At 34.9% G+C, this 68,861-nt stretch overlaps 3 protein-coding genes and 2 long non-coding RNA genes across 16 annotated transcripts; 4 read left to right on the top strand and 1 right to left on the bottom strand.

Annotated features, from left to right (window-relative positions):
• Positions 1-30,299: 30,299 nt before the first annotated feature.
• On the top strand, positions 30,300-35,258 carry LOC132627122 (chorismate mutase 2). Its single transcript, XM_060342268.1, has 5 exons — positions 30,300-30,611; positions 32,111-32,197; positions 32,304-32,447; positions 33,624-33,716; positions 34,800-35,258. Exons 1-5 carry the CDS (start codon positions 30,399-30,401, stop codon positions 35,028-35,030), a joined length of 768 nt encoding a protein of 255 aa, XP_060198251.1. The 5' UTR covers positions 30,300-30,398; the 3' UTR covers positions 35,031-35,258.
• A 1,381-nt stretch (positions 35,259-36,639) lies between these two features.
• On the top strand, positions 36,640-43,422 carry LOC132627120 (uncharacterized). 12 transcript variants are annotated; one of them, XM_060342266.1, is made up of 7 exons: positions 36,640-37,124; positions 38,255-38,425; positions 39,384-39,654; positions 41,437-41,659; positions 41,749-41,935; positions 42,872-42,963; positions 43,045-43,422. In XM_060342266.1, exons 1-5 carry the CDS (start codon positions 36,771-36,773, stop codon positions 41,834-41,836), a joined length of 1,107 nt encoding a protein of 368 aa, XP_060198249.1. In that variant the 5' UTR covers positions 36,640-36,770; the 3' UTR covers positions 41,837-41,935; positions 42,872-42,963; positions 43,045-43,422. The 12 variants fall into 12 exon arrangements, with proteins under 12 accessions (XP_060198249.1, XP_060198248.1, XP_060198246.1 ...); XM_060342265.1 differs by having other exon boundaries at positions 42,869-42,963; XM_060342263.1 differs by having other exon boundaries at positions 42,831-42,963.
• A 1,311-nt stretch (positions 43,423-44,733) lies between these two features.
• On the top strand, positions 44,734-47,217 carry LOC132621995 (uncharacterized). The gene is made up of 3 exons (XR_009575785.1): positions 44,734-45,926; positions 46,237-46,331; positions 46,983-47,217. It is a non-coding gene; the product is annotated as an uncharacterized LOC132621995 (long non-coding RNA).
• Positions 47,218-51,301: 4,084 nt separating this feature from the next.
• LOC132627118 (uncharacterized) lies at positions 51,302-52,553 on the bottom strand. The gene has a single exon (XM_060342255.1). It carries the CDS (start codon positions 52,235-52,237, stop codon positions 51,569-51,571), a length of 669 nt encoding a protein of 222 aa, XP_060198238.1. The 5' UTR covers positions 52,238-52,553; the 3' UTR covers positions 51,302-51,568.
• A 131-nt stretch (positions 52,554-52,684) lies between these two features.
• LOC132627119 (uncharacterized) lies at positions 52,685-59,497 on the top strand. The gene is made up of 3 exons (XR_009577787.1): positions 52,685-52,899; positions 53,787-53,837; positions 58,950-59,497. It is a non-coding gene; the product is annotated as an uncharacterized LOC132627119 (long non-coding RNA).
• Positions 59,498-68,861: the final 9,364 nt, after the last annotated feature.

Below are 68,861 nucleotides of genomic sequence, written 5' to 3'. Positions count from 1 at the left end.
AATTTCGCTATGCCCTCACCGGCATACACTTGTTAAGAAATTACCAAAATTATGTCGGACCTGACATACTTATGCCTTATGGGCAGACTTGGCATAAGTATGTCGGGTCCGGTATAACTTTGGTAATTCTTTCACAAGTTTATGCAGGGTCCGGCATACTTATGGGCAAACTTTTAATGGGCAAACTTTTAGTTAAGCCTTAACTAAAGGTATTTTCCTAGTTATGCCTTATGAGGCAGACTTTTAGTTAAGACATAACTAAAAGTATGCCCCATAAGGCATAACTTTTCCTTAAGACATAACTAAAAGTATGCCCCATAAGGCATAACTTTTCCTTAAGACATAGACTTTGTCTTATAAGGCAAATTTTTAGTTATGCTTTAAGGAAAAGTTCAGCCTTATGGGGCATACTTTTAGTTATGCCTTATGGGGTATACTTTTAGTTGTGCCTTAACTAAAAGTCTGCCCCATAAGGCATAACTAGGAAAAGACTTTTAGTTAAGGCTTAACTAAAAGTTTTCCCATAAGTATGCCGGACCCGACATAAGCTTGTTAAGGAATTACCAAAGTTATGCCGAACCCGACATAGAGCCTGTTTGGATGGGCTTATGCCTATAAGCTGCAAACAGCTTGTAAGCTAAAAAAAATATGTTGGGGTAGTCTAACTTATTTTTTTTGGCTTATAAGCTGTTTTCAACTTATATGCTGCTTTAGATAAGCTAAGTCAAATGGGCCCAATTATTTTTTTGAGCTTATTTTAAGCACAAAATGACTTTAAGCTGGCCAGCCAAACACTCAAAAAAGCTGAAAACAACTTATAAGCAACTTATAAGCCAATCCAAACGGGCTCATACTTATGCCAAGTCTACCCATAAGGCATGAGTATGCCGGGTTCGGCATAACTTTGGTAATTCCTTAACAAGTGTGTGTTGGGTCCGGCATACACGCGACCCAAATCTTGCCTTGCAATTTTTTTTTTTAATTTATGCTTGAGCGGGGATTCGAACCCAGAACCTCATGATTTCTGCGTGAACGCTCAGGGTTGCAATGCGAGGGCAAAAATTAAAGACCAGCAATATGAGGGGCATAATTTAAAGACCACAAATACGAGGGGCAAAATTTAAAGAACACCCCAAAAGAAGGCAATCCGCGCAAAAAAATTATTGGGTCTTGAGAAGGAAATGATGAATGCAAACATATTGGCCCACTTTCTCCTCTTATTTCAATTTTTAATGAACAAGAATAGATAGATTGACTAAAATCTAAAACTACCTAGCTATTTTTAAAATGACCAAAAGAAAGACAGTCATTTGGATAAATCAGAACTGATTTTGGTAGAGCTAAACTATTGCAGAGTTTTGATTAAATATCATAACTTTAGAAACTGATTGGAATATTTTTCAGTATTTCTTTTTCAACTTTTGATCATGAAAATGAAAATATAGCTTCAAAGTTTATTTGAACTATAAGGTGTGCGAGTTTCCTAGCTGAACTATCACCAATTATCTATCAAAACACATCTCAACTATCAGTTGTTCATTTTTCTACATGAACGATCAGGTAGGAAAAATGAACAACTGATAGTTGAGGTAGGAAGCTCGCGCCCCCGATAGTTCAGATGGGTAACTCGCAAAAAAATAATAATTCGGATGTGTTTTTCACCATTAACCATTTTTTTTTAAATAATCTAATATTTTAAAGATAAATTTATCTTTTTAGCTTTTTAGGTTTCTTTGGGATTTGAGCAAGTTTGGGTACATTTATACAGAATTAGAGAATCTAATAGAGATTGTGACATGATTTCCTTTATAAGATTTGGGTAGAAACACCACGTGACTTGAAGGACAATATCCGTGGTAAATTTTTGTATCAGATCATACTAAAAGTGGGAAGCCCCTAAGCTTAAAGTTGAATTATGATAATGCCCATAAAAAACTGAATGATCATTTTACCCTAAAAAAACCTTCAATTTTATTGTATAATTTTGACTACACTATATTATATACGTGGTAAGGACTGTTACATCTTCCACTAATGATTGAATTTTTAATATTATTCTTCCCTTCACCATTAATAGCAGTAACTGAAGTTGGTATATTGTCTGCTTATTAAGTTATTATGGACAAGCTAGGACTCTTTCAGCGTCCAACAACGACATAATTAACTCAATACTTATCCGTTTATTTCTTAGATTTTCCAATAAAACCATTTATCTATATAAGTGTTTTTACGCACCTCCTTTGTATCAAATTTACAAAAGTGTATAATGATGTCTAACATGTATTATCCCTTTATCTTCTTTCTAACAAATTATTATCAATTTTTTCCTATATAAGAACGTAACATCGTTCGTTTCATTTGATATGTTTCATTTCATACAGATAATCAATTTGCAGGTGTCAAATCAGGTATATTTATTTTTCTGTTACTTTTTAAGATTGTTTTCGTAATAAGCTGCTCCTTTCCCTATATATATTTTATCAGAATTGTTATCGTATACCTACACATCCAATCGATAAACTATTTACCACCTTGTATTTTGGAAGTTAAATTATCCTTAGACCTGATTTCAAAAGAATGTCATACTATTTTTCTCTTAATGTGGTTAATATTGAGGTTGGCTTCAGTTCATCATAATACATTTAATTTTTAATTTTTTTATTCAAACTATGCATGCTAGAAACTCTTAAATTTAAAATACATCGATAACATAGTCTATAAAAAATATTAAGTTAGACATGCTCATATCACATGTTTGTGTCAAATAACATCAAAATTTATTTCATGATTCATTGTACCTAAGAAATTAAATTTAGTTGTTCAACTTCACATGTTCACAAGATATCTATTCATGTTATTTTGAACAATCAAGTTGGTCGGATAGACTCAATGTTCATAAATTTAAGCTTGCATATATATTCCCTTCAAATTCAGTGTAATTCATCATACACATATTGTTTCAAAAAGTAAAATTATTAGCATAGTATACACGTACATTGCACGTGTCAAGATCGGAAAAAAAATCAAACTATTTCTCTCTTATTGTGGTTGATATTAAGGTTGACTTCAGTTTACCATAATACATTAATTTATCTCCAAACTATGCATGCTAGGAACTCTTAAAGTTGAAATACATTGATAAAATCATCTATAAAAAAATTGAGTTAGACATGATCATGTCACATGTTGTATCAAATCAGATCAAATTTATTTCACAATGCATTGAACCTAAGAAACTAGGTTTAGTTATTCAACTTCACATGTTCAAAAGATATCTAATTATTTTACGTTCAACAATCAAGCCGATCGAATAGACTCACTGTTCATAAATTTAAGCTCGCATTTTCCCTTCAAATTTAATTTAATTCAATTCATCACACACTTAATCTATTATTATTATTTATATTGTTCTAAAAGGCAAAAATTATTAGCATAGAACACACATGAAATGCACGTGTCTAGATCGAAAGGATGTTAAACTATTTTCATCTCGTTGTGGTGGATGTTGAGCTCAACTTCTGTTCATCATAAATCATAATGCTTAATTTATTTTCTCCAAACTATGCATGCTAGGAATTCTTAAAGTTGAAATACATCAATAGCATTGTCTATAAAATAAAAAACATGCACATATTTATGAACATTAAAATAGTTTCTAAATAGGCCTACTGTTGTTTTACCAAACTAAAAAGCATGAAGTTGCAATTTATCCATTTTACAGTACATTGTTGCCTTTTGAAACAGAAGATGAGACAGAAAAACGTCTGAGAGTGGTGGGGATGAAAGTGGGTTGAAGGAGACGAGATATTTTTTTGGGAATAATTTGGAGAAAAAATGGCTGTTTTCGAAGGTTGTTGCTTTTATGGGAATAGCTTTTTTATTGAATGTATCAAAAGAGCGGGTGGAGAATTCAACTACATTACCAGTGGATTTTGGTGATGATTTTTTATTTTTTATTTTGGTTGTTTTGACACTATGGAAATGAGTGGAACTATAAATTTGGTCCCCCAATTAGTTTTTTGTCATAGTAAACTTTTGTTGATCAAATGGCTAAAATGTTTCACTTGGGTAAACACTCATCACTTGAGGCATTGTTCATGTAAGGACTATTAAGGTAGGAATAATTAGTGATGTAGAAATTAATTATTATTGAATGTAATTTATTATATAAAATTGTTACACAATGTATATTTTAAAGTATTTTTTTATGTTTTAGTAAAATAAGTATTGGTTACTATTTGAAGGGTTATTTATGTAATTTAGCTATTTTAACTCATGTATTACTAATTTCTGCAGTCATATATAATATTTTATTGCACATAAAAAAAGGGTCAAATATAGGTCTTTGTACTATTCGAAATAGCCTAAACATACCCTCCATTTGAGTATTCGATCAATTGTAACCCTACCATTATACTTTTGCACTAATTTACCCCTAATTTAGACGAAGGGATACGTGACAAGATCATTTAGAATTATGACTGATTTAGTGGTTCATTACATAGAGTTACGTCAAATGGATGTGAAAATCACCATTCTAAATGGGAATCTAGAGTAAGAAATTTATATGATTTAACAGATGGTTCGCAATTAAGCAAAGACTGATTGTTCATAAATTTAAGCTTGCATTTCCTCCTTTAAATTAGTATAATTCATCACACACATAATATGATATTATTTATATTGTTCGAAAAAATAAAATTATTAGCATAGAATACACGTGCATCGCACGTGCTGAGATTGGAAGAAGGTCAAGCTATTTTCCTATTACTCTGGTTAATACTGAGGTTGGCTTCAGTTTCATCATAATACATTGACTTTTAATTTATTTCTCCAAAACTTGCATGCTAAGCTTCTCCTCCTCACTTGAATGTCAAGTTAAATTCATGGCGGGTTAATGTGAGGAGGAGTCTGGATATGTAATTGCCAGCCATTATCATGGTTCTCTGTCATTACAAATCACTATAATCGTGACCTGATTGCCAACCGCTATTATTAATCTCTGTCATTACAAATCACTATAATCATGGCCACCAGCTATTACCATTATATTATATCCACAATCACAATGAACGTGACTCCAAACCATTATCATTGTTCTCTGTCATTACAAATCCCTATAAATCGTGACATCATGATTGTCAACTACTATCATTGTCCTCTGTCATTACAAATCACTATAATCGTGACCGCCAGCTATTACCATTATATTATCTCGAGAATCATAATCACAATGAACGTGTTTGCCAGCCATTATCATTGTTCTTTGTCATTACATATCACTATAATCATGACCGCCAGCTATTACCATTATATTATCTCAAGAATCACAATTACCATCATTGCCAACTATACTTCTATCATCACCATAATTTACCTCCATCTATTATTACCTACTATATCCACACACCTATTTATGGAGCCTCTGTGACACAACAAATGAATAGATTAAGTCATAAGACCACAAAATATGAGTTTTGAATTTTTATGAAGGTGGTTGAGATGATTTTCAACGAGGACGTTTGCCGAAGAATAAGAGAAACAGATGATGTTTTGTGATTTACTAGGTGGTTGTAGGTGATCCTTAGATAAATAAACAGAGGATAGGAGGTAGAGCTTCTGCATGGGTCATGACCGTCTTATTGGCTTAAATGTGTTGCTCGTTTAGGAGTTTTGGTAGAGTTGGCTAACATATGCCAATTGTTTTGGGCTACTATTGTAACGCCTAATCATTTGCTAATATAGTGTTGATAGTTGCTATGATTTTTAGTATATACATGTCAATTTCTCAAAAAAATTAAAAAAACCCACAGATGGAAAGCTTTGGGGAATGATAGAAGGAAGTGAAAAGGGAAATTTGGGATTTTCAATTAGCAACGGTGAACGACTGTCGCGTAACAAAATTAATAAAAAAATTAGGTTAACAACATTCACTCAAATTAATCAAGCGTGATCCACTGTTTGGTAACAGTTTTTAAGTTGTTATAACTAAAACAACATTTACGGTGGTATGGTATGAAGGAAAATGTTTCCACCAAAAAGATTTTTCTCGAAAATATGTGATTTTTTTTACCTTATTTCCAAAGGCATTTGTATAATAATCTAGACAAATGCTATAGGGAATGGGGGTGAGGGGTTGAGGTGTGAAAGTTGTGAGTGTGTTGGAGGGCGGAGGAAACTATTAGTGTGGAATGCGACTTATAGTACTTGCATATCAAATGTTTGTATCAAATATTCCCTAAGCATTGCACCGTTTAATTGTTCAACCTCACATGTTCAAAAGATATCTAATCATTTTGCGTTCAACAATCAAGTCGGTTTTAGTTCAACAATCAAGTCGATTGTATAGGCTCATTGTTCATAAATTTAAGCTTCCATTTATCCCTCTTCACATTTACTGTAGTCTATCACACACGTAATCTAATATTATTTATATTATTTCGGGAAATAAAATTATTAGCATAGTATACACGTGCAACTCACATATCGAGATCAGAAGAATGTCAAACTATTTTCCTCTTACTGTGGTTGATATTGAGGTTGATTTTAGTTTATCATAATACATTTAATTTTAATTTATTTCCCTAAACTATGCTTGCTAAGAAAATTGAAATACATTAAAACATCTTGTATAAAAAAAATATTAAGTTAGACATGATTATATCACATATTGTATCAATAACATCAAAATTTATTTCACTACGCATTGTACCTAAGAAACTAAATTAAGTTGTTCAACCTCACATGTTCAAATGATATCTAATCACTCCTACCTTCAACAATCAAGTGGGGTGAATATGCTCACTGTTCATAAATTTAAGCTGACATTTTCTCCTTCAAATTTAGTATAATTCATGACACACATAATCTGATATTATCTATATTGCTCTAAAAAGTAAATTATTAGTATAGAATACACGTGCGACGCACGTGTCGAGATCAAAAGAATGTCAAACTATTTTTCTCTTACTGTGGTTGATATTGAGGTTGACTTTAGTTCATCATAATACATTTAATTTGTAATTTATTTATCCAAACTATGCATGCTAGCTAGGAACCCTTAAAGTTGAAATACATCGATAACATCATCTATGAAAATTTTTAAGTTAATCATGATCATATCACATGTTTGCATCAAACAACATCAAAATTTATTTCACTATCCACTGTATTATTTCACTATCCATTGTACATAAAAAACTAAGTTTAGTTGTTCAGCTTCACTTGTTTAACTTCACTCATCATTTTACGTTCCACAATCAAGTCGGCTAAATAGGCTCACTGTTTATAAATTTAAGCTTGTATTTTGCCCCTTTAAATTTAGTGTAATTCATATATCACACAAATAATCTAATACTATTTATATGTTCCGAAAAGTAAATTTATTGACATAGTATACATGTGCAACGCATGTGTCAGGAGATTAGTGTATACATAGGAACGAAGGTGTTCTTGGTTCGACGCCAAAGTAATAAATTAAATAACAAGTCAATATTTACTGAGATGGTTAAAAAAAACTAGAACAAGCACGTGGTTTAATTAACCTTTTAAGAGATATTTTGCAAATTTTTCTATTTTTAATTTTGAAGAGTTTGGAAGATAAAAAATCTCTAATTCCAAGAAAACAATAAGCTAAGAGAGAAAAGCAAAACGTGTTTACACAAAATTAAGAATCCACACATATTTTTTTTTTTTTTTTAAATCATGGTAACTGAAAATTCAAGTTTAAAGTTGTTAGACGCGAAGAATAAGAGACGTGCTCTTCTTCAAAAATGCATGGATAACATCGTCTATTAAAAAAATTAAGTTAGACATGGTCATATCACATGTTGTATTAAGAGCCCGTTTGGATTGGCTTATAAGTTGTCTATAAGCTGTTCTCAGCTTTTTTGAGTGTTTGGCTGGCCAGCTTAAAGCCATTTTGTGCATAAAATAAGCCAAAAAAAAATAATTGGGCCCTTTTGGCTTAGCTTATCTAAAGCAGCTTATAAGCTGAAAACAACTTATAAGCCAAAAAAAATAAGTTAGCCTACCCCAACTTTTTTTTTTTTTGGCTTATAAGCTGTTTCCAGCTTATAAGCTGCTTATTTTAAGCCCATCCAAATAGGCTCTAAATAGCATCAAAATTTATTTCACTATGCATTGTACCTAAGAAACTAAATTAAGATGTTCAACTTCACATGTTCAAAAGATATCTAATCATTTTACGTTCAACAACTAAGTCGGTCGAATAGGCTGATTGTTCATAAATTTAAGCTTGTATTCCCCTCCTTTAAATTAATGTAATTCATCACACACATAATCTAATATTATTTATATTATTCCGAAAAGTAAAATTATTAGCATAGAATACACGTGCAACACACGTGTCGAGATCGGAAGAACGTCAAACTATTTTCTTCTTACTCTGATTAATGTGGAGGTTGGCTTTAGTTTCATCGTAATACATTTAATTTTTAATTTATTTCTCCACACTATGCATGCTAGGAATCTTTAAATTTGAAATACATCGATAACATCATCTACGAAATTTTTTAAGTTAAACATGATTATATCACATGTGTGTATCAACTAATATCAAAATTCATTTCACTATGCATTGTACGGAAGAAACTAAATTTAGTTGTTCAACTTCACTTGTTCAAAAGATATCTAATTAATCATTTTACGTTCAACAATTAAGTCGCTTGAATAGGCTCACTATTCATAAATTTAAGCTTGCATGCATCCTCCCCCCCCCCCCCCCCCAACCCCCCCTCCCTCTTCAAATTTAGTATAATTCTTTACACACATAATCTAATATTATTTATATTGTTCGGAAAAGTAAACTTATTAGCATAGAATACACGTGCAATACATGTGTCGATAGAGGACAGGGACGGAGCCAAGTGTAGTTGAGGGGGTTCATCCAAACCCCCTCGGCAGAAAATTATAGTGTATATTGAAGGTTAAAATTATTTTTTTATGTATATATGGTAGGTGTTGAACCCCCTTAGCTTCTTGTATATTTACCTCTTTATATTTTTTAACCCCCTTACTGAAAATCCTGGCTCCGCCACTGATAGAGGAGTGTATAAATGTATATATGGGAACGAAGGTATTCTTAGTTCAACTCCAAAATAATAAATTAAATAACCACGTGATTTAATTAACCTTTCCAGAAATATTTTGTAAACTTTTCTATTTTTAATTTTGAATTTAAAAAATCTCTAATTCGAAAGAAACAATGAATTAAGAGAGAAGAGCCAACGTGTTTACTCAAATCAAGAGTCCACACATATGTTTTATTGTTCAAATCATGGCAATTGGGACTACAAGTTTAGAAGTTGTTAGACCCAGAAGAAAAAACGCAGTGCTCTTTTTATAAAAATTATGTTTGTCGTTCAAGAATGAACCACCGCCTGAAATTTCAAAGTTTAATTTACCATATCACAACATAAATTATTCAATTGACTTTTCAATTACTGGCGGACAAAGCTAAGAAGAAGCATCTGCAGCGAAAAACAATTTCTTAAATACAAAATTTAGAAGTGATGATCATGAATGTGTTGTTCAATTTCGGGAATTAAGGGAGAAGAGAAAAACATATTTACACAAATCAAGAATCCATCTAGAGCCTGTTTGGAAAGCCACCTGATAATTGGAATTGGTGTAATTACTACCCTAGTAATTACACAGCCTAGTAATTACAATGATCTATTTTTTTCTCATAATGTAATTACAGTGTAATTACAAGCGTGTTGTTTGGTTGCACAAGTGTAATTACACAGTTAGTTTAATTTAAATATAACTTTTGATTATAAACATTTAAAATTAATATTTAAAAAATATGTGCCTTTATAAATGATATTAAATTAGTTATTTAATAATATATTGCTTCTTGAAAATATATCAATTAATAATCATATATTTGTAACTAATATTGTAAAAAATAATTGATATATAACTTTAAATTAATAATATTTTAATTTTAATTGATTATAAAACTTAAAAGCATACCTTTTTTGTGAGAACATTATGGGATTGGATGTTTGACAAAAAAAGAATATTTATAAATATAATGTCATAACATTATTCAAATGTTTGACAAAATTCTATCAACTGCAAGTGAAAAATAAACAACATGCAATGTGAAATAACAAGTCAATAGCACTAAAGCAAATATTTTTAAAATCGAAAATATAACCCAAATTCAAAATCCAAAAGAAAAAATTTAACATAATACTCTTATGTCAAATTTCAACGTTATATAAGTAAGTTTCAAGGTAACATAAGTAAATACTCCTATAATTCAAAAGAAAGGGAAAATATAAGTCTATAACCTCATTCACAACGAAATTCTACTTTAGTAACATCACTTATTATATGCCAAGTTTGTTAATGACTCATTCTTTCTAATATTAAGAGATGTAGTTTCAAAAATTAGAATATTAACACAATTATGCTAAATGAATAAATAAAAAACTAAAAAAAATACGAGCAATTACATGGAACTACAAGAAGCAAAGGTTGGGAATGAGAAGAAACGAAATGAAATATAAATACTATAAAAATAAAAATATATTTTAAAAAATAAAAATAATTAAAAAGTAAAAATAAAAAATACATTAAATAATAGAAATAAAAAAATAAATCAGAAAAGAGAAGAAATTAAAATAAAATAAAAAATAATCTAAATAATAGAAATAAAAAATAAATTAAAAAAATAAACTAAAAGGTAACCCTGTAATTACAAGGTGTAATTACACCAAATTCTCAGCCCCGTTGAGAATTAGAGAGTGTAATTACACCCAATTCCCACCAAACTGTGTAATTACCTAGTCAAACAAACAGGTCAAACTGTGTAATTACACCCAATTCCAATTACCTGGGTGGCTTTCCAAACGGACCCTTATATTTTTTTATTGTCCAAAGCATGACAACTGAAACTTCAAGTTTACAAGCAGTTAGACACAGAAAAACAAGAGCTGTGCTCTTCTTCAAAAAACCATGTTCGCCCTTTAAGAGCAATAATCCGCCTCTTGGAATTCTCAAATTTTAATTTACCACATCACAACATTGATTCTTCAATTGAGTTTTTAAAATTACCGGCGGACAAAGCTGAGAAGAAGCGTCTGCAGCTGACAGATGATTATGTAAATACATAATTTAGAAGTGATGATAATGAATGAGTGTTGTTTGATTTTGGAAATGATTGTGAAATTCAACATGCGACATTACAAATCTTGGATAAAAGTTCATGTTCATACAGAAATTTAAGTGATGAAGTCTACAGTTGTCGTCCCAGGACGGTATGATCAATGAGTTTACGAAGAAGAATCTTTTTCTGATTCTTGATATATTACCTAATTGTTAGTATCAGAATTCTATTTTTTCTATTTTGGAATTGATTGAGAATGCAATAATTAATTGCTTCCGTTTTGAATTCAATCATGAAAATACATGATTTGTGTTAAAAAAAAAAATTAAGAGAGAAGAGCTAAGAAATTTGTTTCCTTTGAATTCAATCTAGTTATACCTTGTTATTACTCTTAACGACTAATCTTTTATTGCATGTCTTCTCACGTTTATTCAATACAATTAAAATAACGTGAGTGATGAGTTAACAACGTGATTTTAGGGAAATAGTCATTTTTCCGTAACTGTGCAAAATGGTTCATCCATGTAATTAATTAGTAGTTTGGCCCAATAGTCCAATCAGTTCTCAAGACTCAAAATAGGCTTATATTTTCTCTTACTCATTAAAGAAGAATGATTTAGAGGTTAATTAGTCTACTTAGCACGAAAAAATTGTCATGCCCAAAATGGGATGAGACAACATTCGATGCTTGTCAACTGATTTCCACCTTTACCATGTATCAAATTTCAATTAATTAGCGTCAATATTAAATAACTAAAATGGGATGAATAAAAAATCCCTTGTTGTTAATCAAATCATAAAATAATAATGTTATTCGCAAATTCAAAGGAGTACTCATAACCTAAAAGTAATAGTACACATCTATTTATGTAGCCTCTATGACGCAACGAATGAATAGATAAAGTCACAAGCCTTAAAAAAAAAAAATGAGTTTTTGTTGTAAGTTGGATGCCCTCCAAATACTTGGGCATCAAGTATGTGTGGCCACCAAGTTGTCCCTTATGGCCACAAAGTTTATTTCCTCCTATAAATAGGAGTGTGTTTTCTTGTATTAGAGACATAAAAAACAAGAAGTGAAATATAAAGTTCCCCCCCCCCCCCCCCCCATCCCCCTTTTCTTTAAAGCTTTTCTTCTTTGCAATTATTTAGTTTTATAACACGTTATCAGCACGACTCTGCTATTTTGAGTTTGATTTTTTATTTCAAGTGAAATTCTTGGAGTTACACGAGAAAAAAATTATCAACAAGATGTCATAGCTTTGGTTTAACAAGAAGAAGAAAGACTTATCCGGTCAGTTTTCTATTGCTTCTTTTAGGAGGTCTCTACCAACCCTGAGAAGAAGCCAAGCTTCTTTTACGGCTCAGCGGAAAAGGATATCACGACCAATTTATTGGTAGTAATAATTATTACGTCACTTTTCTATTAATTCCAAATAGGTTACTAATTACTAATATATATATATACAAATCACAGTAGTATTATGAAAAAAAAGATTATTTGACACGTTGCAGAATAAGGTTACACTACAAGTATAGGATCCTATATGAACTATGTTTTTATATAACTAAATTAGTTAACTGTGGATCCATGTTAAGCCTTCCTGTCGCAGTTTTTGTGTAGTTTCATCTAAAATCAGGTATGAATTCTACGCTTACTGTATTTCATAAATTACGTTGTGACTAGATTATTTTTGTGGCAGGAACTTATGGCTAATGGGATAGCCCACAAAGAATATATATGGCTATTACGAGTTTGCTATTAATGGTACAATTCGTTGGGTTCATTTGATCCATGAGAACCTAATTGATTCTGGATCATTGATGCCTCAAATTTGTTCCTGAAGAACAATAATACTAAGAGGGATTATGATGTTAATTTCATATCCCTTAATGGCTAAATGAGAGTTTGCGAGATACACATGATCACCAGAAATGATAATACTTATTAAGTCTCGTTAGGACTAAATTCATTTATGCAGACCACCAAAAGTGGTAATGTTTTCATAGGCTTGATATGGCTACAACTGAAGATATGTTAGAAGAAAAAAATTCTACATCATATATATGCCTTGATTTGCTCCTGAGTAGCAACATCTTAAAAGAATTCTAAGCTATCACAATTTGATATGCTTAAGGCCTACACGTTCAGATGATTGTGTTCTATTTCTGAAGAATGAGAGATCCATTCCCTGAAGTGAACGTGATAATATGCAATAAAGCCTATAAATATAAACGTGCATTATATTGTGAAAATATTATGATTCATCTCCAGAAGAGGTAGAATAATTGAGAAGAAATATTCTGAATTTTATATGCTTTACTCCTGAAGTACTAAACTCATAAATTTGTGTCACGACCCAATCCCGTAGGCCATGACTAGTGCCCGAGTTGGACACTCATATTATCTGTTAATTATAATCATTTATAATCAGCACGTCATGATCTCATTTGTATAAAAAGGTAGGGTGTTATTTTAAAGTTGTCAAAGTTTTGTATGTCGTAGGCACCTGTCTCCTGAGGAGTTACAATTTTTAAACAACAACATACATATATTCCTACGCAAGCCGACAAGGCTGCCATGATATGCAACATACCAAACATACATATATATGCAAGCCGACAAGGCTGCCATTACGAATGGGTACGCCCCAAACATAAGTAATAGTCATAAAACGCATCAACAACCACAAACAGACTCACACAAATGTCCACAAACCTCTAAGAGTAATGACTGTATCATATGGCGGGACAGGGCCCCGCCGTACCCAATTAAACACATATGAATACAACATAAGGGAGTTATACCACAAGCTAGCTCCGGAACAAAGGAGCAGTACAAAATAGCTGAGTAAGTGTCCTAAGCTGGCGGATCTCCGAAACGAGCGTCTGTACCTGCGGGCATGAACGCAGCCCCCCGAAGAAAGGGGGTAAGTACGGAATATGTACTGAGCATGTAAAGCTTGAAACATAGTAATAGACTTATATTGAGACAAGGTATATAGGATTCAATGCAACAACCAAAATTTCATAAAACTTGCCTTTGAACATATTTCATCTGTATCATTCTCATATCAATGTCATTATAGAGTTTTGTAATCAAAGCTGCATAGCATAATCATTCTGTATATAACATATATTACGTGTCTCGGCCCTTTAATGAGGGACTCGGTAATTAAAATCATAGCATCATAATCATAAACATGTACGTGTCCCGACCCTTTAATGAGGGACTCGGTAATAAGGAATATATGCCCTTCTGGCCACCATCTCCATATCATCATATCATCATATCATCTTGTCATCATATCATCATCATATCATCATATCATATATATATATATATATAACGTGTCCCGGCCCTTTAATGAGGGACTCGGTGAATAATATAGTAAACATGCGCATGAAAACGTATCCTGGCCCGGGACTCAGTGAAGGATATAGCGGTAGGCACGAGCAGAATAACAGGCAACCACATATATGCAATTTATCTTTTTGAGACTCAATGGATAAGCAACTAACCAGCTCTAAAGTGTCAAAATAATATTCATATTCAGTTCATTTTAAGTCTCACAACAAACTATTACAAGGAACGTTTCAGATTTCATGTACGTATATCACTTTAACATGGTGTAGTTTTTGAAAGTCAAGTATGTCTCTAGTTGTGCAATTCTTTAAGAATAGGAACTTTCATGTATTATTCATTAGTCACTCATATTGTAGGCACATGACAATAGCCTTAATGAAATATAGAATCATAAGTCATGCATGGAACTAGAGAATAGAATTTATCCCAAGGTTCATATCGTTTCATACTTACGTCTAGGACATGCCAAAAGAAAGAAGGAATAGGCTTTACATACCTTTAGCGTTTAGTTGTATTCTAACTTATACTTGCTGCCCAAAAAAACTTATCCTATATCAAGATATGAAGAGCTACAATTAGTCTACAAGGGAATTCAATACGTATTTTGACGCTCACAATCCCTTTCTAACATTTAAACGACGTTTCGTTCGCATTCAAACCAACTAGCGCTACAAGCTAACGTTGCTAATCGTTCTTTCATGTATCAATCCAAACTTGTTTAAACATTACTTAGGGAACTTGGGCAGTCCATACATCATTCAAAACTGCCCCATACACACGGTTAAACAACACACATAACGTTTTCATTCTCGCTTAGCAATTTTCCAGTTTTAACTTGCAACAACAACAACACGTTTAATGACATTACTTTCATGGTTCTTGGAACTGTTTTAGCATCATCTTCATTCTTACAACAGCCCACAATTAATTTCAGTTTTAACTTGAATCATTGCACTTTACTTTCACTAAACGTTTGCAACAAGAATCAACATTCAACACACACAAATTAACTTCTAGTACCAAAACAGTCCACTGTTTTGGACTGCCTATACACTTCAACATAATTCATTTCTTTAACACCTCAATTCACATATTCAACATGCATACAATACACCACAATGTTCATAACAACAACAATCCAAATGTGACACAAAACAGTCCCTAAATCCCCCCAAAACAGTCCACTCACACGGCTACAACACCACTTCAACAACTTCATGATTTTCATCCATTTATCCATACTACAACACATTCAATTCACTTCCAATCCATGTACAAGAAGATTAAGCATGACTTCATTAGAATCAAGGGCACACGGCTCATTTTAATTTCAAGAAAACAGTCCAATATCCAACATGCAACATCACAACCAAACTTCTACAATCTTTGTTCATTTACCTATGTTGATACATATTCAATTCATCAACAATACATGCAAAATGAAATCAATCATGACTTCACCACACTCACGGCTCACTCTCTACTTCAACCACAACAACAATCCAACAACAACATGCATGAACTATACATTCAAATTATCATGCAACACAAGAACAATAAGCATTCTTACCTTTCAATCTTGTTCTTCACCTTGGCCGAAACTTCAACTCTATTGAGGTGCTACACTTTCTTGTTTCTTTTCAACAACTACTACACCTTCTTATACACTAGATGAGGAGTAAAATTGGTGGAGAAAACTGGAATTTTTGAGCAATTTTTGAACCTCACTCTCGGCTAGCTCTTAGCCGAGAGCTTCCCTCTCTCTCTCTAAGTGTTCTACACTTTGGAATGTTGAAATGAGTTGTGAAAATATGGAGTGAACAGATTTTCTTGTCTATATGTCCCCTCCATGCCTTGGACATGTGGATCACACTAAATTGGGTCAAGATTCCTTGACCAAGGCACTATAGTGCACGGCCAAACATGGCCTAAAATAGTGGGCAGATTTTTGTCTTTCCAATCCCACTTATTAATCCAATTATGGTTAGTTTAATCCCAATTTTCCATTAATACTTCAATGCCAAACGAAAATTGTAGATAAATTGTGACTCGAAACGAAACCGGAAGTTAAAATCTCTACTTCGTACCTTAAGATAGTCTTGTCTTTAACTTGTCGCGTTTATTTTAAAACGTCCCAATGTATGAAAATACGGGACATAACAATTTTCTCCTCGAGTAGCAAACTTTGAACTCTACTCCCCAAGTAGTAGAACTTTGAGCTCTACTCACAAAATAGTAAGACTCTGAATTCTACTCTAGAAGTAGTAAGACTATGAATTTTACTCCTGAAGTAGTAAGGCTTTGAATTCTACTCCCGAAGTAATACAACTCTGAAATCTACTCCCGAAGTAGTAGAATTCTGAAATTTACTCTTGCATTAGTAAACCTTTAAACATTACTCTCGAAGCAGTAAAACTCTGAAACTTTACTCTTGAAGCAGAAAGAATTCGCAAAATATTTGAGAAATACTTTGAAGCAATGTCTTCTTGTGTTTGAGCAAAATAACGAGCTATCGATGAGCATCGTATTTCAAGCACATTTATATAATTAGGTTTCGTTCCCGAAGTGAATGAACAAATACCACAACTTATCTCCTAGAGAGATAAAATACAAGGAATGTACATGTTATTTTTGTGGTATGAAATTAAGACATTGTAACACGTACCTGTCGTACGTCGAAACAAATTAAAGTGTCGTTCTAAGGAAAAAGAAAGCAGAGTAGAATGCTTTCTCCTATAACCACATTAATACATTATGGTTGATTGTTATTGATTTCCTTGAAGGAAATAAACATTAATGTATCTCTTCCTGAAGGATGTGATTACTACGTGGTTGCCGTTTTGATACAAAATATTCAAATGTCAATGGCTAATCTCCTTGATGGATACATTTGGAATACTGAAGTTTACAGTTTAACGTTTATTTTCATAATTTATAGTTGATTATTGTCTTTAAATTTCCATTTGATTATTGTTTTCTTTCATGACACCAGTAGTGTCTAACCAAATTTTCTTTCATGGTACCAGAAGTATTTAAGAAATATTAGATAATAGAAATTAATGATCAAAGGCTGCAGAAGAGCTAATTATTTATTTACAAGTATCATGACACTAGCAGTATCCAAATAATATCTGCTTATGATAGATAAATTAAAGTCTCTTGAAGAGGTTATATGTGATAGCACCATTTATCTTAGATCATAATTGTTACGTTCGAAAAACAAACTGTGGTAGACCTGAAGTTTACTAACAATAAAAATGGTTATCATATTGAGACTATAATGATCGGAACATTAAATATCTTCAAGTTACTACGGGTAAGAAATACACATGTAAAATGTTACCCGAGCATAATGAGATCACATACCATGATAAACCAGAAGTTTATTGATATACAATCTCATGCAATAGTAAATCAGAAGTTTATTAAAATAAATAGCACTCGTCATGGTAAACTTGAAATTTATAGGTACAGATAATTCTATCAGTTGACAAGACCCTTTTGATCGTCCTGATTTAAATCCTATGTGCTAATTGAGTATTAAAAACATACTGAAGAACTAGAAGATTCTTCAAGAACTTGTATGTGTTGCTTGTTCTCATGATAAGTTGATTACACCAGCTAATGTTGGGACTGAATCCTCTAAATTCTGAAAAATATAAAAGGTGAATGTGGGCCCGTTCATGTCACGACCCAACCCCGTAGGCCGTGACTAGTGTCCGTGCTGGACACCCAAACGTACCCAATAACCCAAACGAGCATATTTGCAGAATATATCAATATAAAAGTCAATTGGCGCTACCAGATATTGCAGGTGAACAGATATAGCACGTGGAAGCCGATAAGGCCATCACAGATCATAGTATCCCAAAACATATGCAGAACCCACACAAGTATGTCTACAGACCTCTACAGAACATAAGAGAATTATAAGACGGGACAGGGCCCCGTCGTACCCCTGGATAATGTACATATATACGATAGCAGAAGACTGTACCAAAATATAGGCTCCGGATAAAGGAGCGCTCCAAAATAGCAGAATAAAGTCCTAAGCGGGCGGATCAGCAAACCTGTCGTCTGTACCTGCGCGACATGAAAACGCAGCCCCCGAAGAAAGGGGGTCAGTACGAAATATGTACTGAATATGTAAATCCTGAATCACAGAATCAAAATCGTAACCGGTACATAACGTACAGAAAAGTAAGTGTAAAATCCAAAGTATCAAATGCATATTTTCAAAACATACAGAGTGTGTACAAAAACATATGTCATATCATATCCGGCCCCTGCCAAGGAACTCGGCAGACAGAACGTGGCCACCCTCCCGACGCTGGTGCCACAACACAGAGGAATCAGAATAGGGGTATAACCCCGTAACATAACATATCGTATCAGATGGCCATATCAGATCATATCATATCATATCAGAGTGTGTACATAGCACAGCATACTCCACAATCCATGTACATGTATACCTGCCCCCTCACATCGAGGCACGGCGAACAATGCAGTGGAATACGCTTGACAACATATCCTGGCCGGGGCTCAGTGTGGGAAACATTGGGGCATCCACGAATGGAGTAGTGAGAAACTAAATGCAATAAAAATACCATATATATTTCCCGAGACTCAATGAGGCATATCGAATGACAAGTCAAATTAATGAAATCGGACGAAATCATAGTAAGTGAATTTCGGATGTCATAATGGATTACGGAGGCATAATTTTTCTAAAATCATTTCCAAGTTCCAAAACAATTTACAAGACTTAACGGAATATTTAAAATGATATTTAATTAATAGTTAGAGGAGTAGTTAAAACATTTCCTTTAAAGCTGCTCGTAGACACGTCGTAAACATAAAAGGGTAAAATCAGAAATAGTGGACCCACCTCGGGACAAACGAAGCGGTGGGCTCAAATTACGTATTTAAAGCTTATAAAGTCACCTACGGAGGTTCTGGGGGCATTCCATAATTTTCTAGACAATTTGCGAGAGTTTGCACAATTCTTTCAATAAAGCATACTTATAGGGTTCAATTCCATTGAATGAAAAAGGGGTATTTTCAAATGCGGATTCCGATGAGCAGAACGCTTTTCGAGGCTCAAATCTGATCCTAGTACACCTAGGGCATGCCAAAAGAAGAATCGGGATAGCTTTACATACCTTGTATGCTCTTTACGCCTTTCCAAATTCAATTCCCGTTTCGCCCAAAATCTTTTTCTACAAACTTCTTCACTTGAACAAGTTGTCAACTTGAAGAAATAAGTGCTCCTTCTTCCAAAACAACTACACCAAGTTGTAGAGGACACTTAATTTAGTAGGAATTCAACAAGAAAATAATTTTAGAGGCAAGATTTTGAGGGGTGATTTTTCTATGGCCAAACCCGAAATGGCCTTATTTTTGCTCTTCTTTGTGTTTTGTTCTTGGTTCTTGAAGTTTCTAATGAATAAATGATGCATATATGGCCCCTTATATTAATTTGGCACATGGAAATTAATCAATTTGGTGGGCTTGGACCAGGTATGGCTGGCCACCCTCTCACCTTGGGCCTAAATTTTTCTTTTCAGTTTTTTGGGCCAACTCGGTTGGTCCCGAGTTGGGCCTAGCCCACTGACCTTTCGACCTTAAAACGTCCATATCTCCTTGTACCGACGTCACCTTGGAACCCACGACCTATGGATGGAAAGCTAATTCAATTATCTACAACTTCTATTTCTTGGTATTTTTCCAAATTCCAAACTTATAATACCGTTTTTCCCCCCAAAGTCAGGTCACCCGAAAACGTTTTCTTAAAAATATTCGTTTGGAGGACTTCCACTTCGATTTGGCCCAAGGGTCCTTATTGAGTTGTGTTTAACTTCACATATGTGATTCATATAATTTGTCACATGTCCCCAAAAAAAAATCTTGACGTGTGGGCCCCACCTCAACCTACAATTAATCTGACGTTCAAAAATACGGGATGTAACAGTTCACCTGCAATGTGATGTCCTAAATGGATACATCTATGAGACGGTCACATGTGCGTTTATTGTCAACCTACAGTTTGACATTTATGAAGTTGCTTGCTCAAATAATTGAGTTGGAAGCACAATTTTCAGAACATGTAATCAAGACAATTCATCTTGATAATGCTGGTTTATATCTAAGTTGGTTTGGCATTAGATGCCTCCATAATACAACTAAACCATTGCTTATGATAACAGAGCTTCAAATGTTAGTCTGAGATATGATATATTGCATTCAACAGCACTTGTATGCTTCAGATCAATAAATTCTCCCTTCATATTTGGTTCAGGGTCAGGAACTAGATATTTCCATCTTATAGCGTTTGATGTACGGTATATGATTAATGGATATACCATGATGCACACAGATGAATTTTCCTAAAGAAAATGGGGACATATGTTACTAAAGTAAGGGGAGAGAATAAGCAGCTAAGAAATATGTTGTGAATTATCATCAGTATGATCCTCAGATAATTCAAGTCAGATGTTGGAAGCATTTGCTGATCCAGCTATTTCATATTTCATTTGCAAAATGCTCTTAATGTCTCTGAAGGACAGAGTCTACAGAATGCATGAAGCATGGTAGACCAATCGGTAATCGGTTCCAAATATAATAATCCTTGAAAAGGGAGGAGCAAATGATCATAATAAGGAGGCAATGTGCCCTTGAAGAGCTACGACATAACACTTCATAAACCTTATGAGAGGTTCAGGTACCTGAAAATAATGAAGTGATGAGATCTCAGTAAGTTATGTCGAATTGCGAACCGATACAAAATGATACCTCGTCGACGATATCTTTGATACAACATGGTGCACAATATTGTATAAGATTGTGAGGATATGAGTTCTTAAAGCATGCTGACGTAGAAATAATTACCAAGTGATATGATGCATCTTGGTAAGCGATTGGACCTGTAGTCCAGACATTAGAAGATGCCACAATTTATAATGATGGAAGTTGTCACAGCCTATATGGCTTACTTGACAAAATTTATATGAAAATTTCTGAAGGATTCAAAATGCCTGAAGCATATACAAATTCTTGGGAAACTGGTTTATAATCCTTAAATGGATTAAATGAATCAAGGTTGATATACTGAAATCGCCTTAATGTAAATATTCATTGACGAAGGGAACAAAAATGATCCTGTTTATCCTTGTCCCTTAGCTTTATGATAATATGAACCTTTCATATTATTATGCAAGTTGATGATGGCTTGAATATCATTGAAGCTCTTGAAGAGTTTTTAAAAGCAGTACATTATCTGTTGAAAGAGGTTGAACTAAGAAAATTGAATTGGTCCTGAAGTACCATATCTTTATGCAATTGATGCACTTATATATCTTGCTATAACTACGAGTATGATATAATTTACTCCTACATGGAGATATTGAAATAAGATCATTGCATACTGCTAATGAAAGTATGGCATGAATGTGTTTATCCTAACAAATATTGTCAAGTGTTTTGGATATACAGGGCATTCATCTGATCGACATAAGAGTTCGATCCAAATATGTTATCTATTTCCATGAAGGATTACTGTCAAACCATGTTATTATACATGATAGTCAAATCATAGAATGATAACATCAGATAGTTTATAAAAGTAAGTCAAGAGTATACTTAAAGTCAAGATGTACTTAGCGTGACTGCAACAATACTATATGGCGACGATGCAACTCTATCTAAGGAATGAAGATGTGAATTATCAACCAGTTCGTCAAATGATGATTTGACAGATCTGATCACAAATCCTCTGCCAACCTCAAGATATGATAAGTTGGTATACAAGATTGGAGTATATTATCTTCAAGAATGGTGATATTGATGTGCAACAAATCCGTTCAAGTGACAATCCTGCAGATTTGTTCACTAAATCTTTGCCATCTTCAACTCTTAAGAAGATGATATTCAAGATTGGAATGCGAAGACTCCGACATCTGAATTTTGGTCTTCGTCAGGGGGAGTGAAATACGTGTTGTACTCTTTTTCCCTTAACCAAAGTTTTGTCCCATTGGGTTTTCTTGGTAAGATTTTTAATGAGGCAGTTCTTAAAGTGTATTACTAGATATGTGTACTTTTTTTCCTTCATTAAGATATTTTTTCCCACAGGATTTTTTCTAATAAGGTTTTAACGAGGCACATTATCTAATTAATGGACATCCAAGGGGGAGTGTTGTAAGTTGGATGTAGTTGGATGCCCACCAAATACTTGGGCACCAAGTATGTGTGTCCACCAAGTTGTCCCTTAAGGCCACCAAATTTATTTCCTCCTATAAATAGGAGTGTGTTTTCTTGTATTAGAGACACCAAAAACAAGAAGTGAAATATAAAGTTTTCCCCCCTTTCTCTAAAGCTTTCTTCTTTGCAATTATTTAATTTTATAACAGTTTTGATTTTTTACGAAGGTGCTTGATATGATTCTCAACGGTGACATCAACTTAAGAATATGATAAATAGATTGACTTATTGGCTTGCATGCGTTATTCATATTTGAGTTTTGGTAGAGTTGGCTAACATATGCCGATTGTTTTGGGCTACTGTTGTAACGCCTAATCATTTGCTAATATAGTACCGATAGTTGCTACGAATTGTATATACTGTACTAAGCCCGTCAACCGGTCCGGTTTAACCGGTAACCGGACCGGTAAAACCGGAACCGAAACCGGTTAACCGGTTCCGGTTAATCGTATATTACTTACCGGTCCTGTTTCATTTTTTTTTAAACCGGAACCGGACCGGTTAAAACGGTGAAATTAAAAAAATATATATATAGCCGTTGGGCTGTCCGTTATTGGACCGTTGACAACGGTCCATTTGCAAAAATGGCCGTTGCCAAACGGCCATAAACTCATTCCCCCCCCCCTCCCCCCCCCCCCCCCCCAACCCCTCAAACTTTTTTTTTAACACTTTAACCCATCCCCCACACCTATATAAACCCTTCTTCATTTTCATTTTAATCCACACCAATTCACTCTTCTCTTTCTCTCAAATCTCAATCTCTCAATTATAGTTACTTTGCAATAATTAGCAACTTTAAATTTCTCTCAAATAAATATTATAAAGTCTTATTATAGTTTCAATTATTAATTTTGCAATTATAATGTTGTTGGTGGAGTTAGTGATTTTGCAACAATCCGAAGTAGCTTTGGTGGATTTGCAATTCTAGCCGCCTTCACTTTGTTGGAAATTAATCCGGCAATTTGGTACCTTCGTTCCAACTCTATCTTTATTTTTCGCAATTTAATTTATGCAATTTAATTTGTTGCAATTTATTTGATTGTGATTTAAATTAATTTTATTTAATAATGGCAAAGAGATTTAGACGTGGTGCCGGTAGTAGTAGTGACATTGTTAGGGGTGGGCTTAATGAGGAAATATTTGTGGAAGAAACACCTAATTTAGGTATTGATGTTGGTGAAAATAATCCACTTTTAGGTCATGAGGCAATGCAACAACATTTTACCGACACTTTTAATGAAATTGATGATGATGATGATGAAACACAACCCCCCGAAAATCCCATAGGAGATACATGTCCTGCACAATCACATACACAAGACAAACCGCCTAGAACTCGTAAGCCAACCGCTAAAATTTGAAAATTTATGACTAAGGATAGGGAAAACCAATCAGTTACATGTACCCTATATGGACAAGTATTTGCTTTTAGGCAAGGAACTAGTAAGGATGGTGGAACTGGTACACTAAATGGTCATATCAGAAAGAAACATATGGATGTTTGGGGAGAGCAAACGGGTTCAAATGTGGGGGGTATTCAAATGACGATAGACCCACGAACCGGTAGAAATTTTAAGTATGACAAGAAAAAAGAGCGTGTAGAAATAGCTAAAATGGTAGCTTATGATTATTTACCATTTTCCTTTCCTTCGGGTTTGGGGTTTGTTACTTACATTCAACGTTGTTATAATCCGTTATTTGAGGGTATTCCTAAAAGTACTTGTAGAGCGGATGTTATAGATTTGTATAAAAAGTATAGATTTTATTTGCGCCATGTATTTAATTCTTTAAATTGTAAAGTTTCTCTTACCGCTGATTTGGGTCTTAGTCTTAACAAGTTAGATTTTTTTGCTATTACATGTCATTGGGTTATGCAAAAAAGAATTATAGCTTTTTTATATGATGAAGGAAAAGGTCGTCACGATGGAAAATTTTTAGCGGATTCAATGTCTACTATTATGAGATTTTTTAATATTTATAGAAAAACACTTTGTATTGCTTTAGCTAATGCTTCTAATAATACAAAGGCAGTTGGTCTTTTAAAAAGAGAATTAAACCCTCCACTAAAAAATATTTTTCATGTGAGATGTAGTTGTCACATTTTAAATTTACTTGTTAAAGATGGTCTTGTGTGTTTTGACAATTCTATTCAAAAAGTTAGAGATGCGGTTGCGTTTCTTTTTTGTAATGCTAATAGGGGAAGACTTAGAGATTTTAAGAATGCTTGTGTGGAAAATAACCTTAGATCTAGGAAAATTCAAGTAGAAATTGAGACTAGGTGGAACTACACTTACATTATGCTACAACAAGCATATGAGTATAGGATTCTCATACAACAAGTTCACAACAAATATAATATAATAGTGATGATTGGTTAAATTTTACGCATTGGGAAGATGTTAAAGAATGTGTTGAACTCCTAGAATTTTTTTATAATGCAACTCTTGCTTTTTCTAGACAATTCTATTCCATGGTAACTGGAATTTTAGCCTACTTAGCGGAAATAACTAGAGTTTTACAAGAGTATAAATATAAACCTGGTTATCAAGCGGCTATTTTTGAAATGATAATCAAATTTAAGAAGTATTTTTTTCCATCCCAACTTTATTTATATTGGGTTCTCTTTTAATCCTTGTTTAAAAGTGTCTTATACTAAAGCATTGGTTGGTCAAATTTATACATTTTTAGAAATTGAAGAGCGAGTTCAACCATCTTTAGCTGAAGCCGAACTCGCTATTGATGACGAGTTTAAAAAAGTTTTTACTCATTATTCTAATTTTAAAGAACGTGCTACACCCGTTGCTCCACGCCCTACTACTTCTCAAAGTAGAAAAAAGGGCTTGTCGGGTTTGTCGCATTTAAAAGTTTTACATTCATAGCCAACTTCTTCTTGTTGTGCAAACTTTGATGAATATAACTTTTATTTGATGCAGCCAAATGTGGATATCAAGGAACTGGATGAATTGGACGTCTTAGCATGGTGGAAGAAGTACAAGGCAAGTCATCCGATACTCTCAAGAATGGCTCGAGATATCCTTACGGTTCAAGTATCAACCGTGGCTTCGGAGAGCGCATTTAGCCAAGGAAGACAGCAAATTGGAGACCATAGACATTCATTATCCGGCTTTAGCTTCCAAGTACTAGTGTGCATTCGCGATTGGATTAGATCGGAGCGACGCAACCAAAACTTAGAAGCGGAGGAAGGCGAAGAGGAAGAAATTGAAGATTTGATAGCAAGTGGACCGGACCAAATGGAAGACTTTGAAGATATCTCCATGGCCGAATATGATATGGGGGAAATTAACGAAATGATTGAGAATTGGTGATTTTATTATTCTACTATTTCTTTACAACTCATGTATTATTTGCAAGTTAAAAAAAAACTACAACTTGCAAATAAATGTTATCCAAAAATGAATAAAATATATGGCTCATTGAGCTTTCTTCTATTTACTTGTGTTCATATTTTTACTTATATTAAGTTAGGAATATACCTAAAATATACTAAGAATATACTTATGATATACATCTACTTAAATTAAAAACTAGAAAGTTATATACTTGAAAAATAACTAGAATATACTAAGAATATACTTATAATATACAGTATACATATAACTTAAACATATATATATATATATATATATAATACGTATATACGAATTTATAAACTTAGAAAAAAATTAAGTTATAAATAACTTAAGTTATAATATATAAGTTATAAGTATATATAGTATACTTAAACATATATATATATATACACACACGTATATTCTGTATTGTTGACTTGCTCTTAGCCTGTTAGTCAGTAAATATTTAAACTTTACTTATAAACTTATATAACATATGTAAATATACCTACAATATACTAATAAATACTATAATATATATATATATATATATATAATACAAAAAAAAAGGGTTTTGAACTGTTTGAACCAGACCGGTTCCGGTTTCGGATTTGTAACCGGTTCCCGTTTTTTAACCGGAAACTGGCCGGTTCCGTAACCGGTTACCGGTCCGGTTTGAACCCGTTGACGGGTTTATACTGTACAAGTATATTTCTCAAAAACCAAAAGATAAAAGAGACCAATATAGTGGCATACAACCCACAAATGGAAAGCTTTGGGAAATGATAGGAGAAGGAAGTGAAAAGCAAAAATTGGGATTTTCAATTTGCAACAGGGAACGAGCTCAACGTGACAAAATTAAATAAAAAGTGAAAAGTAATCAAATTCAAATAAAAGAGGTAATATTAAAATAGTAATTATTTAAAAGGAGGTAATATATTTCAAATTCCTATATTTTCTATTTTTATGGTCAATAAATTTAGAATCACAATTTGAAGTAATAGATTGCATCAAATTTAGACAAGTCAGATGAAGTGAAATAGAAGGGGAATAAAGAACATAACCAATATCATGGAAAGAATAATTTAGAAACGAAGAAAAATATCGAAAAATTAAATTGTATTGAAGGAAAAGTTGATAATTTGGTAAAATAAATAATACATTTTTTAAAAATTACCGGCCAATTGCTAAATCTCGAGGTAAGAGGGAATTGTCCATAGTTTAAATTTGGAGGGAACTTTAATTTTAGCACAGGGTTAGAAGACGAAATCCCTCTTATAATATAAAACGATTAAAATAAATTGATTTAATATTTACTTCTGATTTTCTTGTCTGGTACTCTAATACATATATGCCCAAATAAAAAATATCCAATTAGGAACCATATTTCTCAAAGTCCTTAGTTTTTTAATGCAAAGTTGTAAAAAGAGAATGATATTTGGGATCAATTCTTTTTCTTTAAGCCATTCTTTGGAGTTTTGGGTTAAAATTGTCCCTTATCTATGAGAGTAGGTTCATTTTGGTCCCTCAAATATTACCTTGAGCATATTTGATCCCTTATATATGTGAGTAGGTTCATTCTGGTCCCTTAAATATAGCGCTAAGCATATTTAATCCCTTAACTATGTTACAGTGGGGCACTTTTGGTTTCCTTAATAGTACCCGTTTAAAAAGTAACGATGCAAAATCCATGTGACATTCACGTGACTTGTAAGAGGCTAAACCCATTAGACAAAAATACTAAACTCATTCGCCTTTCTCCCCAACTTCATATAAAGAAACACTTCATCGGAAAAGGCCCTAGCCTCTGTGTAGAAAGCTTCAATTGGCTGGAAGAAGAAGAAGCTAATTTTTTAAAACAAGCAGAAACTTTATCTAATATATTAAAATTTGCATTCACATGCTTTCGAAAAAAATTGGAGCGGTTCCACCAATTAAGATAATTTATAATAGTTGTTAAAAAGAATTTTGATTTTTTTAATATTTAACAAAAATAACTTTATATTCACATGCTTCCAAAATAAGTGGAACGGTTCCATGTGTGCTGCCAGATTACCGTTTAATAGTTGGTTACTAACCATATGATCCAAATATTATGAGTTGCATTACTGATATGTTATGTGAGTTGCATTTTTAGAGAAATGCCATTACTCTGCTTTGCATTTTGTTCGATGAGTTTAGCCTTTTACGAGTCACATGGGTTTAGCACTGTTACTTTTTAAACGGGTTGTATTAGGGGAACCAAAAGTGTCCCACTTTAGCATAGGTAAGAGATCAAATATGCTTAGCGTTATATTTGAGAGACCAAAATGAACCTACTCCCATAGATAAGGAATCATATATGCTCAGAGTAATATTCGAGGAACTAAAATGAACCTAACAGATAATTTTAACCCAAAACTCCCATTCTTTGCTTGATTGGATCAAGTCATCAAACAAGGAAAATATAAAGAAATTTGATTCCATGGACTTTAGTGAAAAAGCAGACAACGAAAAAGACAAGTCACAAGAAAGTGGTAAATTCCTTAACGCGTGACGTTTAAAACTCATTTTACGCGTCTCATACGCATCAAAGTTCCTTGCTTCCTCCTTACTTAGTGCTTAAGTTTTTTTTTTAAAAAAAATTCATCTCGTATTCGATATTTGTATTGAGGTTTAATTAAATTAGATATGCGTCAAAGAAATTTCACATCGAAAGACAAAATGCTCTCTAAGAAAAGTAACCCGTACCCAGTAGGATTCGAACCCGTTACCTAGTAAGAGTCATCAGAGGCGGAGCCAAAATTTGACGTTTGGGGTAAATCCTGTAAAAGTAGTAACACATTTGGTAGTTAATTAGGAGGTAAGTTATTCATGTATGAAATTAATACGTTGTTTGATTTGCAATTTAGATTCCCACATAATTAATACATATATAAGTTATGATGAATCTATAAATTATTTTATGCATGATAGAAAATGTAATTAATACATGAATAGTTAAGCTCTGAATAATTAATTTCTATATAAAATAATATATAAATTTCTCATAACTAATTATACATTACTAGTAACTGCATAACTCTAACTAGCTACCACATGACCCCTTAATGTCCTTATTCAACTTTTGAAACTTACATACGCGAAATAGCCAAACCGTGCACACTACGCTCCTTGATGCTAAAGTGCCCTACAAGACATTTCTGACGCAAACGGACATTCCCACGACTCAATTTTTGTATAATTAAAAGGCATGATAAATTGCACTTTTACCCCTTGAATTATAACCAAAATCTAACTTTAGCTTTACAAAATTATGACATGCTACCGCCGTTTCAAAAAGATGAAGAAATTATGACATGTTCATCAGTTTCTTAATTTTAAAATAAAACGTAAATTATAGGAAACTAAATAAAAATACTATGAGTTGTAGCCTTTTATAGTTAACAAATTTTAAAATAATGTATAAGAACGTTATAGTTTAAAAAAAGGTCATTTAATTTCACAATAGCAATAGTGTCATATAAAATTTAACCAGATGAATAAAATGATATTTCATTGGTTGGCAAGTATGTATATTTGAGAACCTAACATTTCAATTCCTTCTAAATATCTCCTCAATTACAAGCTTACCTTATTCCCTTTTTTTTTTTTATCTGAATTGTCTAAGATTTCTTTTTCTTATTCATATTTTGTGACTTTAAATTCATATAGAGTATCTTCCATTAGTCTTCAACTGTACTATAAAATTTGATAATATTTCTCATGAGAAGATAAATTACATACATTGCTTCTTAACTCTTATAAATCATTTCAATTCTCACAAAGATCTCGTGAAACTTGCAAGAGAAATCGTCGAATTTAGAATGGGAGGAGAAAGGTTTGACATGATTAAGAAAGTCGAAAACAAACAAAGGAAAGTAAAGCTGCCAATCTGTATAATTATTTTAATTAACATATAGTTACATGAGAGCATTATATGTGCAAACACATATAATGCACCAATTCGTTTGATATAAACACTCAATAGGATAAATTTCTCCTCCTACCTTTTATTGAAAACCATCCTTAAAAGTATATAAATAGCCTAGCATTGAATTCAATTTAATTTTGTGTAACATATAGTAGTAGGACCATACCCTTAATGAATCTAAAATATAGGGACTAAAAACATAAAAACCTCCTCAATATATAATTCAAACTTAACCAACTAACCAAAACCGATAACATAATTCTTTCTTCTCCTTTTTCTTTCTCCCTTATCCCCTTCTCCATAAATTCTTCTTCACAATTTTGCCTATCAAAAATGGCTTGTGGTGATGATAACAAACTGAGTCTTGATTCAATAAGGGATAGTTTAATCAGACAAGAAGACACCATCATTTTCAACCTTATTGAAAGGATTAAATACCCAACAAATCCCACCTTGTACAAACAACCTGGTTCTTTCAATATTCCTGGTTTTCAAGGGTCTTTGTTTCAGTACTTGTTTCAAGAAACAGAAGCTCTTCAATCTAAGGTAATTTTGATCAATTTATCTTCATGTATACATGGTTTTAATGGATTGTTGATGTATTAAGCTTTTAATTTTTCTGTTTGATCAGATGTTGTCGTAGTTGTTTGAGTTCTTGGAAATGTTAATGTGTCGTTATCTTGTCCTGTTATGGTAGGTTTCCTTGATTTTCGGAATTAGATTCTTTTGTTCACTTTTAATCCATTTTGTCACTAGTTTGCTATATTTGTTTTGATTGACTATGAATATTTTTGTTGCTACTTTTCCTTCTATATTTGCTCTTCTTTTCTTAATTTTTGGATAACTCAAAAAAATTCGTGACATATGTAATAATAATGTTTAAATTCATGACGTATATCTAAACCACACATTCATTATCTTCTTGAAGTTAATTTAATCGTATTTTGATCCTCGTGATAGTCGATCTATTTCCTTCCTCGCAATTTTCTAAAATGATCTCTTTAATTAGGAAATGTTAATGTGTCATTATCTTGTCATGTTATGGTAGGTTACCTTGATTTTCGGAGATTAGATTCTTTTGTTTACTTTTAATCCATTTTGTTACTAGTTTGCTATATTTATTTTGTGTTGACTATGAGTTTTTTTTTTTTTTTTGTTTGCTACTTTTCCGTCTATATTTGTTCTTCTTTTCTTAATTGTTGGATAACTCAAGAATTTTCGTGGCGTATGTAATAACGTTTAAATTCATGACCTGTGTCTAAACCACACCTTCATTATCTTTTTGAAGTTAATTTAGTCGTATTTGATCATTGTGAGTCGTGATGGCCAACATTTTTTCTTCGTTTACTTAATTTTTGGATAATGGTACTTTCTTCTCAATTTTCTAAAATGATCTCTTAGATCAGGAAATTACCAGAAAGACAGATGAAAATTTTAGGAACTAGTATGGTAATCTTACAAGAACTATTGGGTCCTTTTTCAACCCATTTGGGAGCATTCTTTTTAATAAATCGGCAAGAAAAATGTATATTATAACAATTGAGATAGAGTGATAAGTATTCATTCCTTTGAATTAAAGATTTTGAATTTGAGTCATGAGTATAAAAAGCTTTAACCCAAAGTAAAATTTCTAGCGTAATACGAATTAACTGAACAAAAAAATAAAAATATATATACTAATCACCAAGGGTTTATTATTAGAAAGTAGCCGTTTCCATTGTTATGTGTTTAACGTATACAATTTACTCCAATAAATTAATTCCCTTTATTATTAGTGCAACTTAATCATAAATAGATTGTCCATTTAAGTCAAACTAACCACTATTCTTATTTCCTTTTTAATCCATGTCAACATAATGTTTTCGTCCTTAAAATAAAGTTTTCAATGTATAATAGAAAAGCTATGTAAGACACTCTTGTTTGCTCGCTATTTTTTTTTTTTTTTGATGCAATGACACATCGTACCAAATAAATCCACATGTAGCTTACCCATATATTTTCACTAATTTAAATTATTATCGTTCCAAAATATTTCCTTATAACAGGTTGGTAGATACCTGTCCCCAGAGGAAAATCCGTTCTTCCCAAATGATCTGCCTGCCTCAATCATACCACCTACCAAATGCACACCAGTAAGTATCTATAAGATTAATGTTTTTTATTTTATTTTATTGTATTGTGCTTTTTGACTAGGATTTAGAAAATTATCATATGGTCACTAATTAATTTCAGTAATAGGTTTTGCATCCCGCAGCCGAGTCAGTAAATGTAAATGAGAAGATATTGGATATTTATATAAATAAGATGCTTCCTCTATTCTGTAAAGAGGCTGATGAAGGAAACTTTGCAACTACTGCTGCATGTGATATTCAGTTATTGCAGGTAACTACACTTGTTACATTTTTATTTGCTCATTAAAAATGGATCTGTTTGAAACTGATACAATGATGGTAAGTGAAAAATGTGAGTATGAGAATCACGTCTTGTGGATTGTAATGTGAGTTGGTGTAAATAGGGGTGGAGCTGGCCCTTCGGTTAATTAGGATTCGGTCGTTAAACTCAGTAGCTTTGATCTAAACTCTGTATTTGTATTAAGAAATCAATTGAATAAGTTAAATTATTAATTTAGAACCCAATAACTTTAAAGGATTAAAATCCTGAACCCATAATAAGCTTCAAATCCTGGCTATATCTCCATATGTAAACACCCCCCTTATCTTCCTCCCTTTCATATTTCTTGACTGGTCTAGGCGACTAGACAAACTTGTTCTTACAATCCTTATGTTCTATATTTGTCCATTGGACTTAAGTTTTAAACATGAAACCCTTTTATTTTAAGAAAAAATGTTTTGACTCTAAACTGATTTTCTATTAGGATTTCTTTTACTGAAGGAAAAGTTCATTTTGGCAAGGAGTGCTAAAATCCCTTGTTAGTACAACATATCAAGCTGATAAAAAGAAGTTTCAAGATATGCCATCTAACAAGTAACAACTAATACACTAATTTTTCTTTTTCTGTTTTATCCATCCGATTTTTGTTTGGTGCCCAACATATCCGGACTAGTTCCGGAAAGTAACACTTTAAGGTCAAGGCTTAAAACCCTTCTTATCAAAGCCGATTTCAATTTTATTCCCAGTGTTCGATTCCAAGACCTATAATTAAGGTGGAGGGACACTCACCATCTCACCACAAACTTTGGTAATAAACCAAGATGCCCTGTTGAGTCCATACTGTTACACCAAAGGGAATAAAATATCAACCTTGTTAACATCCAAACATTAACCCAATATAAAATTAATCCAGCAAGGCAAACATAAAGAACAAAATTCTGATTCTTGCAGTTTCCAATAAAGCTATGAACTCTTTACCTTTTTAATATCCCTGCTTTTTCCAGCAACTTGCAGATTATACTAAAAATGTGACTTCAACACATGTTAGAAGACAATGAGCAACACATTATTTAAATTATCATTTCTTATTAAAGCCTATTTTACTTTACGTGGCTGACTTGAATTGCAATAATTATAAGCTGAAATTACAATGTTTTTTTGTTGAAGGCACTCTCAAGAAGGATTCATTACGGGAAATTTGTTGCAGAGGTTAAATTCAGGGATAGCACCGATGATTATAAGCCTTTTATTCTTGCTAAGGTATGTCATCACTTAAGACTATTCCCTCTGTCGCAATTTATATGACACACTTTCTTTTGTTATTTTATTTAAAAAAGAATGTCATCTTTCTATATTTAGAAACAATTTAATTTTATTAAATAATTTACATCCACACGAATATCTAAGGTTTATTTTGAGCCACAAATTTTAAAAATCTTTCTTTCTTTCTTAAATTATGTGTCTAGTCAAATGGTGCCACATAAATTGAGACGGTGGGAGTAATTGTTTAGCTTACTAGTATCCTCTGTAAATCCGTCCAATCCAATTTGGATGGCCAATTTCAGGGTAAAATTTGTCGTTTGTTTGTGGAGATTTTTTAAAATCTTGCAAAAAGAGCTGCCCCAAAAATGTCTCCGTTTAAGACTAAGAGCCCGTTTGGATTGGCTTATAAGTTGCTTATAAGTTTGTTTTCAGTTTTTTTGATTGTTTGCCTGACAAACTTAAAGTCATTTTGTGCTTAAAATAAGCTCAAAAAAATAATTGGGCCCATTTGACTTAGCTTATCTAAAGCAGCTTATAAGCCAAAAAAAATAAGTTAGACTACTTCCAACTTGGCTCTAAGTGTTTCCAAATTCTTGCAAAACCTTTTTCTAGAATGACTGTTTTTTTTTTTAGAAGCGATTTTATACTTTTAGTGTTAGTAGGAAGTCGGAACCAAAAGGGGAAAAAACATATCACTCACAAAAACATTTATAAATTAAAAATTAAAAAACTAAGATTTTCCAATTAACATTTTATTTCAGCAAAAAATGTCCTCCTCGAAATTTTCTTACCTTTTTTTGCTTTGACCATTCGGTATCCTAAGGTTATAGAGGCTGGCTAATTCAGATTCGTGCCAAATAGATCCACTAAGGATTAGGAGTAAAGTGTTTTCTATTAAGAAGTTCTCTATTACTAAAGTTCAAATCCGAGATCTCTGGTGATGAACTTCGGTATGAGTCTAGGGACTAGTGATCGACCCAAAAGGAAAAAGAAAATTGTATCATTGATCATTCTGAGGGGACTCAACAAATGCATATCCTCAAAGTGTCTTTTAAGTGATCAATATCTTTGTTATCGCAGGATGGGGATGCTCTAATGAAGCTATTGACATTTGAAGCTGTTGAAGAGATGGTAAAGAAGAGGGTAGCAAGGAAAGCCAAGATGTTTAGTCAAGAAGTGACCTTAATTGATAGTGCTGAAGAAGTGAAGTGCAAGGTTGATCCATCACTAGTTTCGCGCTTGTATGAGGAATGGATAATGCCTTTAACTAAACTTGTCGAAGTTGAGTACCTACTTCGGCGTGTTGATTAGAACAATAAAATCTCTTTCTATCGTCATTGTTGTTGTAATTCTTTTCATCATCATAGTCTTACTATTGTTGTTGAGATTGATGTTGAAGATGATTCACATTAACCTATTTTAAGGAAAGAGAAATGTATCATTCTTTTCGAGAACAGTTTAACAAAAAAAAGTGTATGACATAAATTAAGATTGAGAAAATAACTCACATTTATAACAATAAGATTTTCGATTTGCTTAGGTTTCCAATGTTCAAAAAATCAAGAACAAAACACAAGGTTTGTAAATTGCCAACAATTGAGGTAATTATCCTTTACTTATTCAGCTTATGCTTAGTTCAGATAATTGTTTTAGCTTCGAATGTTTCTTAAAACACGGTATGCCCTCTGTTCCTTTTTACTTGTCCACTTAAGTAAATCGACAAAAATATAATTATTCTTTCCACTTTTATCCTCATCATTAAGTAGCTATTTTTCAAACTAATTACAGTGTTACTGGTTTAAGATTTTTAAAATATCATTAATAAAGATAGATTAGAAATGTACATATCTAATTAATGTTTTCTTAAACAGAATACAAAATGCAAACGGGAAATATAAAAGGGAATGGTGGGAGTTGTTGGCATTGACGGTTTTGAGTTTTGACTTATTTTCGTTGGAAAAAAGTTCAAATTTCTCCTAAGCTTTGTGAAATGGAAATTATTAGTTGGGGTCAAATATATTCTTGGTGTTACAGAAAATGGGCTAACTTTGCCTTTATTGGCTAAAGGCATAGGCTTTCCAACACATGAACTATTTTTACAAGAGAAAAGAGTCAAATTTACTCTTGAACTATATTTGCTCATCAACTTTAAATGATCCATATTACATTTTTCTCAGTCACCTTTGTTCATCCCACTAAACGATCAACAACTTATAACAATTGATTCTCCAGACACTTAAAAGTTAAAACCCTCCAGACCACAGTTACTCTACCAGACTACCACTACTTGACCTCCACAACACTCATATACAAAGCAATAAAAAAATTCCACACAGAAATCACCCCATTTTCAGGAAATTTCTCTCACAACATTCTCATTACCACTTTACCAATCAGCATTTTACCTTTGCTATAAAACCACCGGTGGTCTCAACCACTATAACCTCATCTTACCGCCATAAAGTTGTTGCAGATTATTAACTATGCACCTAAATTTGTTTTTGCATTATAAGGTCGATATGGAGATCTAACATCACTATTAGGGTCGTTTGGTTCATGTGATAAGGTGAGATATCTCATGATTAGGTTTAAGATTAAACTTATACTTTATTTGGTTGAAGCTATAAATAATTTCAGGATAAATTTATACATTTATCCAAATAAAGAATAAATTTAATTCCGAACTTAATCCCGATATTCCGTCAAACTTGGTGTTATTTTATCTCACATGGGAGGTGAAATAAATTAGTCCAAAAATTATAATATGAGAACTATAACCCACAGGATAACTTAGTTCGCAAACCAAGCTGACCCCAATATTTTGTGGACTGATTAGGATAATATGGTAAATTGGTGTTGGTCCATCCAATGTACAACCAAAAAACTGTTATTACACTATTAATGTTTGGTCCCTAAACCACAGAGTATTGGTGGTTATAGACATCAACTATAACTTTTAATATTTTCGATCCCTAAAGTTTCAGTGAGAACCTTTAAAGACTAGATGAGATAACTAACAACTCCATTAGAGCTGTAAGCAAATTAGCAACCATGGATATTCAGAAAGCTACCTTTACTATCACTCCTCACCATTTCCACCACCCAATTCTTGTTTCCCCACAACATAGACTGATACAGCCAAGAAAATTGCTAAAAATAAGCCCACTTGTTTGTTCTGCTTCTCATAATAGTCATCATGTTGTAAAAGACCCAATTTTGCAAGGAGGGAATGAATCTTTTGGGAAAAGTAAAGAGACCCATTGCAAGAATATAAGAAAAAAGAGGGTGTTTTTCTTGGATGTTAATCCTATTTGTTATAAAGGAAGTATCCCTTCTTTGCAATCATTTGCTCATTGGATTTCACTTTTCTTCTCTCAAGTTAGCCTCACTGATCCTGTTATTGCTGTAAGCTCTCTCTCTCTCTCACACACACACACATATAAATACCAGTTTGATTTCTCATATAGTCACTTAGCTAATAGTACTTAGTTACTATCTGTCGGACTTTTTGAGATAATAACTATTAGTTGAGTGACCCGAGGAATCAACTCGATAAATACCTCTGTGTGTGTTATAGCAGAGGCGGAGCCAAAATTTTGAGTTTTTGGATTCTTGAAATCTAGAAAGGCAGTTTAATGGGTTTTGGATAAATTATTTAAACATATTAAGTGAATTTCTTAACACAAATACACCAGCTTTCTCTCTTGTTCTGCCCCTGGTATTGTGTTTACATTATTTTTGTGTGAGTAGTTTTGGAAGGTCTCAACTTTCCCTGCTATCCTATCAACATGTCAGTCAATATTAGTCGTGGCGGAAGAAGATTAGTAACCTTTTTTCAGTTAATCTAGTAGTTTAATAATTCAACTAGCGGTCTTCTTGCCTAAAAGAAGGAGTCAGTCCAACATGGGCAATGATAGACAGAGCAAACTTGGGCCAAAATTTGCAGGAACTTTTTAACACGAAGTATGAGTTAGGTAGATAAAAAGTTTTTATTTTTCTTTATGCCATTATAAATAGTCACTAATTATTTGAATTAGAAAAAGAGACTGTTGAGATTCGAGATTCATAAAATATACTTCTTCCGTTCCAAGTACTTGTCACGTTTCGCTTTTTGCTGGTCAAACTATATGGACTTTGACCAACATTTTAAGATGTATTTTTTCATCATATCGATATGAGTAGAATTGCAACTTATAATACTTTTTGTATAGTTTTGGAATATCTAAGTTTTAAATTTTCTTATCTAATTTACCCTCTAAGATTCAAAATCCTTATAAAGAAAAAAACTTCTAAGGTTCACATTGACTACCGAGAAGCGAAACATGACAAGTATTTTGGGATGGAGGGAGTTGCAATGATTGGGAAAGCCTACCGCTGGGCTAGGAAGCGAGAAAGAAAATAGTAGTTGGGGGTGGGAGTGGAATATCCTACATGTCAATTCAACTTTTTGTACATGAAAGTATCTTGAGAAGTGTAGATGGTATCTGAAAGCACCATGAACTAAACATTGTTTGAACTGGGTGACTATTTTACAGGTTATCGATGGGGAAAGAGGTAATGAGTATAGAAGACAGTTGTTACCTTCTTATAAAGCAAAAAGGAGGAAATATTGGCAACAGTTTCCACATGCAGGAAACTCTCAAAGGAATACGATTGAAAAGTCACATAGACTCATCTTGGATATTCTTCAAAACTGCAATGTTCCTGTGAGTGAACATTTTCTTGATCAGTACTTGTACTTTTGGAATATTGATGCATCCTTGGAATCTGGTTTCTTTAGTAGTCTGAAGTTGACGGTTGTATTTGCAAACAATCTGAGAAAGGTCGTCTTTTTTTTTTTTTGGTGCGTTGACAGAGTAATTTATTGATATTAACTACAATGTTATTTCTAACTGGAGATACTAAGAAGCATGAACCATGATATAGATTTAATGTTTCCTTTTTGTCGGTGGAACTTTGCTTTCCCAAACACGAGTTGCTTATGATGAAATGTGGCAAGCAACAACTCTGGAGATTCATATCTAGCAAAAGTTGAATGGAGAAAGAAAGAATCTCGGACCACATAAATAAATCCATGAACGTTAAATGGAATAATCACTACGAGCAAGTTTGCCCTCAAGAGAACAGTTTCTGCAGCCAATTAATGTCATTTCAGCTGTAAGTTTGGGTGGGAACACATACAGAAACATACTAGGTCTTAATAACAAAGAAAATAATAAATTAAAAAGTAAGTCTACAGATCCAGTACTCCCCTTAGGATACATTAGGTCCTAGTTTTTTCTTTTGCATTATACAGTCTTGTTTGGAAGCTTTCTTCTGTGGGTTGCTCATATAATTTTTCTGCTCCTGTACCAGTTTTAGCAAATTGAGTATGTCCTCAACTTCAAGTTGTGAAATGGTAGCCTGTCCATTTCATGTAGATGGGAATACGTTTATTTGCTTCTGCTATAATTTCGACTTGGAGTCTTTTATCTTGCGGTGTTACTTACTTGTTTTGACATGTCAATTCTAACTGTTACATTTCGTTTCTACAATTTCTTCCACATTACAATTAGTAATGCACTTGGCAAAAATGCAAAGCATTTAGTGGACTGTGTTTTTCTTTTTGCCATGGTTTTGCATAATGAGAAGGCAGATGGCAGTTGATTACTAGCTTTTGACTAGGGTAGTATGCAGGTAGTTAAGATTGAATCACATGAAGCAGATGATGTCATAGCCACACTTGTAGAACAGGTTCTACAAAGGGGACACCGAGTCGTTGTTGCCTCTCCTGACAAAGACTTCAAACAGCTGATATCTGATGATGTTCAAATTGTCATGCCAGTACCAGAGTTCAATAGATGGTCCTTTTACACCCTAAAACACTATGTGGCACAGTACAATTGTGATCCAAGGTCTGATTTGAGCTTGAGTAAGTATGTCACACTCCTTTTAGGTATTTTTCTTTTATCTTTATTTTAAGTGACTTATATTTAAGTTACTAGTTCATGTACTTGTTGAAGCTAATAATATCTTATTCATAGCTGAATTAAAAGTCATGTATGCCTAGATTATAGACAAATGTTTTTGGGATAATAATTTTTGCTTACTTGCCAAACACCGGAAAATAAGAAACCCACTTATTTTCCTGGAAAACATTTTCCTTCATACCAAACACACCCATAGCCCTCTTCTTTCTCTCTCTCTCTCTCTCAAAAAAAAAAAAAAAAGAAGAAGAAGAAGAAGAAAGAAGATATGGCCATCTTTTAATGCTTACTATTCCAATAAGTTTTAGTCTGAGATGGCCCTCAAAAGTAAGTTTGTTTCATATATACTCTTGCTTGCTCCATATGTCATTGAAATAATCAACTGAGAAATTCTGTTTGTAATTGTGCTTCTTTCACCAGAAAGTTATGTCTGAAATTCATAGTGCGGTTAACTCTTTTATTTTTTATTTTTAAGTTTGGCATTTGTAAGTTATGTGTTTTAGGTACTTATACTTTATATGAACGATAAATTGACAGATAAAATGTGATAAAATTTCATGACTTTTCTTGATCAATCCTTGATAGAATTTCAGGATTCATTAGATAATAGACTTGCAAATTACGGATTACAACATCCCAACACAGCTGTTTCTCCTTCCATTTCGTCTGATTCTTGTTTTGGCTTGGGAAGCTGTGTTTTCTAATTGTTGTGCTAATCAGTTGACTTAAGTCAGGACAGCTTAATCGTGAGACAACCTTTTCATTTTTCCACCGGTTATGCTAAAGGTTTTTATTTTTTATTATATATATATATATATATATATTCTTCAAATTTGTTCCTCCGTATTAGACTCAATCTCCACCTCTCCCAGTATCCTATTATAAGATCTGTGTGTACCATTCTGAAGGCTATGCCATAAGATCCTTTCCATTGGAAATTGAGAAAACAGCGTATGTGGCCCTTGTTATCTGACAATAAGGCAGTGATTAGTCTGTTGAGATAATATTGAGAGTTGAAACAGAGAAGTTCATTCTATGATTTTGCATCTTGCAAACATGGTAATATGTGACACAAGTAGGCCATGAACATCATGGAAACTACCTTAGCATTGTGAAGAAACATTATAATGCAGACTTTTATACTCTTGGTAATAGGAAGAGCAATAGCTTCTTTGGTCTCAATTAGGAGTGGCAATTGGGTGGGTGGGATCGGATATGAGTGGGTCGAAAACGGGTTAAACAAAAACGGATAAAATATCCAACCAATCCATATTTAACACGGATAAAAAATGAGTTAACCGACGGATAATATGGATTTCAAGAATAGTTAGGTGAGAACACAAGCTAAAAACCAAAATAAGCTTAGACTCCCAGAACTCATGAGTCATGAATAATAACAAGCAGAGAAATGGGATTGATAATCTGATAATCCATATTATCCATCTGAATATCCATTTTTTAGTGAATAATATGGATACGGAGTAGTATTCATAGTTGATCCATTTTTAAATGGTCAGTTATCAGTCCATTACCATATTTAATTGGTTGGATTGGATGGTTACTTGTTTTTCTTAACCATTTTGCCCGCCAATATGGGTTAGCTACCGGGGATGGAGGTGGGGTGGGGGTTGCATGGTTGGGGTTTTGAGCTTGGGTGTCAATGCTGTTAGAATCATCTAATCATCAGTTTTTGTTCTCGAGTGTCTGCCGTTATTAGGTTGGCTGCTAAATTTTTGTATTTCCTGGATAAGGGTGCATACTGGGTGATGAGGTTGATGGAGTTCCTGGAATCCAGCATGTTGTTCCTGGTTTTGGTCGAAAGACTGCTATGAAGCTTTTGAAAAAGCACGGCACACTGGAGAATTTGCTTAGTGCTGCTGCAGTAAGATCAGTGGGGAGGCAGTATGCACAAGATGCCCTTATAAAGTACGCTGATTATTTGCGCAGAAATTATGAAGTTCTTTCTCTGAAGAGGTAATAATTTCATTTTTCTTTCTCTTCCATCGGTGACAGCAAAAGTGTCATTCAGTATCCAAGCCTTTTTAAAGTTTTCTAATAACTAGTGTTAAATGCAATGCACTAAAAGGGATGTCAGTATCCATATTGAGGAGCAATGGCTTAATGAGAGGGATGTGCGTAATGACTCACTAGTTTTATCCAACTTCATCACTTTGCTGAAAGATAGTCGGAATCTTAATTCGCAAAGCAGATCTCATTCTAAGGGTTGAAATTGCCAGAAGAAAGAATTCTGTGAGTTTTCTTCTTTACTCGTATGTGTTCCATTTTAACTCTTCAGCTTTGATGAAGCGATATATGAAGTATCTTCTGGATAACAAAGACGGTAAAATGCCAAAGGTGTAGTTGAAAGGACTCTTAGCCTATCTTACCAAAAGAAGACATATTTTAGTCCATTTTTCAATATAAATCACAGATCAATCCAGAATAAGTTTGCGTTGGGTTTAAATCATTTTTAGCTTGATGGGTTCAATCCTTATGATTTTCCACCCTACTCTTAGAATTATGGGTTCAAATTGTTTTGAAACTTTGGTTAGTTTTACATGTATATCTAAGCTCCGTATTACAAGTACTAAACCGTAATTTGTTATGCTACATCAGCCACTGGTTGAAATGACAATATAAGCAACAAAACATTTTGTTCCCCAATTTTTTTTTAAGTGTTGCAGCAATAACAACAACAACAAACCCATTATAGTAGACGTTGAACCCCCTTTGGCTTCTTCGTTGTTTACTTTTTCATATTTTGAACCCCCTTAGTGAAAACCCTGGCTCCGCCACTGCCGCCAGGTAGGGAACAAAATAAGCGCTAAAGGTGCTGTAGTTACATCCAAGAAGATTACAAGTGAAAACTGGAAAAACTTCCCAGAATGCCTAAACAAAAGATTCTATGAACTGTAAAAGTATTTCAGCATCATTCGATCATTCTAACCTACACCAAAAAGCTATCAACATAATACAATTTTGTTCCCAACTTTAGGTAGGTTTTTCTACAAATTCAGTATTTCTGTTATAATTTCTTTTATATTCTGAAAAATCGTCGGAATGCTTGTATGATGTTGAGTGAACACAATAAATTAACTAGAAAGGCCTCATTTCAGTTGCCACATTGAAAAGATTATTTATTTAGGCTATAAAACCTGAAGAAGGATGATCTTGATGCTTCAGCAGAACTATCAAACTAAACAAATAGAAGATTACCAAATTTTGCCAGAAGATTTGACCAGATGAACCGAGGCTGAATTGGAATATCCAAATTCACAGTGAGTATAGACCTCTGTTTCATGTTTGCATGTTTGTCTGTTCAATGAACATTTTCTAATTCAGTTTTCTTCATGTACCAGGAAGAAGCAAACAGTAGAGAACTTAGCTATCGTTCTTCTTGGCCGAACCACTAAAGAAGAGACTTTTGAGGTCTAAATGTGCAGAAGTTTGAGATTCTTTTTGTAGTAACACTTAGAATAGATTCCTGTCACTATTTTGTGCACCACAAACAACACGTGAGGTTGGCTATAGCCTGAAAACTAACGGGGAGCTACCTGTTGTGACGAAAGAACATGGAAAAGGCCCAACTTTTATCCATATTTTAATTCAATATGACTCCTATTTGGATGTAATTAGCATAAGGATTTGAGCTATATATACGGACGATATAAAGTTGTTTGCATTATTAGTATAATTTAACCTGGTATAGCAAGCTAATTATTGTATGTTCGTGGTTACAGGATCAAGCTTGTTGTAAGCAGTTACTTGTTATTTTTAGTCAATTTAACTTGACTAGTCTCTCGACACGTGCGTTGCACGCGTATGTCAATTCATGTAGTTTACAATATTGTAAATAATATTAATATTATTAAAATAAAATATTGAGTAAATAATTATACATGAAAGGATATATTGTACAAATTTATGTGAAGGATAAATGTAAATTGTCGTATGATAACTTGTTTGTCGAGGTCAAGATGATTAGATATCGTTTGACCCTACAGAGATAATTAGATATTCTAAGTAATTGTAATTTTTTTAATAATTTTTATTCTATTTAATTGTTGTTCAGCTTTATTTTTTACTACATATGTATTAACTTTTATATTCTCTATAATGTATTAACTTTTATATTCTCTATAACTATTCCTTTCTCCACTATAAGTGCACAATTCATTTGCCCCCTTGTGCTAGCTATCACTTTTTACCTTAAATATATACTTTCTCCATTTTAATTTATGTGACATTTTAAATTTGAGAGTCAGTTTTTTTTTTTTATCGGATCTTTTTATATATGCCTTTTAAATATTTTAAATTATTAATTATTGTGACATATAATTCTTTTTACGTAGTTCTAAAATATGGAAAAAACAATCTAGGAATTATATGTCTAAATTTACAGTGAAGATTTGAATGTTTAAATCCGAACGATGCCATATAAATTCGAACAGAACCAAATCTAAACACAATATCATGCAGTGGTAAAAAACTGGACCATTCTTATATTTTGTATAAAGTACAAAATCTCTGCTGCTTAAACAATCAGCACATATCTATTTATGATCATCAAAATTTATAAGAAATTTCACTATATATTTTCAACGTCAATAAAAAAAGTGCTAGATTCCATAACTAACATGAGTATTTTGTTTATCTTTTCTATTTTAATTCCTAAAAGATAGGGGAATATATACCTTGTACTGCCTAGTGCCTACTAATCCTCTTCTTTTTCATTTCCAAGAAAACGTAGCATTTATTGATTCCGAAAGTGTGAAAAAAAAAAAAAACGACACTCATTGACAGCACTCATATTTCACATCTTCAAGTCCAATTTGGGAATCAAATGAAAGGGAGGAAAAAAGGACAAAAAATAACAAATAGACATACACCACTAACAAAGTGTTTACGTTATTCAAATTCCCCACTAACACGTTGGAAGGTATTATCAGAGTCGTCATTATTTAGTGGAGAATGTACTTGTGAGAGGCTATTATTTGTAAAATAGAACCGTTGTGGGTTATGGCTTGTTTGTAGTAGACGTGTTATTTTTAAAAATATTTGGTAAGTGGGCATTCTGCCAAGTTTCGCATTGATTTGTTGTCCATTAGAATAGAATTTTTTTTTCCTGTTCAATTTTAATGTTATTTAGAATTGTCAAATACGTGAAAACTCAGGTGACAATGTAGAGGAACAACATAAAGACCAATTTGAATAAGACAAAATACATATATAGATTGAATAAATTATGTTAGATCTTACAGTATACTATAGTTTTGGTCTAAACCTGTTGAAATGCAAGGAAATATTTGCAATAGCGACAGTTCGAAAAATTTCTCTCAAGTTGATTGAACCCACTGGCTTCACATCACATGCCACTTTTTTTTTGGACCAGCATTGTCCCATGTGCCCACATCCGCTGGTTGTGTATCATAATCCTTCAATGAGAATATAAATAAAACATTAGCACATCTCATTTGCTTTGCTCCATGACCATATGTTTTCTTCACGTAACTGAAGTTGATGAGTTCCAAACATAAAAAGGAAAAAGTTATCCGTTAGCTTTCAAACTTTAGAGACTTCATGACCAGATTCATTCTCCAATATATTGCGGCAAGTAGTTTGAAGAGAATAGCCACCGCCTTGATTAGGACTCACATCTGGAAGTTAATAAGAAAAGAATGAATGCAAGGTTGTGACTGTTTTTTTTTTTTTTTCCCACCCATTTAGGAGGATTTATAGTGTTTCCACACTTCCCCTCCATTGTGACTCGAACCCAGGACCTACCGGTTGTGACTGTTGGGTTGTGCGTATGCGTTTTTTTTTTTTTTTTTTTTAATTATTAGAGTATTTATTAGTTTAATATAGGGGCATTTAAGTAATTTAACTTTCAAGTTGGAGAGTTCATGCTTATAATCTATATATAATATAAAGCTAGGCATAGACAAGGTGATGTGACACCTCTCTATGGCCAGCATTGCTCTTTATCTTTTTTGTGGTTTTTTTGCCTTTTTCTCCTATTTTTTCTGTTTTTTAAATATTTAAAAGTGGCTAAATAATTACATAATTAACTGAGAAGGAAATAATTGCATTATTAAATGAGGGGAAGCTTGAAAGTTTCCAGCATATGAACCCACGATTTAACTGTTACCAGAAGCTTAAAAGTTTCCAGCATATTACTATTTCTTTATTGGCAATAGAAGAATGGGCCATTTCAAGGGTTGCTGGTTTCTTATTTTCCAAGGTCGCATTTTTTCTTTCTTTCTAAAAGCTATTCCTACTGTTTTTGTTTCCGTAAAGTGTTATTCCACTATCTTTTTTCTTTAGGTGTATATGTGGAAAACATAATACTTTATTATAAGATTTTTTCCTCCATAACTCATATGTATGGTTGGGTTTATAATTTTCGTCAGTTTTAATTTTCGTATTTCTTCGTCATTCATCATCTTCTTCCCATCTTCATTTATAATATCTATTGTTTTCTCTGATTGTACAACCTGACTTATTTGATTAGGGTAAGCTAATAGATCTTTACTTTTGTGTCTTGATTGCAGAAGAAGATTCACGAGACTTTTAGAATAATTTGGTATGAAGAGCATTACATCATCGAATACATGATTGTTCTCAAAACTCTTAGAAGCTAGATAAGGTATAGTTCCTTTATCCCAATTTATGTGATATTTTTGCCTCTTAAGAGTTAAATTATGTAAAGTTTGATCAATATTTTAATTTGAAACTAGATTTTGCCATATTGAGATGAGAAGATATCCATATTTCAATTTTATAATACTTAGTTGATTTAATCCAACATAAAAGTCAAATTAGTCACATAATTTGGGACGGAAGGAGTATATTTTTTTCCCTTTTAACTCAAGGTCTTAAATTGTCCAATTGTTGCTTTTCTTTGGTTTTAACTCTAACCAGGATGAATTTTTATTTTATTTGGTGACATGTAATTAGGGTCGGATTGAATTTTTTTTGATAGATTTATAGATTGGTATCTATATATCTGTTTACAGGATCTACCAAATCAACAAATTATAAATGTTATAAAAGATTCGAAAAGGGATTAAAGAAAAAAAAAAAAGAATGACAAAACAAAAGCTACCACAATTCTTAAAAACTCCCATGTCATTTCTATTCCTACCGATCTATTCCCCTTGCACCACTACATGCGAGTTTGCTTTTTAAATTTGAAATCGTCATAAAAAAAAATTGACAATTTATAACTGTAAAATATTTCCAGATATTGAGCTATTCATTCCTATAAACTTTTTGAACTTTTTTTTTTAAATTTTAGGTCGATGTGATCAGAGAGAGGCTCACGGCTAACAAGCACGTGTGTTCATAATTTTTTTATGGACAATGTATTCAATATCTTTGTGTATTAAAGAAGAAAAAAATGGCTGGCTTTAAAATTATTCCTTAATATTTTATTGATCGGCATGTAAATATCATTAGCTTTCTTAAATTGATTTACTTCGTACTTTTCGACTTGTAATTTTTTGAAATTTTAATATTTTTATTTGTGTCAAGTCAATGTGCTTGTATAACATTTATAATTTGTACTGTGCATGAAATCTGGAAGAGAAGTTAATAATTTGTAGAAGAAAGAATAGGGGAGGCAAAAAAGTACTAATAATTGGCTCATAACTTCTTATAATTATGGTAATTAACTGTTGCATAGAAAACTTTTCATTTGTATACTTTACTACATTCTTATTGAATATGATATATGGCTAATAAATATACAATTACTCGTAAAATAACCAAAAACCGTTTTAATTTTGAATCGTAAAAAGGAGTTACTACTAATACACAGTACGCAACTATTCCCTCCGTTCACTTTTAATTTCCCACTATTCTAAAATAGATTTTCACTTTTACTTGTCCACTTTCGCATATCAAGAGAAAAAAAAATTATTTTTCCTGTTTTGCCCTTGGCATTAATTACTCATTCCAAATCATTTTTCAAATTCAATACAATTATACACCAATTAATATGAGTATCATGGTAAAATATGAACTTTATTTATTATTTCTTAAAGAATGTACAAAGCTCATAATGGACAAGTAAAAGTGAATGGAGGGAGTATTGTTTTGCAGACAGAACCTCTCTTTATTGCATTACTAAATGCACAGCCAAATACTGCAATTGAGAATTGAAAAAAATGGGAGAAAAAATAGGAAGAAGTGGAGTATTAATTATTGAGTCATTTAATATTATTAGAAAGATACATTGAAAATAGAAGGGAAATTACAAAAAAGTAAATAGAGAAAAGTAAAAACAAAAAAAAAAAGAGATAAATATGATTCTTGGCTTATGAGAGGTTTAAGACCGACAAACGTGTTATGTTATTATTGCCCTTTTTCATCTTTTTTTTTCTCCATATATTTCTCTTGCTTTTCAGTACATCTACAATTGTTATGCTTATTAGCATGTGTTCACTTTTTGTGCATTTATCTATAAAAATTTATTCCCTCGGAAGAAATAAATATTTTAAGCTAAATGTGGAGATTATCTATATTTTAATTTATTTATGACAAACTTTTTGTATCTTTTATTTTTCTTTCATTAAATCTATGATTCTTATATGTGTAAAACAAATTCTTTTCGACCGCGCGAAGCACGGGGAAGTACACTAGTATAATATAGATATAGATATAGAATAGATAGGTATTCACTTAGCGTTCGGTATTCATATTGAAACCTAATCAAATTCGAATACGCACCGAAAACTCCCATAGGGTAAACCATTTCCGAGCAAAGGTAACTCTGTACCCACATTATCCGATACTGATTTAGAGTTAGAATGACACAGGTCACATAAGTTATCGTTGATCCTTGATTCTTCCATTATTTCAAGTTTTTCAACTTTTACTTGTGTCGTTACCTTAATTATTATTGTACAAATATAAATATATTTTATTAGCGGATATTTTAGTATAAATTTTGTTGTTTTAGGCTTCAGGCTTTTAATACAAATTACACCAAACTTTGAAGTTTATTCCAATCAAATACGATATTTTGTAAATAGACAATTATTCTTTCCCAAAGTTAGATGATATAAACTAAAATATGCATAAAAAGGTGGTGGACTTTAATATTACTTAAATAGGTGGAAAATAAATAAAGAAATAGATACTCTATGCATGTCATTGCAATATGAAGGATGTGAATACAGTTTAAGGAAATAACATATAAAATTATTTCTATATATGCCATAGAAAAATGAAGAATTTAAACTTACCCACTTCGTTAGTGGCCTGTACCACGTGACTAAAGTTTAATATATTTATTAGAAGCAAATTCAGGAAGAAAATGCCTTAACTGTAGGTTTCGAAATTTATCCATTTTGAAATGTATATGGACAGTCCTACGTGAGCCCCAAACGGTGGGTTTGGTGTTCCTAAGAGTAGCGTTCTTTCGGTTTGCAAGTTAAAAATAGGGCATTTAACTTTAAAAGGGCAGTTTTGTAATTTTACTTTCAAGTTAGGAGTTCATGTTTTTAATATAATATAGATTATTAATCAAACCATTATGTTGCAATTGAAGCAGTTATTCGAATACCTTATGATTGCAATTGAAATAGTTAAACAGATTTTGCGCATAATAGAAAAGAAGTTGAGCGTGGGAATGTTCATTATATTAATTTGATAATTGTTTTCTTAATGATTTGATTATTTTTTTAATTTTAAATGTTGATATTGCTTACAATTTTTTTTTACATAAAACACTGATCTTAAATGTTTTGTCCCATGAAGTAGGAATTGAGAAGGCATGGCTTTGATCCATGCTTAAGCATGAAATGTCGTCACCATCTTTTATCCATAAACCACTCCCATTTCACTTGACTTCCACGTAATTGCAAGGCTTAATTGATGCCTTGAAAAAATCAAAAGAAGTTGGAAAAAGGAGGTTATTGAATAGTTGTTCGTGTTCGTGTCTGTTATTCGTAGACCATTCGGAAAATTGAATAGTTGTGACTGTTGGCTTGGTGCTGGCCGTAAAGTTTTTTTTTTTTTTTTTTTTTTCTGGTTTTTAATTTTAAAGAAGGGTATTTACGTAATTTAACTTTCAAATTAGGGAGTTCATGTTTTTAATATAATATAGATAATGTAAGAAAACTATGCACCACACTACATAAAAGTTAAAACTCTTTGCATACTTATATACCTGGACCCTTAATAAGACCTTAACCAGTGGCACTTCACTTAATAATGTGTGCTTCTATTTTTCAAGTTACCTTATTTGGCTTGTGTTAGTAGGGGTGGGCATGGTATGGCATATACCGATTGCCATATCGAAATCGAAATTTTTTATACCGCGGTTTCGGTATTATGACATTTGATACGGTATTTGGTATGCATTTAAAAAAAAAAATGATATTCGATATTTATAAAGAAAATACCGAAATACAGAATACCATACCGAAGTATATAATTACATATACAATTCTTATAGATTAGTATATATCATAATACTAACAAATATTTAAATTAGTATTAGTAAAAAACTAATTGTTTAGACGTTTGAACTTTGACTACTGTTTCTTGATTGAAATGTTTTTGTTGTATAAGATTTATGAAGCGGATTGCTTATAATTTCTTTTGAATTTTTCATATGTGAGGTGTTAGTACGATATAATTAAGACGTTTCTTGAATAGGCGAAGTAATTCTCTACGATATGATTATATGTTCGTCAAAGTCGAACAAACTTTGGTTACCGATTTACCGTACCGTAAAATACCGAAACCGAACTTCAAATACCGAATTAATTCGGTATGGTAATGGTATAGTATTTTTAGAAATCGAAAACCGAAATTACCATACCGAAGTTTCAAATACCGTACCATGCCCACCCCTATGTGTTAGCGGAAACGTAAAAGAAATAACACAAGATTTAACGTGGTTCGGATCAAAATGATCCTACGTCCACCGGAGAATAGTTGCCTTTATATTATTAACAAAGAAAGGAGAGAGATCTCAATTACACTTGAGAGAACTGCTCTCTCAACTCTCTATTCATTACAAAGGATTTATGAATTTTTGGGATGATGAACAAAGAAGAATTGCCTCTTCTTTTATAGGCGGCAAACAATGACTAGGACTCCAAGTGTGCTACATGGGCATTTCAATTATCCTCCACATCTTTGCATCCTTTGGCTCCAAGCAATGCATCCTTTGGCACCAAGTAATTGAGCATTCTTTGGCTCCAAGTAATAGAAAGTCATGCAACTAAAATTGGCACATGAGTTTTCTATCACAAAACAAAAACCAACTCTTTCAGCTTGTTGTAGAGAAAGGAGATAATTACAACCCAGTACCTTTAAGTGATCTAGTTTACAAAATATCCAACAAATTTTGTATATTTATATTAAGATATACATATACTATGCATATACTATACGCATAATATACATATCAGTGTATAGGTTTTGTATATGTGGACTACTGCCTAATTAAGTTTGTCTGAAGGGACATAAACGAAAGATTCTCTAGAAAACATTTATACACGTTAGTATACAAAACTTAAACTCATCAACTAATTATTTAGGGTGAGTTTTATCTTGAATTTTTTATGTGCATAATGAGTTGTGCCAGTTATATATCTAGTTAGAGCATGCACCTGGCAGATGAGCATTTGTACTCTGCCCTGTATGAAGAGAAATTTCCGACCAAACCGATCAACAATACTAGAAGACACAAGGATTGAACCAAGATTGACTACTCCAAGAATCACAACACTCAGTAGAGCCGATTTATTTCCTAAACCTACTGATCGAAAAAGCACAGGTGCATAGAATGCAATGATATTAATACCACTCGTTTGCTGGAAAAATGGTATGGCAATGGACATGACCAAATGAGGCCGGTGTTGTCTCTTAAAGATTGTCACAAAAAGGCTCTAACTTAGAAGCTCTTGTAATTTCACAAGACTTAATAAGATCAGCTAACTCTGCTTCGATTTCGGTGTTGCTAGTGGTTCCACGAACCGATTGCTTTGCCTGCTCCAATTTTCCTCGCTCAAATAGGCTGCTAGGTGTATCGGAAATGAGAAGTGCACCTGTGTCCAAGTTGTGGTAATAAAATGAGATATAAATTATGGAAGATAATGGTTCAAATCTTGTCAAAGATATAAAATGCAGGCCTGGCTCAAGGGCAAGGAAATTGAAGCATTTGCTACTCAAAAGTAAAGGTCCCGTAATAAGGGATAGGCGATTTCTTTTCATATGACTAAATTTTAATGGGCAGAAATACCCAATATTTATGCTAGAGGGAGTAGCAGGTACTTGAGAAAATAGTTGAGGTGTTCGCAAATTGACCTTGACACCACCATTATATTTAAAAAAAAGAAAAAAGAAAAAAAAAAGAATGAGAAGTGCACCTATGGTCATTGTTGCAGCTAGAACTATGGCTAGGCCGAGGGAAAGGCGCCATCCCCAGGTGAGTTTAGAGGTGCCATAATTTATGCAATTTGCAGTAACAACGTCAAGGCCTATGAAGAATTGGAAGCTTGTGTTGAATGCACCAGGCCATTTTGAAGGTGCCATTTTTGATAGGTATACAGGAGGTACCCTTCAAATACATGCCCAAATATTATGATGGAATACGGTAATTAAATTGTTATACCCCGTATTTTTGCATATTCGGAAAATTCGAAATAAATTTGCTTTGTAAGCAATAAGGCCATATTTGATTTTATTCAATATATATGTTTTGTTTGTGAAAAATATTGATGCGGAAATATTGAGGAAGGCCAAGGGCAAAATTGAAATTTCGAAAATTAGTTTCGGGAATTACAAAATAAGATTTATAACCAATTGGACTCAAAAAAAAAAAAAAAAAAGAGGCCCAATCCACCTAGGGGTGGCCGGCCATGATGAGTGGAAAAAGAAAAAAAATCCAAGCCCATGGCACACACAAATCATGTGACCATTGACCAAAGGGACTATATAAGTTCATCATGTTGTAAAGAACATTCAAGAAAATAGAAAGAAGGAGAAATAAGAAAGAAGAAGAGAAAAGAAAAGAGCCTATACGGCTTTGGCCATAGAAAAATTGACTCCTTAAAATCTTGTTCCAAAAATTATTTTCTTGTTGTATTTCCACTAATTCAAGGCTCCTCTACAACTTGGTGTAGTTGTTTTGGAAGATAGAGCCCTTGCTTCATCAATTTGACACCTTGGTTAAGTGAAGAACTAAGGAGGAAAAGGTAAGAATTAATCCCTTTTCATTATGTTATGAAGGTTTGTTTATGTTGTAGTATGTGGAAATGAGTAGAAATCATAGAAATATGGAAGTTTGCAAAGTGGGTATGCATATGAACATGTGGCCGTGTGTGTGTGCTAATGTATAGACAATATGAGTTGAATTTTATGTTGTAATCTAGTTGTGGTTATGGTGGAATTTGTATTGGAAATGAAAGTTGAATGAAATTGGTTGAAGTTGGAAATATAGGGTATGGCCGTGTGGTATATGGAAGTCGAAATGGAAATGAATTAATTTTGTTTAATATGTTAGTTGTGTTGTTGTGATCATTATAATACAAATGAAGGTTAAATGGTTTAAGTTGGTATTGAAATGGAATGTAGAAGGTTATGTCATTTTAGAATGATTTTATGATATTATGGAAATGAAGTTGTTAAGGTGCAAATTATAATTATTGTTGATGGAATTAGAAGATGGAAATATGTTATGAATATGTATGTTGAAGATTAGAAGTTTCGGACGAATTATGGTTTTGGTGGAAAATTTGTATATTTTGTATATCTTGTGAATATTTTGTAAAATGATATAAAGTGTTTCCGAATTGCATTGGAGCGATTTTGATTAGTAAATGAATAAGAGAATGTTGGTATTGAATTGAAAGTGTGAAGTTGGAATGAAAGCTATTGCACTATGTTGGAAAGAAGACTAGTTATGCTATATTGTGTTTTATAATGATTGTTGGTGTTGTTGTTGAATTATTTGGCCGAGTTAAATTCTCGGGGTGTTGAATTTATAGGGGAGATGCTGCCCAAATTTTTGTAGACAAGTAAGGGCTAAGAATGAACTCCCAAAGCCTTATAACTTATGTTCGGTAATTGTGACAATTTGTAGATTTTGGAGCAAACGGGATTTGAGTCTAAGCGAGCGTAAGACGCACGTAAGGTATGTAAAGCTGTCCCTTTCCTTCTCTTGGCATGTCCTAGGTGTACTAGGTTTGAATTTGAGCATCGGGGATTATTCTGCTCGTAGAAATTCGAGTTTGATTTTGGACACTATTCATTCAATGTAATTGAACTATAATCCTTATGTTTGTTGGAAAATGTTTAAACATCCATAACTTTCACAAACGTAACCGGATCGCTCTGAAACTTCCATGGATGACTCCATAGGGTCTAATGTACGTAATTTGTGTCCGCCACCTCGGTTGACCCGAGGTGGGCCCACTGATTCCGAATCTACCCCGATTGTGCTATTGACTTATTTTTGAGCAATAACTAAAGGAAACTTTTAGCTGCTCCCTCCACTACTAAACGATAAGCATTTTAACTATCCCATTAAGTTCTATGATCTATTCTGATGTGTACAAACGGTCTCACAAGTTCTGTCTCGACATAATCCGCCAGAACATCCGAAAGATATGATTCGTATGCCCTTTTTGATATAAGTACTTCGATATAAGCATTCTGGCATAAGTGTTCCGATATAAGTATTCATCTACAAGAATTCTGATATAAAGTTCTGACATAAGTATTCTGACATAAGTATTCGGATACGAATATTCTGTTTGAGTAATCTGGTACGAATATTCTGATAGTACGTCCGATTATTCTGATGAGTCTTATAATATATTTTGATATGCAAAATAATTCCAGAGGTTTCGTTTCGATACAATCTATCGTGCTACCCAAAAGGTATACGTACATTATGACTAACGTTCGATTCCTTCGAATTGATCTGTCGTATGGATTTGCTTTGAAATGTCCGTAACTTTCACATACTAACTCCGATACGAGTAATTTGACATAAGTATTTTGATATGGGTATTTTGTTATAAGTGTTCTGACTTGAGTATTTTGATACAAGTATTTTGACATAAATGTTCTGATATAAGCATTCTGTTTGAATAACCTGCTACGAATATTCTGATGACACGTTCGATCATTCTATCGAGTCTCGATTTATGTGCATTTAGTTGCTCACTACTCTGCTCGTGCATGTGCTATGATCCCTTTCACCGGATCCCGGGCCGGTATGTATCGTGCGGATGGTTCGCCGAGTCCCTTGTCGGGGTCCGGGTTCCATATATGAATTTCGAAGTATGATGTGTCCGGTTCCGGGGTACTGTGGTATATGTGTCACGACCCAACCCCGTGGGCCGCGACCAGTGCCCGAGCTGGGCACCTATACGTACCCGATACCCCAAATTAGCATATTAACAGAATAATAATATAATAATAGTATTAGTGGTCGCTACAGAATTTAGCAGAAAAGCAGACTTGGCACACATAGGCCGATAAGGCCATCACAGAACAGAATATCCCAAACATATGTACAGAACCCACACAGATGTATCCACAGACCTCTACAGAACATATCATAATCATAAGACGGGACAGGGCCCCGTCATACCCTGAACAAAGTACATATCCAGATAGCAGTGACAGACTGTACCAAAAGATGGGCTCTGTAGAAGAGAGCGCCCCAAATAGCAGAAATAGGATCCTAAACGTGTGGATCAGCGAACCTGTCGTCAGTACCTGCGCGGCATGAAAACGCAGCCCCCGAAGAAAGGGGGGTCAGTACGAAATATGTACTGAATATGTAAAGCGGAATCACAGAAGTCAAATCATAATGGTTACAGAAAATGAGTACAGAATCCAGAGTGTCAAATGCATATTTCCAAAACAGACAGAATGCGTACAGAAACATATGTCATATCATATCATATCATATCCGGTCCCTGACACGGGACTCGGCAGACAGAATGTGGCCACCCTCCCGACGCTGGTGCCACTATACAGAGGAATCAGAAAAAGGGGCGTGGCCCCGTATCATATAATGTCATATCAAAATGGCCATACAGATCAGATCAGAATAGGCGGACATGGCACATCATACTCCACAGACCCATGTACGCGTATACCTGCCCCCTCACATCGGGACGCGGCGAACAATGCAGAGAATTACGCTTGACAACATATCCTGGCCCGGGCTCAGTGTGGGAAATATTGGGACATCCACGAATGGAGTAGTGAGAGACTAATGCAATTTAAAAATATAATAAATGTTTTCAAAGACTCGATGAAGCGTATCAAAGACAAACAAATCCAATGGGGTCGGACGGAATCATAATAAATGTATTTCGGATATCATAATAAATTACAGAAGTATAACTTTCCCGAAGTCATTCCGAGTGTCAAAATAATTTATAATATTTAACAGAATATTTAAAATAATATTCGTTAAGCGATTAGTAGGGTAATTAAAACATTTCTTTCAAAAATCGCTTAAAAAGGAAGCTTTAACACATTAGGGGCAAAACCGTAAATAGCGGGCCCGCCTTGGGACAAACAAGGCGGCGGGCTCAAATTGTGTCCTCTAAGCATATAGTATCACATAAAAAGGTTATACAAACATTCTATGACTTTCTGAATAATTTAGAGCAAAATTGCATAATTTCAGAAAAAGCGTATCAAAATGGTTCAATTCTACTGAAGGAAAAACTGAAATTTTGTCTTGCGGATTCCGAGGGCCAAGAGGTCCTTCGAGGCCCGGATCCGACCCTAACACACTAGGGGCATGCCAAGGGAAGAATTAGGGTTGCTTTACATACCTTTCGCGCTCCTTAAGCCTTTCCAAACTCACTTCCCGTTTCGTCGAAAAACTGCAATTGGTCAAGTTTACCAATTGTGAATTATTAATGCCATTATTTCAACTTTAAGCATATTTGGCTACCGAAATTTCGGCAGCACTTCCCCTATACATATGACACCCCGAGAATTCAACTCGGCTATAAATCATCAACAACAACCCAAACGACAACAACAATATCAACAATGAACATTAAAAACACAAATATCCTTCAACTAGTCATTTTTCTCACAAGTTGACATAATCTTCAATTCAACCCAACTTTCAACTAAGATCAATAATTTCATATTCAACAACCATCATGATCATCACCATATAGTTCTAGAAACATTTCATATCGTTTTCCTTAAGATATACACTCGATATACATGATATACAATCTTCCGCCAAAATCATAACTTATGCAAAACATCAAATCTTTGGCATACAACTTCATAACAAGTTTCCAACTTCCAAATTCATCAACCATAATCATAATTCACATCTTAACAACTTCATTTCCATAATATCACAAAATTATTCTAAAGTGACATAATCATCTACATTCCAACTTCAACCAAAATTCATTCAACTTTCATTCCCAATATAATTTCCATCATAACCACAACTAGAATGCAACATAAAATTCAACTCATATATGTATACAACATATATACACCCATGGCTACATATATATATACATACCCACTTTGCAAACTTCCTTATTTCCATAATTTCTACTCATTTCCACATACCACAACATAAACAAACCTTCATAACATAAGAAAAAAGAATTGATTCTTACCTTTTTCTACAAACTTCTTCACTTGAACAAGTTGTCAACTTGAAGAAATAAGTGCTCCTTCTTCCAAAACAATTACACCAAGTTGTAGAGGACACTTAATTTAGTAGGAATTCAACAAGAAAATAATTTTAGAGGCAAGATTTTGAGGGGTGATTCTTCTATGGCCAAACCCGAAATGCCCTCTTTTTGTTCTTGTTTTTCTCTTGTTTTTCCTCCTATTCTTTCTCTTGAAAGTTCTATGGAATTTGGATGATTAAGTGGTCTTTTATTCATTGACCACATGACTTAATTCCATGGGCTTGGATCCTTTTTATGGACCATGGCCGAATGGCTCCTCACTTGGGCCTGAATTTTTTTTTCTCATTTTTTTGGGCCAACTCGGTTGGTCCCGAGTTGGGCCTAGCCCACTGACCTTTCGACCTTAAAACGTTCATATCTCCTTGTACCGACGTCACCTGGGAACCCACGACCTATGGATGGAAAGCTAATTCAATTATCTACAACTTCTATTTCAAGGTATTTTCGAAATTCCAAACTTACAATACAGTTTTTGCCCCCCAAAGTCAGGTCACCCGAAAACGTTTTCTTAAAAATATTCGTTTGGAGGGTTTCCACTTTGATTTGGTCCAAAGGTACTTCATGAGTTGTGTTTAACTTTACATATGTGATTCATATGACTTTTCAGATGTTCCAAAAAAAAAAATCTCGGTATGTGGGCCCCACCCCAGCAGATGCTCCGAGGTTCAAAAATACGGGATATAACAATATGTCCGTCCCCGGTTACCGTGTATATGTTACGAAGTATGATGTGTCCGGTTCCCCGGCGTGTGATATGTCCCCGGGGTTACCGTGGTTATGATATGATGTGTTATGTGACGGAGATGTTCGGAGATATGAAATCTTCTGAAATATGATATGTTGTGGCGCCAAAGGAAGGAGTGGCGACCACGTTCCTGTGCCCTATGCATGACTCTGATATGCGTCATTTATGATTTGAAAGTAAATACTCTGATATTCTGGTAAGCTATTCATTTTCTATATCTCTTCTGATATACGATGTCAGCATTATACTATATGTTTGTGGATCGGGCTGCACGTTCCGCAGCACTATTATATGTCTATGGATCGGGCCGTACGTTCCTCGGCGCTGTCATAGTACAAATAAATTTGCTATATGATTCTGTCCACCGCGTCCCTCACAGAAGGGCCGGGAACTGTTATGCATATATATACGATATACGGTTCTGATATGCACAGTTTGTGTTTGGAAAGTAAGCTCTCAGGCATTATGTAACCTCTGTACTACTTCTGACCTATGATGTCGGTATACATGATCCATGTCTGAAAAACAAGCATTTTAACATTCTGGGTCCGTACTTTTTCTGACATGTGACTTCAGCTTATATGATCTGATATTTCGGGCCTGCATTATCTGACTTCCGATATCTGTATACACGATTTGTGATATGGAAATAGCGTCTTGATAATTTGGAATATATATTTATTTCTGTACTATTGTCCCAGTTATGGTTTTATTTTCTGTACTCCATGCTTTACATACTCGGTACATATCCCGTACTGACCCCCTTTCTTCGGGGGCTGCGTTTCATGCCGCGCAGGTACAGACATTTATTGAGGTGATCCGTCAGCTTAGGATCCATAGTTTGCTGTCTGGAGTGCTCCTTTGATCCGGAGCCCATACTTTTGGTACAGACCTTTCAGTTATACATATCTTTATGTTTATGTCTATGTTGGGTGCGGCGGGGCCCTGTCCCGTCATATGATTCTGTTGTCTGTATTAGAGGCCTGTAGACATGTATGTGGGTCATGGGTCATGTTTGGTCAGTGAAGTTTACTTGGTCTGTGTCCAGTATTCTCCTACACTACGCTAACATGATCGATTATGCTTTATGATATAAACAACGATTTAAAAGATATGTTTATAATTTTGTACGCATGGGATTCGTAATGTGTAAACGTAAGCGTAATTTGGTTAGTAAGTATGTACGGGTGTCCACGTCGGGCACCAGTTGCGGCCTACGGGGTTGGGTCGTGACATAAATATACTTCCAAACTATGTCTCCTTTGTCCCTTTACTGCTTTACATGATGATCAAACATACAGATGGTAAATACTTTTTTTGTCAAAATATAAATCACGCATGTTCTTGAATCTCTTCATTTTAATGTTAAGAAATCCTTACATTGAAGTTTCAATTTCATCAGTAAGTTAATTTGAATCAAAATAATTATTTTAACTGAAATAATGACTGGCGATGAAAACCATATTTCACACTATCTCAGATTATTTGTTGTACTTACCAAAATAAGATTACTAGACTCTATGTTTTGCTACCTGGTTAGTAAAGCCGACACCAAAGCGTAGAAAAATGCGACCCAAGATGAGCATAAAAATGTTTTGAGCAGCACCATTGATCAGAGCACCAGCAAAGAAAGTGCAACCTCCTACTACCATTATGTTTCTTCATCCTATGGTTGCCGTGAGACGATCAGCGACGAGAGACGCAACCAAGCCAGCTATATAGAGTGATGAAGAGAAGGCTGTTAAAACTTCACTGTCGTATATACAATACACGTTTCCTTCAGATGCTGCCTTCCCCAACCAATGTGGTACTCTAACAGGTTCAAGTGATCATACGTGAAATTAACCCTCACAATGTCCTTTTTGTTCATTTATTTATTTATGATTTGTACATCAGGCTGAATTTCACAAACGAATGAGACAATGTTTAGCCAGTGGTTTTGATAATATCCTAGAAATATTTTTTCCAAAAATAAATAGTATATCTTCTTTCCTTGGACACGAAAGATAGCATAATGTAAGTCACTTCATCCCTGTTAATAGGCAGTTTTCTATGACTCTCATAAATTCACAATTTCGGATTCACTGGCTCGAAAAGAAATGCTCAGAAAGTTCCTTTTTAAATTGCATATCGGAAAACAAAATGAGTTTTTGAGTGCAAGTATATTCTACGATTACCAGTTGTTCAACGCCAGAAAACTGGAACTCGATCAGTCTAATAAAATGGACAATGAAAAAGAAAAGAAGTATATTTACCTGAAATTCCAATATCAAATCCGAAAATGAGGCCGCCTGATATAGCAACAATGCCGCCAAGAAGTATATGGAACTCGGGCTTTTTTTCTCTCATTTTTTTGGGCCAACTCGGTTGGTCCCGAGTTGGGCCTAGCCCACTGACCTTTCGACCTTAAAACGTTCATATCTCCTTGTACCGACGTCACCTGGGAACCCACGACCTATGGATGGAAAGCTAATTCAATTATCTACAACTTATATTTCAAGGTATTTTCGAAATTCCAAAATTACAATACAGGTTTTGCCCCCCAAAGTCAGGTCACCCGAAAACGTTTTCTTAAAAATATTCGTTTGGAGGGTTTCCACTTTGATTTGGTCCAAAGGTACTTCATGAGTTGTGTTTAACTTTACATATGTGATTCATATGACTTTTCAGATGTTCCAAAAAAAAATCTCGGTATGTGGGCCCCACCCCAGCAGATGCTCCGAGGTTCAAAAATACGGGATATAACATCCTCCCCCCCTTTAGAACATTCGTCCTCGAATGTTAAATTAATCTCATAGGGTTTGAAAATACTTTGGGGGAGTTCATGTTTACAGACATCACATATGACACACGATTGATATTGGAATAAATTAAAGCAGGGATTTAAGGTTACCTGTGGGTATAGAGAACAAATGAGGATATTTCTTCTTCATTTCCTCTTCGGCCTCCCATGTCATTTCCTCCCTATTATCGTTCCGCCACAGTACCTTAACAGAGGCTACATCTTTATTCCGAAGCCTCCTTACCTGACGATCCAAAATAGATACGGGCTGCTCCTCGTACGATAGTTGCTCCGTCACCTGAATATCATCAGCAGGAAATATTCTAGAAGGGTCACCGACGCATTTACGAAGCATAGAGACATGAAATACCGGATGTACCGCTTCCAAATCAGATGGCAAATCTAGCTCATAGGCGACATTTCCAGTTTTTCGAACAATCTGATAAGGCCCAATATAACGCGGACTGAGCTTACCCTTTCTGCCGAACCGCATCACGCCTTTCATAGGCGATACCTTCAGGAATACCCAATCGCCTACCTGAAACTCCAACGGTCGACGCCGTTTATCCGCGTATGACTTCTGTCGACTCTGGGCTGCCAACAGTCGCTCCCGAATAAGTTTTACCTTGTCCACGGCCTGCTGGACCATATCTGGGCCAATCAACTCTGACTCGCCAATATCAAACCAGCCAATCGGCGATCTGCATTTCCTGCCATATAGAGCCTCGTACGGAGGCATCTGGATGCTGGAATGGTAACTGTTATTATATGCAAACTCAATCAATGGCAAGTGATCATCCCAGCTGCCTCTGAAATCAATAACGCAGGCCCGCAACATATCCCCCAGCGTCTGTATAGTGCGCTCGGCCTGTCCGTCGCTCTGAGGATGAAAGGCTGTGCTCAGACTCACCTGAGTCCCTAGACCCTCCTGAAACGACCTCCAGAAACGCGCCGTAAACTGGGCGCCTCTGTCAGAAATAATAGATATAGGAACTCCGTGAAGCTTCACAATCTCTCTAATATAGAGCCTGGCATAATCCTCGGCGGAATAAGTAGTCCTGACGGGAAGAAAATGGGCTGATTTCGTCAGCCTATCAACAACGACCCAGATGGAATCATACTTCCGTGGAGTGCGAGGCAAACCTGTAATGAAGTCCATATTAATAACCTCCCACTTCCAAGTCGGGATTTCCATCTCCTGCAACAGTCCACCCGGCTTCTGATGCTCAATCTTGACCTGCTGACAATTAGGGCACTGGGCGACGAACTCTGTAATATCCCGCTTCATGCCGTCCCACCAGTATAAGCATCGGAGATCATGGTACATCTTCGTAGACCCAGGATGGACCGAATAGCGAGCATAATGTGCCTCGCTCATAACCTGCTGCCGAAGGCCTGCAATATCAGGTACACACAACCTGCCTCTGTATAACAAAGTACCGTCCGGTGAAAACTCGAACGGAGTCCTCTCCTTATCATAGGCTGTGTCCCTGTACTGAGCTAAGACAGGATCTTCGTATTGACGCCGCTTAATATCGTCCCTGAGGGATGACTCAGAAACCCCTCGAACAGAAATCCGTGTATCTCCAGAATCGGCCAGACGAACCCCGAGACTAGCCAACTGCTGAATATCACGGGCTATCTCTCTCCTGTCTGGCTGTAAATCGGCCAAACTGCCCATAGACTTCCGACTGAGCGCATCGGCAACAACATTAGCCTTACCCGGATGATACAGAATATCCACGTCATAATCTTTCAGAAGCTCCAGCCACCTCCGCTGTCGCAAATTAAGCTCTCTCTGCCTGAAAATATACTGGAGACTCTTATGATCAGTATAGATATCCACATGAACGCCATATAAATAGTGTCTCCATATCTTCAGAGCATGAATTACCGCTGCGAGCTCCAGATCGTGGGTAGGATAATTCTTCTCATGCTTCTTGAGCTGCCGGGAAGCATACGCTATAACTCTGCCATGCTGCATCAATACACAGCCCAACCCCATGCCAGAAGCGTCACAATAAATAACATACCCGTCCGGTCCCTCTGGAAGAGTCAGAACTGGGGCTGTAGTCAGCTTCTCCTTCAGCAACTGGAAGCTCCGTTCACAAGCGTCAGACCACAGGAACTTAGCTCCCTTCTGAGTCAGCCTTGTCAAAGGCGCTGAAATCGAAGCAAACTTCTCCACAAATCTCCTGTAATAGCCTGCTAACCCCAGGAAACTGCGTACCTCTGTGGGCGTCGTAGGTCTGGGCCAATTCTTCACGGCCTCAATCTTCTGTGTGTCCACCCGGACACCATCAGCTGCAATAACATGCCCCAAGAAAGCCACTGAAGACAGCCAGAATTCACACTTAGAAAATTTCGCATATAATTTCTGATGCCGGAGTACCCCTAATACCGATCTCAGATGATCTGCGTGCTCCGCCTCAGACCGGGAATAAACCAGGATATCATCAATGAATACAATTACAAACATATCCAAGAATGGCCTGAATACCCGGTTCATCAAATCCATGAATACTGCGGGGGCATTAGTAAGCCCAAAAGACATAACCCTGAACTCGTAATGCCCATATCGGGTCCGGAAAGCTGTCTTAGGGATATCGGCCTCTCGTACTCGCACCTGGTGGTAACCGGATCGAAGATCTATCTTCGAAAAACACTTAGCGCCCTACAGCTGATCAAACAAATCATCAATCCTGGGGAGGGGGTATTTATTCTTTATAGTTACCTTATTCAGCTGCCGATAATCAATACACATACGCAGCGACCCGTCCTTCTTACGCACAAATAATACCGGGGCTCCCCAAGGCGAAGTACTGGGTCTGATGAAGCCCTTATCCAACAAATCTTTCAGCTGCTCTTTCAACTCCTTTAATTCTGCAGGCGCCATTCTATACGGAGGAATAGAGATAGGCTGAGTGTTTGGGAGTAAATCAATAGATAAATCTATATCCCGCTCTGGAGGAAGACCTGGAAGCTCGTCGGGGAAAACATCTGGAAACTCATTAACCACGGGGACTGACTGAAGTGTCGGCGTCTCTGCGTCCAAGTCTTGCACCCGTACCAGATGATAGATATAACCCTTTCTAATCATTTTCTTTGCCTTAAGGTATGAAATAAACTTACCTTTCGGCGATGCTGTATTTCCAGCCCAATCTAAAACTGGCTCCCCGGGAAACTGGAAGCGAACCACCTTATTCTGGCAGTCAACATTAGCATAACAGGAAGCTAGCCAGTCCATACCCATAATAACATCAAATTCAGTCATATCTAACTCTACCAGATCTGCCTTAGTATCACGGCCACATACAATCACAGAACAGTCTTTATAAACCTGTTTCGCTACAATAAAGTCCCCTATCGGTGTGGCTACCTCAAATGGCTCTATAGGTTCAGACATAATACCAATTTTACCGGCAACAAGAGGTGAAATATATGATAAAGTTGAACCTGGATCAATTAATGCATACACAGACCGAGAGAAGACCAATAAAGTACCTGTAACGACATTAGGAGATGCCTCCTGATCCTGGCGGCTGGCCAAAGCATAAATACGGTTCGAAGGACCGCTAATACCAGAAGCTCCACCACGGCCTCTGCCGCGACCCGCTGGTACCGAAATACCCTGCCCCGTAGGGCGCATAGCCACTGACGAAGATGAAGACCCAGCGGCTGATCCGGTAGGCTGCGCTGCACCACCCGAACTACCCTTATACGGGCAATCTCTCACAGAATGGCCCTGACGGCCACAAGAAAAGCATGCACCGGTGGCTCTGTAGCACTCTCCCGTATGGTATCTGCCGCAAAAAGAACACTGAACCCTGGGTGGCCTCATCTGACCAGAACCCCTATCTGTCCGCGAACCTGAAGCCTTGGAGCTCTGGCCTGTTCCTGAATACCCTGGGCTATCGAATCTGCGACCTGCAGGCTGGGGAGGCGCGCTATGCACCGGCTGAGATGAAAATCTGCTAGGCTGCTGCGGCTGTTAGGGCTGTCTGCCCCGAAAGTCTCCAGATGACCTGGCCCTCTTGGGCTGTCTCCGATCCTGGCCCCTGTCAGGCTGGTGTCCTCTTCTGCCCCGATCCTCCATGCCCTGGGCATGGGCCTGGATACGGGCAATGTCCATACCGGGCTGAGCAGCCAATACTAAGCAGCTATCAACAAAATACCGATCCAGCCCCATAATATATCTATGCATCCGGTCCGCCATAGTAGCCACCACAATAGGTGCATATCGGGCCAAGGAATCAAACTCCAAACTATAGTCCCGAATACTGCGGCCCTTCTGCCTCAATAATAAGAATCTATCAGATCTGGCTCGTCGCAACTCTGGGGGCAGAAAGTGTCCAAGAAATGCCTGAGAAAAATCGCCCCAAACTGCTGGAGGAGCGCCGTCCCCCCTGGATAGCCCCCATGACTCGTACCAGTTTGCCGCCACATCATATAACCGGTACGAAGCTAACGCGACTGACTCTATCTCGGAAGCATTAATCAAATCTAGAGTGCGTCGCATCTTCCTAATAAACTCCTCAGGATCCTCCTCGGGCTTTGTCCCGAAGAACTCTAGAGGGTTACAAGTCAAAAACTCACGGGCTCTCGAACTATCACGCTGACTGCCCGGTCACCTCCCAGTCCATGCCCCTGAACCTGCCCTGCCACAAGTCTAGTCAGCAACTGGACTGCCTCCCTCATAGACTGATCCTCAGTGCCTGGCCGTGGAGCTGGAGGCTCAGGTACTGGAACTGCGGGAGCTGGCAGTGGAGCCGTCCCCCGATCTACAGCTACGGCTGCCCCAATCTCCTCCACGAGTGGCTGTGTAGAAGAACCCTCTGTCTGGGGCAAAGTCTCCGGAGCAATATATACCTGGGCCCTGGTAGTCCTCTAGACCCGGCTAGTCTCTCCTACGGCAACTGACTTGGCCTTTTGGGCCGCTGTCCCCTTTATTGGAGGCATATCTGCAAATATAGCCACTCGTTAGGAAGGGGTCATCCTGATAACACAGCTCTATCGCACGATCTAAGACAGAAAGAAGGGTAGTATCCTAAATGCCCTGTAGCCTCCTGTTTATAGGTTTGGTGCACAACACACCGATAAACAAGACTCTACTAGACACGGTCTGTGGACATTCCGAGGACGAACCGCTCTGATACCACTTTTGTCACGACCCAACCCCGTGGGCCGCGACCAGTGCCCGAGCTGGGCACCTATACGTACCCGATACCCCAAATTAGCATATTAACAGAATAATAATATAATAATAGTATTAGTGGTCGCTACAGAATTTAGCAGAAAAGCAGACTTGGCACACATAGGCCGATAAGGCCATCACAGAACAGAATATCCCAAACATATGTACAGAACCCACACAGATGTATCCACAGACCTCTACAGAACATATCATAATCATAAGACGGGACAGGGCCCCGTCATACCCTGAACAAAGTACATATCCAGATAGCAGTGACAGACTGTACCAAAAGATGGGCTCTGTAGAAGAGAGCGCCCCAAATAGCAGAAATAGGATCCTAAACGTGTGGATCAGCGAACCTGTCGTCAGTACCTGCGCGGCATGAAAACGCAGCCCCCGAAGAAAGGGGGGTCAGTACGAAATATGTACTGAATATGTAAAGCGGAATCACAGAAGTCAAATCATAATGGTTACAGAAAATGAGTACAGAATCCAGAGTGTCAAATGCATATTTCCAAAACAGACAGAATGCGTACAGAAACATATGTCATATCATATCATATCATATCCGGTCCCTGACACGGGACTCGGCAGACAGAATGTGGCCACCCTCCCGACGCTGGTGCCACTATACAGAGGAATCAGAAAAAGGGGCGTGGCCCCGTATCATATAATGTCATATCAAAATGGCCATACAGATCAGATCAGAATAGGCGGACATGGCACATCATACTCCACAGACCCATGTACGCGTATACCTGCCCCCTCACATCGGGACGCGGCGAACAATGCAGAGAATTACGCTTGACAACATATCCTGGCCCGGGCTCAGTGTGGGAAATATTGGGACATCCACGAATGGAGTAGTGAGAGACTAATGCAATTTAAAAATATAATAAATGTTTTCAAAGACTCGATGAAGCGTATCAAAGACAAACAAATCCAATGGGGTCGGACGGAATCATAATAAATGTATTTCGGATATCATAATAAATTACAGAAGTATAACTTTCCCGAAGTCATTCCGAGTGTCAAAATAATTTATAATATTTAACAGAATATTTAAAATAATATTCGTTAAGCGATTAGTAGGGTAATTAAAACATTTCTTTCAAAAATCGCTTAAAAAGGAAGCTTTAACACATTAGGGGCAAAACCGTAAATAGCGGGCCCGCCTTGGGACAAACAAGGCGGCGGGCTCAAATTGTGTCCTCTAAGCATATAGTATCACATAAAAAGGTTATACAAACATTCTATGACTTTCTGAATAATTTAGAGCAAAATTGCATAATTTCAGAAAAAGCGTATCAAAATGGTTCAATTCTACTGAAGGAAAAACTGAAATTTTGTCTTGCGGATTCCGAGGGCCAAGAGGTCCTTCGAGGCCCGGATCCGACCCTAACACACTAGGGGCATGCCAAGGGAAGAATTAGGGTTGCTTTACATACCTTTCGCGCTCCTTAAGCCTTTCCAAACTCACTTCCCGTTTCGTCGAAAAACTGCAATTGGTCAAGTTTACCAATTGTGAATTATTAATGCCATTATTTCAACTTTAAGCATATTTGGCTACCGAAATTTCGGCAGCACTTCCCCTATACATATGACACCCCGAGAATTCAACTCGGCTATAAATCATCAACAACAACCCAAACGACAACAACAATATCAACAATGAACATTAAAAACACAAATATCCTTCAACTAGTCATTTTTCTCACAAGTTGACATAATCTTCAATTCAACCCAACTTTCAACTAAGATCAATAATTTCATATTCAACAACCATCATGATCATCACCATATAGTTCTAGAAACATTTCATATCGTTTTCCTTAAGATATACACTCGATATACATGATATACAATCTTCCGCCAAAATCATAACTTATGCAAAACATCAAATCTTTGGCATACAACTTCATAACAAGTTTCCAACTTCCAAATTCATCAACCATAATCATAATTCACATCTTAACAACTTCATTTCCATAATATCACAAAATTATTCTAAAGTGACATAATCATCTACATTCCAACTTCAACCAAAATTCATTCAACTTTCATTCCCAATATAATTTCCATCATAACCACAACTAGAATGCAACATAAAATTCAACTCATATATGTATACAACATATATACACCCATGGCTACATATATATATACATACCCACTTTGCAAACTTCCTTATTTCCATAATTTCTACTCATTTCCACATACCACAACATAAACAAACCTTCATAACATAAGAAAAAAGAATTGATTCTTACCTTTTTCTACAAACTTCTTCACTTGAACAAGTTGTCAACTTGAAGAAATAAGTGCTCCTTCTTCCAAAACAATTACACCAATTTGTAGAGGACACTTAATTTAGTAGGAATTCAACAAGAAAATAATTTTAAAAGCAAGATTTTGAGGGGTGATTCTTCTATGGCCAAACCCGAAATGCCCTCTTTTTGTTCTTGTTTTTCTCTTGTTTTTCCTCCTATTCTTTCTCTTGAAAGTTCTATGGAATTTGGATGATTAAGTGGTCTTTTATTCATTGACCACATGACTTAATTCCATGGGCTTGGATCCTTTTTATGGACCATGGCCGAATGGCTCCTCACTTGGGCCTGAATTTGTTTTTCTCATTTTTTTGGGCCAACTCGGTTGGTCCCGAGTTGGGCCTAGCCCACTGACCTTTCGACCTTAAAACGTTCATATCTCCTTGTACCGACGTCACCTGGGAA

Source organism: Lycium barbarum, chromosome 2, assembly GCF_019175385.1.
Source record: "Lycium barbarum isolate Lr01 chromosome 2, ASM1917538v2, whole genome shotgun sequence".
Lineage (NCBI taxonomy): Eukaryota > Viridiplantae > Streptophyta > Magnoliopsida > Solanales > Solanaceae > Lycium > Lycium barbarum.
This window is presented reverse-complemented; position numbering and strand designations above follow the sequence as displayed.

Coding starts and splice junctions, on each gene's coding strand:
- LOC132627122 (XM_060342268.1), top strand. CDS start 30,399: ATGGCTTGTGGTGATGATAACAAACTGAGTCTTGATTCAATAAGGGAT. Junction 30,612..32,110: donor CAGAAGCTCTTCAATCTAAG/GTAATTTTGATC, acceptor TCCTTATAACAG/GTTGGTAGATACCTGTCCCC. Junction 32,448..33,623: donor GTGATATTCAGTTATTGCAG/GTAACTACACTT, acceptor TTTTTGTTGAAG/GCACTCTCAAGAAGGATTCA.
- LOC132627118 (XM_060342255.1), bottom strand. CDS start 52,237: ATGGCACCTTCAAAATGGCCTGGTGCATTCAACACAAGCTTCCAATTC.
- LOC132627120 (XM_060342258.1), top strand. CDS start 36,771: ATGGATATTCAGAAAGCTACCTTTACTATCACTCCTCACCATTTCCAC. Junction 37,125..38,254: donor TCACTGATCCTGTTATTGCT/GTAAGCTCTCTC, acceptor ACTATTTTACAG/GTTATCGATGGGGAAAGAGG. Junction 39,655..41,436: donor GTATGTCACACTCCTTTTAG/GTATTTTTCTTT, acceptor TTCCTGGATAAG/GGTGCATACTGGGTGATGAG.